A 72,089-nucleotide genomic window follows, 5' to 3' on the forward strand; every position below is an offset into this window, starting at 1 on the left:
GGTAGGAGAAGTATTTAAATATGCCATATATGTAAAGTATAAAATTGCCTTCACAGAGGCAATTCATGCCACATAAAAAATATTGCTGAAGCCCAATGGAGAAAAGATGCTGAAACCTAACAGCCTAGACAGGGTACATAGTTATTTCTAAGAATTTAAAACTCAACCTCCCTCTGTGACATCTATACCATTTAAATGGAAATTGGAAAAATAGTTATTGTATCTAGCAATCAACCTATCAAAAGATCTCTATAAGCAAAGGGTAAAGACAATAATGAGCTCAAAATAAATACCTAACATTTAGATACATACTTCTGTCAATGGATTTAAAAATCAAAAACACTTTGCAATGCTTGTTGAAAAGACCATTAAAGTTTATTTATAGCTTAATCAAAAGAACTTTTTAAAAGACACAGGTCTCTTTAAATCTGGCAAAAACTAAATACAGAATTACATTGTGACAAACAAGTAGTTTGATTGACATTCTATTATTGATCCATGAAATGCACTTAATTTCAGTAATTGCTAAAAGATAATGTAAGACTATTATTCCTAGGGTTGAGGCAGCGGAGCAGCTGTATCTTGCAGCAGGAGGGTAACTCTACACATAACAAATCAATGGCTATACTGAGACAAGACCTAAGGGCTGTTCATTCTGAGGTGAGCTGCAGAGGGGCCGGCACTTAGTGTCAATAGGCAGACACCACTGCGCCCTAGCCACTTCTGTCTACCCCTAGTTCTGGCCCTACCCGGAGGGCAATTATTTTTCACACCTATACATACACATTTTATTTTTCATGTAAATAAAAAACCCAGCAAAAATAAGAAAAATGGGAAAAAGACAAATACTTATTTAATAGCATTGTAAATGGTTACATAAAACATGTTACACACAATTCTTATAATCTTTCTAAAGGGATAATGTCATGATTTTTATGGTGTATTTTTATTTCTAAATTATACTGTTTACAGGGCAATCTTAAACACCTTGAAAGTAGATTTTTTTTATTGTGACTCTTTACAGAGGGGATTATAGGCAGATACGGGATGTTCTTTTTTTTCCCATAAAAACGATCAGCGCACCAGATTGGAGGAACGGAACTTCCATTTGAAGCACTGTAAGTGGTTTTTCACTGTGAGGACAGTGAGGTTGGGGAATGCCCTTCCTAGTGATGTTGTAATGGCAGATTCTGTTAATGCCTTTAAGAGGGGCCTGGATGAGTTCTTGAACAAGCATAGTATCCAAGGCTATTGTGATACTAATATCTACAATTAGCATTGATGTTGGTATATATATATATACAGTATATAGTTTATGTATGTGAGTGTATAGATAGGTCAGTATAGGTTGTGTGTGCTGGGTTTACTTGGAAGGGTTGAACTTGATGGACTTGATGGTCTTTTTTCAACCCTATGGGGCCGATTCATTAAAACACGAGTTCGAATCCCGAATGGGAAAAATTCGGATTGGATACAATAATTTCTGAAGATTGCAAATATCACGAAAATGCTTACTAAAAAATCGTATTAGTCACGATAATATCGTATTGGCGATCCGAAATTTGGTCACGAAATCATACCTCATGATTGTAAACAACGGCACAACCTTTTTACAAAAAAATCGGGCAAAAATCAGTGAAAATAGGCTCTGAGCGTTTGAATGAACTCTCTGAGCGTTCGTGTCTTAATAAATCTCACCCTATGTGTTCAGTACTTGGGAGAATCACCTTATATTTATTTTTATGGAATTTTTAGAAGCATATTTATCAAATAGTGAGTTCTAACTTTCACCCATTAATAAATACGCTTCCAAAAATCCCATAGGAATTAATAGAATGTGCGTGAGTTTTTATGTATTAGAGCAGTGCTGTCCAACTTCTGTGGTACAGAGGGCCGGAATTTTTCCGACCTACGTGGTGGAGGGCCGATAATGGAAGCCAGTTTGACCACTCCCCTTTTTGAAACCACACCCACTTGAAACCACACCCGTGTTATCACATGACCATACCCATATTAATGGTTGTAGTACAGCAAAAACCTGCCATACACTGCCTGCCCTACCCTGCCTGTGTGTGCCATACTCTGCCTTCCCTACCCTGCCTGCGTGTGCCATACTTTGACTGTGTGTGCCATTCTTGGCTGGTATGTGCCATACTTGGCCTGTTTGTGCCATACTCTGCCTGCCCTATGCTGCCTGTGTGTATGGGACACACAGGCAGCATACAGTGAATGCTGGCACTGCTCCTACAGTCTGCACAATAACTATATATTAAAAAACATTTTAATTGCAGTACCACCACAGTATATGTTCTTTTTGTAGTGTGCAGGGATTATTTGTGGGTTTCTACTGCTCCTCCTGCTCTGAGGTGTGAACAGGGGAACAATGGGAGTGATTACAGCCTGAGCCTGAGGTGTGAACACTGCAGGGGGTGAACAATGCAGAGATTAAAAGGTGTGAACAACACAGGGGATTACATATTTAAACAATACAGTCTGATTACAGCCTGAATCTGAGGTGAGAAACATGCAGGGGGGCAGTTAATCACAGTACTGATACCATTTAAAGCTTTCACAAGAGTAAGCCATCAAAGCAGCCAGACAGGTGGGGGGGCCGCACAGAGGGGGGTCGCGGGCTGCATGCGGCCCCCGGGCCGCCAGTTGGACAGCACTGTATTAGAGGGATCGTTTACCTTTATATTAGCTTTTAATATGACATAGACAATGATATTAGACAGTTTGCAAATGATGTTAATTTTTATGGATTTTCACTTAATTAGCTTTTTGTTCAGCAGCCCAGCCAGTTTGGAATTTCAGCAGCTATCTGGTTACTACTTGTTTAAACCATAAATAAGAGACTGGAATACAAATATGAAAGGGAATGAATAGGAAGATAAAGAAAAAAAAGTAACAATAACAATAAAATTGGCTTTCAGGGTCAGTGACCCCTGTTTGAAAGTTAGAAAGATGTAGAAGAGAAAGGTGAATAATTAAAAATCTATAAAAAAATAAATAAATTATGAAGACCATCTGCTAGGAATAGGATATTCTAGATATTCTATAACATACTACAGTTAACTAAAAGGTAAACCTCCCCTTTAAGCTCTAAACTCACATTTTGATAAATCTGCCCCTTAGGCTAAGTACATACTTAAGTGCATACTTTTTGGCCTTGTCTTTGGGGCAAGTTTAGCTTTCTGAAGAAGAATGATCTTAAAGGAAACAGGGTAAAATAGATAGATAAATATTTGCAATATAGTTAGGCAAAAATGTAATTTACATTTTCCGTTCAAGTTCCGTTCCTCCAATCTGATGCGCTGATCGTTTTTATGGGAAAAAAAAGAACATCCCGTATCTGCCTATAATCCCCTCTGTAAAGAGTAAACACTTCCAACAAACATCTTCTGTTATGTTTAATCCACTGTCACAATAATGAAATCTAAGGCTGGAGTGAGCAGATGTCTAACATAATGGCCAGAACTCTACTTCCTGCTTTCAGCTCTCTAACCTCTTAGTTAGTCAGTGACTTTAGGGGGGCATGCAGGTCAGCTTCAAATGCAAACTAACTGAACAGTTATGTCCCATATGCCCCCCCCTAAAGTCGCTGATTGGTTACTGACTGCTAACAGCTTAGAGAGCTGTAACGGAGGAAGCAGTGTTCTGGCTATTATTTTACACATCTGCTCACTCCAGCTTTTATAGATTACATTTTCGCCTAACTAACTATATTGAAAACATTTTTTATTTTGTGCAGTCTATCTATTTTACCCAGTTTCATTTTTACACGGAACTGCTCCTTTAAATGTAGTTTATTTTTCATTTTATATAAGGTTAAAATATTCTGCAGCGCTTTACAGAGATTATACGCAAATCACATTAATCCCTGTCCCAGTGCAGAATAGAACAGGTTGTTTTACAGTATTTTGCAATATTAATTCTTTCTATTGTTATAAAGTGCATGGACCCTGCTGAGGCAAATCTGCTAAGGCAGTTCCCCACGATGCCACCATTACCATACATCACTGTAGGTAGAATATGATATATTTGTGTATTATTATTTCCCACACTTGGTTAAACAAATCATTAGGCTGGAGTATTGTGATGTAAAGGAACAAAGTCTTAGATTAAAATAAGATGGAACCACACAAATATTGGACAACAGACATACCAATGTGTACAAGGAACTATGCAAGCTGAAAAGCTTTTCAAAATGAAATTAATCAGATATTTTGTAATGTGCCACTCATTTTTAATACTACGCGCATTGTTTTCTCAAACAAAATTTAAAAAAAAAGTACTTTCAGTATAGATCAATACCCATTACATCAAGCACCCAAGTGATTATTTTTTCAGGCTGGATTCTATTAATGTCTACATTGTACCAAATTACCGTGCATCATGTAAGGTAAAATATAATAATGGCAACATGAGAGAATACCAGTGGAGGTTGGTGGCCTACAATATGTTCCTGTCTGTAGAGCTCAACTTCATATTCCTCTAACTCTTTATGTACAACAGATTGTACAATCTTAAATCTATTAAAAAAACTAATACAGAGCCATAGATGTAGATTCATAGCCGACAAGAAGCTTTCAAAGCCAGTCCTTTGCTTCCACAGCTCCAGGTAAGAGTAGAAGAGTAAGAAGTGGCCTCTATCATATGATCCACATAGGGGCCTTGACAAAAGCAGATACATAGGTATATCCATATGTGGTAAGAAATTACTTTAGGCAACTGGTGGATTTAATTTTAATAGTGGAAAATAAATATGCTCCATTTGTTAAGCATATTTCTGAAAAAAAACACATTTAGGAAAGTTTTTCAGCTTTCTAACGGTACAAATGGACACATATCCCCTGATTTTCTGTTTCGCATGGCCATTTTCAAAATGTTTAAAGTGTAGTGAAATTAACGAAAATATTAAAACAATAAATATTTGCATGCACTACGCACTTACATTGTGTGGCTAATCATATGCATATGTAATATCAAAGTTTTCAAGAGACCAACAGCATTCATATTTATAAAGTTTTGTCTTCGTACCGAGAAACACGCAGGGTATAAGATGGTGTCAATGAAAACTTTTGAGACATTTTTAATTTTCAGACATTTTTGAAAAACCAGTAACTGTAGCAAAGATTTGCAGTTGCAGGTATAAAATGCATATGTTTCCATTCTGAATTCTTTAGCTTATGTAGCGTCAAAAAATATATAACTTACTATTATGGGATACCTACATAATATACAGACAGTGTTTTCTGTTTGCAGGGGCTGGAATGGAAGTATTTAGAAGCCAGAGGCATTCTATAGTTTTCTGTTTTAGTACCCAAGAACATGTTGCGTATTGGATGCTGTACATTGAACATTTTGATTTGATTTTTGTGGCTTTTTGCAACTCAAAAATGCTACGTATTTTTGGTCCCCTATAAACAAGCAGTATTTATTTACGTATAATTGCCCTGACATTCTATCATGTAATTGTATTTTTATATCCAAGATGATGTGGGAGTTATAATGCAGTATATTTAATTTTTGGATAAAAGGTAACAGTTTGTAATACAGTGCCCTCCATAATGTTTGGGAAAAAAACATTCTTTAATTGACCCCTTTGGTCCTCAGTGTAAAATTTTAAATCAAACTAGAAAGGGAAGTTTGAGAACAAACTTCATGTTGGTTTGAAAAACATGAAGTCACTGAATGAAATCTGATCTGTTGTTGGCTCTGCCCACTTTTTATAACCTTGGACCACAATTATATAGTTAAAACCACTGTGCAAAGTTTGGGGACCCTGGTTTTAATAGTGTCTAAATGGCAGCAATTTAAATTTCCCCACTGATAGTCAACGAGTGACATCTGATTGGTGGTTGGTGGCTCCGCCCACTTTTTCTAACCTGGAACTGCAGTTACCCAGTGACTAACTCTGCAAAGTTTAGGGACACTAGGATTAATAGTTTAAGAAAGGCAGCATTTAAACCAATAAAAGTCAATAGGTAAATTGTGATTGGCTGTGGCCCAACCAACTTTTACTATTTTCGAACTGCAGCCCCCCAGTGACCAACTTTGCAAAGTTTGGGGACTCAGGCATAAAAATTGTGGAATTGACAGCATTTTACACTTCACCATTGAAAGTAAATAGGTGAAATGTGATTGGCTGTTGGTGGCTCCACCCACTTTCTCTACCTTTGAATGGCAAATACCCAGTGACTAACTTTGTAAAGTTTAACAATCCTGGAATTAATACTTAAATAATGGCATCAGTTTAAATATAAACCAATGAAATTTTATGGGTGGAAGTGGATTGGCTGTTGGTGGCTCCGCCCACTTTTTAAAACCTAAAAATGCAGTCCTCTAGTCACCCTGGTGTTAATAGAGTGAGAATGGCAGCAGGTTGAATTTCTCCATTTAAAATTCAATAGGTGAAATCTGATTGGCTGTTGGTGGCTCCACCCACTTTTCCCAACTGTGAAAAGTTTGGGAAATGGGGGGAGCTAAGAAGAAGAAAGAGGAGAAGAAAAAGCTGAAGTCGAAGAACAGTATGTTGGGTTTTTCAACCCAACATAACAATTCAGATGTGCACATCCCAGACTTTAATTTAAAGTTATTTCATACATTTCAGTTTCACCATGTAGAAATTACAACACTTTTATACATAGTCCTCTCATTTCAGGGCACCATAATGTTTGGGACACAGTAATGGTAGGTACATTAAAGCAGTCATGTTTAGTACTTTGTTGCATATCCCTTGCCTGCAATGAATGCATAAAGTCTGCAATTCATAGAAATCACCAGGTTTCTTCTCTGATGATGCTCTGCCAAGCCTCTACTGCAGCCACCTTCAACTCCTGCTCCTTATGAAAGGCATTCTCAATTGGGTTTAAATCAGGTGACTGGCTTGGCCATTCAAGAATTTGCCCAATGGGATAATGGGATCATTATCTTATTGCAGGATGAAGTGCTGTCCAATGAGTTTGGAGGCATTTATTGGAACTTGAGCAGAGGGGTAAATGGAAAAAAAGGTGTCTTTGTCCAAAGCATTATGAAGGGCACTGTAAGATGTTGCTTTTTTAAATTTAGTAAAAGTTTTAAACTTTTACAAAGTTTAAGTTGTAAGATTTCAATAAATCCCTGTTTCATGCCTGCAGTTTTTACTGGTTTGCAGCTCCTCTGTCTTATATCAAGGTTTTACACTAGTTGCCTTCAAACTATTGTGCTGGCGAGATATGGAACAATGACTTTTTGGCAACATAGTAAGTTTGGTTAAAAAGACACACATTCATCAAGTTCAACCTTGCATGCCTATATATAACTTGTTTAACTGTTTAAGCCTCACTAATTTGCCGCAGAGGGGAAAAAAATTCCTTCTTGACTCCAAGATGGCAATCGGACCAGTCCCTGGATCAACTTGTACTAAGAGCTATCTCCCATAACCCTGTATTCCCTCACTTGCTAAAAAGCTTTCCAACCCCTTCTTGAAGTTATATAATGTATCAGCCAGTATGACTGGTTCGGGGAGGGAATTCCACAACTTCACAGCTCCCACAGAAAAAAATCCTTTTGAAATATTTAGACAGAATTCCCTTTCTTCTTATTACAATGGGTGCCCCTTGTGTCTGTTGAAAGCACTGGTAAATAAAGCATTAGGGAGATTATTATATACAGTAATTCCTATATATACATACATTGTTATCATGAACAACCCCAACTTGGGCAGCCTTAAATCATAATGGAGACTTGCCACAACTTTTACCAGCTTAGTTGCCCTTCTCTGGGCCTTAAATTCAATAATGTCCCGTTTGAGCACTGAAGACCAAAACTGCACAGCATATTCTAGATGGGGCCTTTTAAGTGAAAGAGTAACCCCCTCCTCAGGCAAATCTATCCCCTTTTAAAGGACATGTAAATCCTACATTTTCGTACCATGTAAATAAGTTGGGCACATATTCCCCACCCAAACAACATATATTGCACAAATCCCCTCTGTTCACCAGCACCATAACATTTTCCTAAAACAAATAGCATTTTTCCACTCTTCAGTGACATTTACATCTGTAAAACAGTGCGGTAAAGTTCACGCAATCAAGAATGCAGACTTACACCATGCTTGGTTAGAGCCCTGTAACGGTTACTTAGCTGAGCTCAGTAGAAGAGGATGTCAGGAGAAAAAAACTTGTTTCTCCAGCACAGCGCGCTAGAGCAGAGTTTCTATCGAAACCAGCAGTGCCATCTCTTCATTGGCTGCTAGACAGGAGAGTGTGTTTGGTAACGCAGTTAGCCAAGAGCCAAAGTCAATTCCTGAGGGAGGGGGCCAAGTGGGTTTGTTTGACCTTGCAGCAGCTGTTTGGCATTGCTTGCTACAGCCAAGTCTTTTTTTTATCTACAATGTCCTTTACCAGTATGGATTTGCCTAGCGCAGTGCCATTACGGGTGTAAGTAGCTTGCATATTTATACACACATTTATCAACACAGAATCTTGTCTGCCGCCCAGACTGCCAGGTTGTCAAGATCCTGCTTCAGTCACCAATGTCTCATCTGGAAAAGAAATGAGCTCGCACATTTGCCTTTTCTGCATCTGTTCTAACCATATTGTTACCATAATTGAAAGAGCCACACTCTCAACCTGCAACTTGTTACTACTAATACATTTTTTGGGGTTAGTTCTAGCCTCTGCCGCAATCTTCATTTGCTACATTTGCTTTCTGGATTGCTGTTTTACATTTGCTATAGTGTTTATAATCATTAAATGAATACAACTTGTATATATTACTATAACTTGTCTCAACACTTCTATATTTATTTCTTAAGGGAATAAAACCATAAACAGTAACGATTTAATATCATTTTGAATGACAAATATATCTGCTCTGTGTTTTTTAGCAGGGAACATAATGCCCCAATCTATGCTCTGAAGGACAGTCCCTTAAGGAGTTAATATTTGCTTTTCTGAAATTCAGGGTTTCTGTCGCCCTAGTATATATTTGTTTTTTCCACTAAACATTAAATGATAACATCACTATTACCCAGGGGTTTAAACCACTTGCTCTATATTCTGGGTTGTTAGAGATCACTAGATCCAGAACATCATGGTTCTCATTGGCTTCTTAACAACCTGTGACATAAAATTGTCATGCAACAGGTTTATAAGCTTGCCCCCATTTACTGTCCAGACATCACTGTTGCAAATTCCCCCCCTTTTTTTTTGCCTCAAACTAGCAGCCTTTTCTATTTTTTCATCATTACGTCCTCCTTTATATTGGCTTTTAAATCCTGCTTAGCAGACATACCCCTCTTTTTTTCTATAGTTCTTTAGCCTCTATCCTTCCAAAACAAAGTATAGCCTCCTATATTTACTGCTCAGTTATGTGACTCATTCATTATGTGTGCTCAGTTATGTGACTCAGAAACACCAATCACATCATGTTTCCTCTCCAGTGCCAGACTCCTTGCATTCGTAATCATAAATTTAATACTGGTATCAGCATTGCATAAACAACTTGTGGTCCTTCCTGTCAATATCAGTACCCACAACCAAGTCTCCTCCCCCATTTTCCATACTATGCCCATCTAACATATATTCCTCAGAATTACTCACTGCACCAGGTAATATCTCTGAGATAATTACCTTGGAAGTCCTTGCCCTCAATTTTTTACCTATTTTTTTTTTTTAATTATTCTTGAGGACTTCCCCAACTCTGTCACTGGTACCGATGTGTACCAAGAATGATGGGGCCTCCCCAGCCCCTCCCAACAATCTGTCCACTTGTTTCACCACATGCCAAACCCTAGCACCAGGCAAGCCACAGACAGTTTGTTATGCAGGGTCCTTGCGACAGATTACCCTGTCCACCTTTATAACTGAATCTCTTCTCCAACCCCCACTTCACTAGCCCCTTGCCAGCAGTCTCCTAGATGGTCTTGGAAACTCAACTTGAAGGAAAGTTTTCATTTATTTGTACCAGTCTTACTATCAAATATCAAAGATTTCAAAGAGGGGCAGTATATCAAATGCTCGAAAACTAGCACTCTACATTGTAAGGATTAAAAGTAATTTTTAATGGAATTTGAATTATTAAACATTTTGTCCGGCAGCTCTTCAATTTGGAATTTTTAGCAGCTGTTTGCTGTGGTCCAAGTTGCTCACATACTGGTTTGAATCAGAGAATGGAAGCTCAGTAGGGGAGGGCCTGAATATTGAAACATAGGCAATAAAAAGTAACAATAACAAAACAATTCTTGACTTGGTTGCCAGGTCAGGCCCCAATTTGAAAGCTGTAAAAAGGCAGGCAAATAATTCAACTAAAACTTAGGATGACGATATCCACAACAGATATGTGGATAAGAACAGGATATTCTTTTACATAATGAAAGTTCACCTAAAGATGAGTCCCACCTTAAAATCCTGATGTAGGGTCAAGATTTCTGTTACACTGTTTAAAAACTATTTAAGTGGTTGGTCACAGGAGTTAAAAACCTGTGCATATAGTCTGATCTTATTTTATGTGCAAGTTTTTAAAGGAGAAGGAAAGGTAAAAACTTACCAGAAAGGTCCATGTAAATACAGCCATAAGCACTCACAGAAACACTGCACTGACTTCTCTGTCAAAAGAAACACAGGATTTCTTGTCTCCTTTTTTAGGAACATGTTCTTCGATATCAGACTTCCTCTATTTAAGGGCTCCTTTAGGTTTGGGGCTTGAGTCTGCTCAGTTATGTGCTTTCTCTCTCCCTTCTCCTGCTCCCCCCTCCCATAAGAATGCATAAGAACTCACTTCCCCCTCCCTTAGGAATGTGTGATCTGAGCTTCCAACAGCTAGAACTGCAGCAGGAAGGCTACCAAGACCAAGCTAAAATGGCAGCTGCTATCGGAGGGAGCTTCTAGGACTATTTACTCAGGTATAGTAAAGGATTCTGCAGAATAAATATTTTGTTCTAGGTGGCACTAATGTGGCAAATCTATTGGCAGTAAAATGCCAAAATGACTTTCCTTCTCCTTTAACCTATATCTATAATGGAAGCAAGCAGCCAAAGTGCGAAGGTTTTCTGTGGTTGTACTTTTCTTTTGTTTGTCCTCAATGATCCTCAAACAAATCCTGAGAGCTACCATACACACACTGTTAGTGCTAACAATTTTTGGCAGCCTGTTAGTAGTATATTAGGTGCACAGGTAATAGAATTATGACTGTTTATGATATTAATTTTTTATGTGTCATAAGCCAAATAAAATAGTAACGGACCAGCAACGGACATTATGAGCATCTCAAGTGCTAGACCACAAAAAAAATTACAATATACTGCTAAACTCAAAAGTAAGAAATCAAATGTTTCTGAAGATACCAGTTAAATACATCTTAGGAAATATTAGTTTTATTTGCCAATTTCACAGCAGGGTATTTTATAAAACTTTACATACTGTACAGTTTATGTATATATTTATGTATATATATATATATGTATATATATATTTATTTTCAGAACAGAAGGTGTAGGTTCAATGCAAAAATACTGTACCAACCAAATTTAAAGGCAGCTTTGTACAAAATGCTGCATTTTGCTATGTGTAAATGGGGTACAGTTTGAAGTATAAAATTTAAAACTGTACAAAAATATGATTACTAATTCTTCATACATTCGCAAATGTTTTTAGTACAGATATTTAAGAACAACATATCTGCATTCACAAATCAATTAAATACTCCAGAAAAGGAATTACATATTAAGCGTATTTACAGTACACTGCTCTACACTATACATTATCACAAAGTAAAATATATAGTATATTTTATTTTAAAAGCTAACAAGAGACTTCTAACAAAATCTTAAAAAAAAAACAACAAAAAAACAAAAGAAGGTAGTTTGGGGATTTTGTAATTTAATAGAGTACCAAAATTAACTTATTAAATAAAATATATTCCAGCAGAACCTAAAATTTATACATGTATAAACATAAAATATTTTTGGTGTAATACATTTAACTTGCAAACAGCTACAGACAATATCATCCAAGAAGTGAAGTACTGAGAAAAAATCCAGATTATAATTTTAGGATTAACTGCAACCTAAAACGTAGGATATTCAGTGACTTACAAATACTGAGTCTTAACAAAAACTAAAGCACTTTTCTTGACAGTGGTTTCTTCGTGGTAACAACCAGGGCTTTTCCCACTAGTATATAACTTTTTATTTATTTATTAGCATGTCCTGAGCACACGAGCAATGTTTGGGATTATTTAAATACAGTTTTTAAATGTGATTTTTTTTTCCTTAGAAAGTTAATGGTGAGGTATTTCAACCTTTTGAAATATAGCACTGCCACAGACTAACATTAATCAGCAATTAAAGTATGGGTTGGAGTTTACCCGTTTTTAAATATCTACTATAAACAAACAAAAACAAAACACTAGAGCAGTATTTCAGGCATCCCTGCCACAAAAACAAAAAGCAATGTTCTTCCTTTTTCTCAATACAGTACAAGCCAATGTATCCAAGACATGGGTTCTTCAACTTTAAGAAAGTTTTCAAATCCCTGTTATTTCTGTTTAGCATGGATATCCTGTACTCCCAAATTCATTATTTTAGTTCTTATATGTGCAAAAGGATATGCAGAAGTATCTTTTAGAATTCATCAATTTTTCTTTGCAAATATTTTAACATTGAGTCCATGCCTTGAGGAGATCCCCAAATTTTCTTTAGCACTTCACACTCCCTTTCATTTGTTTGTTCCAAATCTCCTCTCATGACATTACGAACAAGACCTTTAGATTCTTCAAGTACCTAAAAACAAATAAGACACAAACTTTAATAATGTAAACAATATAAGGACATAAAATAAATAACATTAAAATAGATGTATTATTCTAAATGACATACTACTGGATTGCAGGTCACAAGTTCCTTTATGCGAACCATAACCTCTTGGGTGAAAGTTCCAGGCCAAAACACCTGGGAAACCAGACCTTTTGCACAGGCCTCTTGTGCAGTAAGTTTTCTTCCACTCAACAACATTTCATTTGCCTAGAAAAACAAATTTGATTAATAAACAATGCATAATGCACAAATCAGACATGTATCAAAAGTCTAGACATCCGAAGTGAAACTTTTGCTGATGTAAAGGACAAAATAAATTATACCTGACGTCCTAATGTTTAAGATCTTGTAACCAACAAAAGGTGAATGATAAAGGATTTAAGGGTTAAGTCCTGGTCTTTTCTTTCCCAGGTGTGATAATGCCAAATAAATATTGTTCAGAGTGCATAAGGAATTTAATGATTCTGATTTCCTGCCCTTTGAGTCAGAAAACAACTCATCTACTCATAAGGCAAAGGCTTGTAGGAGGGTGACTATGAACAGCAGTAGTGTGGGCCACAGACAAGCTGGCAGTGCACAGGTACTTACAAATAAGTGAATAAAAATAAGATTTGAAGGGATTATGCTGCAGTTATTGATGAAGAAGCTGCATGGAAACTCCACAATAAAAACTCACGTAAGATGCCACATTTCTTCCAGGGACAAGAGCTGAGTTGAGATTACTGACTTCTAAATTTTGTTACAGAGGTCCTTTTTATTTACGAACTATACTGAGCATCTTAATAATTATATGGAAGCTCTTCATTCCACTTCCACTGTTATTACTTACAGGTGGATAATTAACAGTATCTCCCTCCCTATTTAGAGATCTTCAATACTTCAGTACAGCTCATTGCACAAGGAACTGCTGAACTGGAAGCTGAAGCATGGAGCGACATATGCCCTAAGAAGTAGTGAGATTCTGGACCTAAAAGATGCTGATCCAAACATTTTTGCCAATTACAATCCATAATTCATCGTGCAATGTGCACACCCTCAACCTTATTTGTTGAAGTGGTACTGGTTGGCAATAATAATATCATATTTGCAGGGAATCATTAAGTGCATTCGGTTCACCCTTGCAATGTATGGTCAGAGAGCCTCTAATGAAGTAGTTCTCAAATTGTGGGGCTGGCCCCTGGGGGATTTGGAGCAATGGCAAGATGTCTGCTACTATTTTCTAAGTGCTCTAACTTTTTGTACACATTTTTGTACACCGACGTTGAAAGAAACTAGGGTGCTCTAGGTTTAACTTGATTTATGAAGGGAAGCATAAATCAAGTGAAACTTGACCAGTCAATTCTATCCAGGATGTGGCATCCCTGCAGTAGGATCTTGACCAACTGGCAATCTGGGCGGCTAAGTGGCAGATGAGATTTAATGTGGATAAATGTAAGGTCATGCACCTGGGATGTAAAAATATGCAAGCCCCGTATACCCTTAATGGGACTGCACTAGGCAAATCCATAATGGAGAAGGACCTTGGAGTCCTTGTAGATATTAAACTTGGCTGTAGCAAGCAATGCCAGGCAGCAGCTGCAAGGGGCAAACAGGGTTTTGAGCTGTATTAAAAGGGGTATAGATTCATGGGAGGAGGGTGTTTTTTTTACTGTGAGAGCTGTGAAGTTGCGGAATTCCCTCCCTTAATCAGTCGTGCTGGCTGATACATTATATAGCTTTAAGAAGGGGCTGGATGGTTTCTTAGCTAATGAGGGAATACAGGGTTATGGGAGATAGCTCTTAGTACAAGTTGATCCAGGGACTGGTCCGATTGCCATCTTACATAGTTACATAGGGTTGAAAAAAGACCAGAGTCCATCAAGTTCAACCCATCCAAGTAAACCCAGCACACACAACCCACACCTACCAATCTATACACTCACATACATAAACTATATATACAACCACTAATACTAACTGTAGATATTAGTATCCCAATAGCCTTGGGTATTCTGATTGTTCAAGAACTCATCCAGGCCCCTCTTAAAGGCATTAACAGAATCTGCCATTACCACATCTCTAGGAAGGGCATTCCCCAACCTCACTGCCCTCACCGTGAAAAACCACCTACGCTGCTTCAAATGGAAACTCCGTTCCTTTAATCTAAAGGGGTGGCCTCTGGTGCGTTGATTGTTTTTATGGGAAAAAAGAACATCCCCTATCTGCCTATAATCCCCTCTAATGTACTTGTACAGAGTAATCATGTCCCCTCGCAAGCGCCTCTTTTCCAAAGAAAACAACCCCAACCTCGACAGTCTAACCTCATAGTTTAAATCTTCCATCCCCTTAACCAGTTTAGTTGCACGTCTCTGCACTCTCTCCAGCTCATTAATATCCTTCTTAAGGACTGGAGCCCAAAACTGCACTGCATACTCAAGGTGAGGCCTTACCAGGGACCTATAAAGAGGCAAAATTATGTTCTCATCCCGTGAGTCAATGCCCTGTTTTATACAAGACAGCACTTTATTTGCTTTAGTAGCCACAGAATGACACTGCCTGGAATTAGACAACTTGGAGTCAGGAAGGAATTTTTTCCCCTCTGCGGCAAATTAGAGAGGCTTCAGATGGGGTTTTTGCCTTCCTGTGGATCAACTAGGAGTTAGGCAGGTTATATATAGGCATTATGGTTAAACGTGATGGACATAGGTCTGTTTTCAACCCAACTACATGTTACTATGTTACTATGCACAATTACTTGCTGTTATATCAGTGCTGATTAAGGCCATTGTGCACAGAAATAAAAACCTTATTATGGTATAATGTTAACTGCAGACCTGAGCAGGCTCCAATTTACTCAACTGCTGAGTGCCTACAGAAGAGGTGTTGAAACTTTATTGGCTGTAGGGAGTTTGATGCTTGTGATTTCGGAAGACCCCTCCCAGTGGTTAAAGAGAAAAAGCAAAGTTGTATAGAGCGCCATGCACCACATTTTTAGTCACACCTACTTAATTAATTTTAAAGTAATGTGCATAATTTTGTTAATGTTTCAATGATATAGAGTAATACTTTCCCGTTTTCTTCTGATTTTCCTTTAATATTTTTTATGCCCCGCCTTTTTTTTTTTTTTTTTAACTCCCTTACTTGTTAACCTTCTCCTAGGAGCGCATTGACTATTTGTAATGGTAAAGAAATGTTTTCTTTATACCCCCATCTAATATGCAATCAAGGAGCTGGAGCGCTAGTTTCTCCTACTGGCAATGCAGCATACATGGATAGCTTACCCAGTATTAGACACAAGAGATCCTGCTCCTTGGCCGAGTTTCAGCAGGAAGTCAAAGTAAAAAATTTCTTGCCAGTACAAATGAAAACTGTGCTCCTGGGAAAATATGTCACAGCACAATGACATTAAATGACCAAGGCAGAAACCCCCTTAAATCATAGGAAGGTGGCATGGCAATGTTGTGTCTTGCATTTTGATGCACCCCAAACAAATAAATATTTTATATTATGTACTTGTCTGCAATACAAACATGCAGTGCAATTATTGGGGGGCAGGGGTAGACTGTTTTTTATCTTTCCTTTTGATAGCACCAAACATGTTTTACCTTCCACTAAATCAGCTAGAAGGCAAGAAGAAATTATTTCTGTAAAAAGCTGAATGTGCTACAACAATCATTTTACTTTAAACTAAAAGTCCTCTCTAGTTACATGTTCATTTCAATTCAATTCAATTCAATTGTACAACAGAACACATCTCACAGGATACATGCCAAGGGATGGCTGTATTTTTCATTGTCAAACAGTAAGTTTGCAGGCTAGACTGCATGCCTTCATTTACCTGTACAATTCTGCAACTAAAGAAACTGAGATAAAAGCAAACGCTTGTTTTTCTGCATTCATCCACTTTCCTGCTCTGTGCGGCTAAGCAACTTGAAATAAACTGCTAAGCTTCAGAGAGTAATACAACAAAATGCTACCCATTTAAATGCATGCACAGGCTATGACAATATTGAATGCTACTGGCTTGACTTTTTTTTTTTTTTTTTTTTTTTTTGCAATACTCTGTTGCCTAAAAAGTCCTGTAGTCTCAAAGCAAAGTGCGCATAGATGATAGCACCAAATACAGTTTGTGTGCAAGGCTCATATGAGTCTGTATATTCTGATTTGACCCACATGATGTGACTGAACTACCTAGCCTGAAATGTCAGTCTGATCTTTCACCTTAAGACCTAAATAACAATAGCGTAAGCAGGATTCCCAAACAAAACAGGCCCCAAACTACAAATTTATTACCTACTACAAAACTATCGTTGATCATATGCGAAACACAGTTTTGGCTCCTATCCTTCACCAGTATGACTGGTTATAGAATTAAAATACTTGGTTCCAAAAATTTTCCTGCAGCAATGGATCAAAATTTTCCACTAAAGGCAACCTCTACTTCGTGACCTCCCTAAGGATGTTTGAAAAAAAAAAAAAAAAAAAAAATTATATTCATCTCCAGATATTACATTTGGTAAAAAGTTTCAACCCAATCTTCAAAATTCTTTGACAGGACACCATGATGGAAGATGAAATTGAGTGTAGGACTGGCCAGACCAGGGATGACTGACATAGTTGGCCAGCTTGAATATATTGTAATATATGGACAAACAATCCCTGTTTTGCTTTAAGGGAAGGGCTTGTCTTGGTAACTTAATGCACAGAAAGTCTTAATGTCCTATATATATATATATATATATATACATACAGTATTATAATGGGTGAGTGCAGAAGACCTCTTGTTGATGTCTACATGAGTATCTTTGTGAAAAGGCCTGGGATTGTAAAGCAATTCTTTTGGAATGCTTTAAATTGCAACTGTAAATGGGGGAAGATCAAAAATTCCCATACAGGTATATGTGAAAGGGGGAACTACAACTCCGATTAATGTCTAACCAATGGCAGGAGATCCTCTCAGCCCCAAAAGGATCCACCAGAGGCGCCAACCACATAAAGAAACACACAGAATTTACTCAAAGGTGGTACCTCACACCAAAATTTGTAGCCCTAATTTCTCCACATTGGTACGGTCATGTTTAACATTCACCTCAAAAATTTGCGAAATGGCAAAAATTACCAAAACATGCATTTTCTCATGGATTTTTTTTTCAATCCACAGAAACGTTTCTGGAGACAGTGTCGATAGCCAGGGACACATACCCCTCAGTACTACCTCTAGAACCTCAAGTGCTATCACTGCAATTACATGCAACGGGCTTTCCACATGAAACAAAAAAAGCTCCTATCCATATCTTTAACACAACTGCATCTCTTATTTGCAAAAGTATGGAAAAAAAATTTGAACCACCCCCCGTTCAGCATCTACTTCACCAACTAGATTTTAGAGCCAACATAAAAAAAAATGCTAACCACGACTGAATTTAAGGCTAAATGTGCCCAAATATGGGATGTATAGCATCAAGGACAAGCTTTTCAGCAGTTCTTCTCTGTACTTTAACCAAAACCACTGGGACTTTTCCTTACTCCTCAGTCAATACTTCTTGAAATGTTTTTTTTTCCATAACTACCTACAACAATTAATCTTGCAAAAACTCACATGCTCCCTTTGCTTTGTATGTGAATAACATACACACTATGTTAAAAAAAAACAAAAGTGTTGTAATTTTAAGACAAATTGTAATTTTAAGACACTGCAAAGTAATATGTCAAGGTAACTATTACAACAATGATTACCACAAAATTGTCTTTCTTCTTTGAAAAACAAAAAACAGCCCCTATGTATATATCTATAAACAAATATAGCATCCTATTTTGATTTAAACTGTTGAAAAGATGTCTGTTGTTAAGATACACTAAACTGTGAACAGGCAACTTAATAGACATACAATTGGGGACAAATTACAAACTTGCTGAAGTTCATGTTGGTTGTTTGGATATATGGAAGACATACTTGCTATGAATAAATACTTGTGAAAAAGAAGGGTGAAATGGATTACTACTTACTGATGCAAGACCCATTATCTTAGGAAACATAAGAGACGAGCATCCATCTGGGCTCTGTCCAAAAGTAGTGTAAGGTGTCTGGAACCAAGCTTTCTCATTGGCCCAAATAACATCACAAAGAGGCAATATTGATGCTCCAAGTCCAACTGCAGGTCCATTTACAGCAACAATTATTGGCTTCTTAAACTGAATGAATGTATTTACAAATGTCCTTGAAAATATAAAAATACACTTGAAATAATTATAGTTTTTCCACACAAAAATCTTACAAAACAAACTCATGCAGACTTTGCATATTCTTAAAGAATCACATAAATGAAACAATTTTCACATTATTAATCTTGCACAGTCTGAAATACTGAACCTAAATGGATATGATCTCTGTTCTCCTTCATTCTATACTAGGACCAGTTATCAGCACTGGATTATTATTAAAGTAACAAAGCCTTTGCTACTGTTTAAAGCACTGAATGAACAAATAATTATCCTAGGAATGAGAATAAGTACTATGAATGTTTTCCCGCATTCAGGACCCTGAACAGCAGTGGCTTATTCACTGTACAGTCATCCCTTTGAACAGCTGCAAAGAACACACTGTTACAGGTATCAGTTGTCAGATTCAAAAGTCCCACTCCTTGGCTGTATAACCATCATCTGGGGTTTATGTAATGTAGTCAAAGTACTTTTATTTTTACCTGCAACAGAGTAGTAATAGCTAATAATTCACTATAGCCTATTGAACAGTATCAAACACTGTCAATGTGCTATAGAACCACCTCATAGTCTAGAGGTTATATAGTGCTCTAAGTGAAAAGACTCATTCCTACCCTTTTGTATATTGTAAATCTAATAAAATACATTTCCATTAAAGCATTGTAATCTAATAAAATACATTTCTAATAATTCTAGCATATTTACTCTTATAAGTTACATGATGATGGCTTGTCTCAAAAACACAAAGAATGCAAGATACGTGTGAAAGATCTAGTCAGCAAGGTCTTTATTTTGGTCTATGAAATAGTAACATACGCTAAGAGGCGTATCAAATTAAATCAAATCAAATGATATTTTCCAAACAGGTGGAAGGTAATTTGTAAAAATGTGTTTAACCCATGAGCCATAGGAGCAGACCACATGAAAATGGTAGCTTCCAACTCAAAGTAGAAGACCCATCATTTGCCAACCACATTTAACATTCTGGGTGACTATGATGCCAAGTCTGGATTAATCAATATGCACAAAATGACTATGACTAAATTTGTTATCCTGATCATTCTATGAGTGGCCAGTCTTTAAATTAGTTTTAAACAGGGATGTTATTATGCATTTAGCTCTTCAAGTTTTTGTCAAATTAATACAAAAATAGGTTTAGGACAAAAATATAAGATGGGCAAGAATACTAATGCTTTCCGTGAACAAAAAAATTACTTTTTGATAAATTTATAAACTGAACCAGGAAGGTGAATTCTAAAAGTACATTGCGAGAGCTACTTGAATTTTATGCAGACTCTTAAGTGGAATTAACAAAAATGAAGCAGCTGCTAAATGATTTTATAGTAATACAAAGAAGGCTAAATGTGAGAGAGGTTTCTTCTTAAAAGGACAAGGAAAGTCTTTGCACAATGCATTGCCAGCTGTTAGTCAGAAATTACCACCCCATTAATTGCTAAAATCAACATTTGTTGTAGGCACAGGTAAAGGAAGGTAAATCCAGGAATTTATAATTAGCTTAAAGGCTTAATTTAACTGGACCATTGATGTCATTAACCTTTTTTGACAATACATCATACTGTGGCAATGTTTTTGCCCTGACAATGCTAGTAGATAAAAAATTAGTCAAGAAATTAGCAAAACCTGAATTGCCACCCACATTTTTGGTGGCTATGTAGACAGAAAGTAAAATCTACAAAAGCAGTATTCCAAAATGCCTCTAGTGAGCTTAAAGGTCCCCATACACGGGCCGGCTATAGCTGCCGATATCGGTCCCTTGGACCAATTCGGCAGCTAATCGGCCCGTGTATGGGCAGAACAGAGCGGCCTGGCCGACCGATATCTGGCCTGAAATTGGCCAGATCTCGATCGGCCAGGTTAGAAAATTCCGTCGGATCGGGGACCGCATCGGCTTGTTGATGCGGTCCCCAAACCGACTGCCCCATAACCACAAATGTAATCCGATCGTTTGGCCCCAGGGCCAAACGAACGGATTATTTTTTTTTAAAGTTACTTGCTACCCGATATCGCCCACCCGTAGGTGGGGATATCGGGTGAAGATCCGCAGATCTTATAGTGTATGAGGACCTTTATACAGTCCTATAGCACTGCCAGAGTATATGGCAATGCAACAAACATAGTTGCCACTAGGTTTTATATATATATATATATATATATATATATATATATATATATATATATATATATATATATATATATATATATAAACACAATTTTGGGGGAGACTTCAGGAGATATTTTATGACAACTGTTACTTACCTAATAGCTTCAGCCATTTTAGTGCTTTCCCTTTTTCTATCATCAGTTAAACGCCGTATAAAATAGATGAAATCAAGACCACAGCAGAAGACACTTCCAACTGCACTAAAGAGAACAAGTTTGCTGTCATCAGCAGCTGCAGTATTTAGTGCACCTTGTACTTCCTTCATTACCTAAACGTAAATATATAAGTAAATGTAATATATATTGAAAAGAAATCAAGTTACTTTTGCTACAAGAACTATGATAATTGTTTACATGCAACACAGCAGCCAAAATGATTCACAACTGTATTAACATACAGAAAAAAAGTAGTAAAAGTAGGTTATCAAAGAAAATGTTCAGAGTCTTAAAAAGACAATCACTTGCAATCTCTGTTTAATAGAAAGGTGGAATATGCCAACCAGTGGCAACCTAATTTAAGGTATTTGTTGTCTAGCCAGTCATTGATTTATTGTGGTGTAGAAAAAAATAAGTGTCAGCTTTCCGATTGGATTCGGAGTTTCGCTGGGTACATACTTGTGAATGCCATGCTATTGATAAAAGTGCCTATTTTCTTCTGTACTCCCGAAGAGAAGCCTGGGTAAAGCAAGATTTTTTTGCCTTGGATCTGCAACGTCCCCTATGTGCCTTACAGTTTGTAATGCTGTGTCAGTCTTTGAAGCTTAAGAGTTTAGGCAGGAATGGGGGCGGAGGGAGGGCACTGGGGGAAATGATTTGGTTGGGACTCTATGTGCCCTTTCCAATACCAGATGGGGGGGGGGAAAGGTGAACTCACCCAGGTGCTGTTTCAGCCACTTTGTGAAAAAGGCCTCTGGGTCTTTCCCTTCTACTTTGGAACTCCATCATGGTGGTCTGCTCTCTGATGTTTTGTGTATCTTGTCTTCGTATAGACAATTCAACATGGAGTTCGTCTATTTAGTTGACATCAGGTGGACATCAGAGTTGCCTGGCATTCCGCTACACGCCCTGCCCTTCACAATCTTTTAATAACTATTTTATAATGGGCTGTGTGCTCTCTCAGAGATCAACTGACAGAAAATAATGCGAAAATGACCATTTCAAGCAATATTGTCTAGATAAAGCTGAGACTCTGTCTCTCTTTCCATTGACATGATGCATGGTCTACACATGTTTTTTGCTGTTTCCCTATTAACCATCCTCATGTTATCTGTGGTGTGAGTGCAGGATTTGATGAAAGGCCTTACCTTTGCTAACCTGGTGATTTCTTCATTACATACTTTCTCATTTTCTACTACCTTATGCTATTTCTAATGTTTTTATTCATACCCATATTTCCAAAATAAAAATACTGCGCAGTGGCAAGAGATATATAATCCACTATGGGAAAGCAGGCTATACAGAGAAGTAAATGAAATAATTAAAAAATTAAAATTCTTTACTTTTATTTAACAGGAACACAATAATTAGGACTAGCTGACAATGTGTTCTGTCTATTCCTTGAGGGAAAAATTTAATGTTCCTCAATTTTTTTATGATGAGAAGCCACCTCCTTTCTTCTTCTGTAATGAGGCTAACAGAGATAAGAGCTCTGTGTAAACAAACCACTCCTTTTTCCCAGCCACAGTCTGTGTCAGGCTTTCAGATAAAAAGGAGGTCATTTTACAGGGGATTTATCTGTGGACTAGTACTTTGCTTAATTAACTACAGTCTCTTTCTCACACCGTTGGTTTCCGTTTCATTCTTTGCCCTTTTTAGTGCAAGAAATTAAAAAAATATATATTTCCTTATTAAAACAATAGATAAAATATATGTTCAATACAAGTCATACTGACTAAAATTGTGTTGAACCCTGAACTTGAAATAACCATACTGCAATTGTAACCAAAGACAGAATTAATCATAACATTCCCCTGGTCATAATGAATAAAAATGTAGTTATGCCATAACTTCTTTAGCAGAAAATGTTTCCTTAATTATTTTAAAAGCACAGCACATGCTTCATGAAACAAAATCACACAATTAATTTTGCTCAAGGACAACTGTGACCTGCAAAAATCCCCCTCCCTGACAGAATATTTTCTCTCATTAATTATTGAAATGGTCAGCATGACGACTTGAACAGAGCAGTGATATCATAATAAGATATTTAAAAATGGTAAATGGTAAAGGTTTTACAACCACTGTGCCACTCATGCCCATTTGTCAATGAATCTATCTAATTATAAATATATGCAAGTGCATTTAAAAAAAAAAAAAAAAAAAAAAAAAAAGTAGTGCCTGTTATTGTAATGGGCTGTTTTTCTGATAAGCCATGTTTGTGGGTCATTTTATATAAAAACGACATCACATAAAGAACACTCTTCACATCCATGGCAAATCATGTATCTGAAGGTCCAAATCTAGCCCATGGGCCTTTAGCTAAACAGTACAGTACAGGTATAGGACAGGTATAGGATCTGTTTTCTGGAAGCCAGTTATCCAGAAAGTTTCGAATTACAGAAAGGCCATCTCCCATAGACTCCAGATGATTTAAATTTTTTTAATTATTTCCTTTTTCTGTAGTATTAAACCAGTACCTTGTACTTGATCCCAACTAAGATATAATTAATCCTTATAGGATAGAAAACAACCCTATTGGGTTTATTTAATGTTGATTTTGTAGTAAACTTAAAGCATAGAGATCCAAACTACAGAAAGACCCCTTATCCGGAAGACCCCAGGTCCCAAACATTCTGGATAACAGATTCTGTACAACTATTTTCTTTGCACAGGCTTGAAAACAGTTAGCTTTTCATGTACTTTCAGTTGACAGCCTTGTTTGGAAACAGATAGATGTATACATATAAACAATACAGCCAAACCTATTACATATACTACTACTTACCTCAGGATTTAGTGAATTATTTTCTGAAGACTTTGTAGAAAGTAAAATATGGGTAAAACCATCTTGCTTTCTGACAACAATGTCTCTATAACGGTATGCACTTTCAGTTTGTCTCACGCTAAATCGTAGTCTCTTGTCAAAAGGCTGGTCTCTTCGTTCATCAATGAATTTTCGCTTGCCTGTTACTCCTGCTGAAGTCTGTATATTGGTAGTAACACCGGCCGTCAAAGCCTCCATTAAAGTAGAAGTACCTGTAAAGAATCACACGTAGATGTTCAAATTAAAGTTTAAAAGCAATTACATGTGTAGCAATTTCCAAAATATCTTATAATAGAAAAGCTAGCACAACTTCTTTAAAGGAATCCTGTCATGGGAAAACATTTTTTTTTTCAAAACGTATCAGTTAATAGAGCTTCTCCAGGAGAATCCTGCATAGAAATTCGTTTTTCAAAAACACAGATTTTTTTTATATTTAATTTTAAAATTTTACATTGGGCTAGCCATATTCTTTATTTCCCAGGGTGCCACAGCTATGTGACCTGTGCTCTGATAAACTTCAACTTGCAGCTCAGCAGTAAAGTGTGACTGGACTGGATATCACCCCCCCCCCCCTTACAGCTGATCAGCAGAACAATGGGAAGGTAGCAAGATAGCAGCTCCCAGTAGTTATCAGAAAATCAATAGTAAGAAATCCAAGTCTGGTGTGGGACTCCTCCAGTTACATGGGAGGAGAAACAAAAGGTTACCTGAAAGCTCAGGCACAATGCTCTGAGATGGCTACCTACAAACCAATACTACAACTAAAACAAACTAAACTATACATTTGTTGGTTCAAGAATAACATTTTAAATGGTAGTGTAAACAGTGTAATTTAGAAATAAAAAGTATACTGTAAAAATCATGACAGTATCCCTTTAATGTTGCAGTTCATTCATTGAAGATTTTCCTAGGCTTCATTGTTACAAGAATTGCTACTTACATGAAAACACTTTACCAAAAAATGTAAAGGACTAGTCATATTTTCTATATTTAGCTGAAACGTCAATATGCCTTTAACCCCTTTTAGTGCCACACATCATAGAATCTACGATCTGTGGATAAACAACTAAAGTGCCACAGATCGTAGCCCTCATCTGCAATGCTCTGTGATTTGCAGCACTTCCAGGTTGAAAGGTGGAGGAGAGGCTTTTAAAGCCTACATTTTTGGTGATTTTTGAGCATTTTTAGCCATTTTATTTCATTTCCAGTTCTGTATTGGTGTTTTGCTTCTTTCTCTGTGCTTTGTGCCTCTTTTTTGCCCATGGAAATTTTGCTTGCTATATATCGATTTAGGTGCATCTGCACGCCACATACTTTGGTAAATCTATGTATAATTGGGTATAAAACTGTTCATAGACCCTCGACGCTCAAATTTAAAATGATTTATGTTGGTACTTACAAAATGTGGGGTATATAATGGGGAAAAATGCAAGCTTTGCAACACTTTTCAGAAATTTCATATAAACGGCTACATTTAGCATATCGTTGCTGTTTGGTGCTTTGCCATACAAAGATGTATTTACCACTTTAGATTCATCAGAATTTGTATATTCTGAAAATATGAAGTTTTCTGGGGTCGACTTATTTGCCACACATAAACCAGGCTGCATATTATTTGGTAGTAAAAATATATGCCATGATATATGTATGATCTGACTTCATTTTGGGGTCTCTAAATGCCAGATACTTTGGTAACCCTATGAATAATAGAGATAAACCTGTTTAGTGGCTTACATATTTAGGCTGTCTTTTCTTGGTAAATAATGCTATGTGGGAGATAAGGTGCTAGAAAGTGGAAGATTTGAGAAGTGATTTTCAGATATTTCATCGAAACCACCTACAGTTAGGTCCATAAATATTTGGACAGAGACGCCTTTTTTTTTTTCATTTTGGTTCTGTACAGTACCACAGTGAATTTTAAATAAAACAAACTCAGATGCAGTCGAAGTGCAGACTTTCAGCTTTAATTCAGTGGGGTGAACAAAACAATTGCATGAAAATGTGAGGCCACTAAATAATTTTTTTAACACAATCCCTTCATTTCAGGGGCTCAAAAGTAATTGGACAAATTAAAGGGGATATATACCATAAATTTTTACAATGCACTAAACCATGTAAAATAATGTAAAATAGAAGTGCTTTTATTTTAATACCTTTGGGTTCAAATATGTCCATAACTGCTTGAAAACTGTGCTCTACCCAGACCTTTTGCAAGATTCCGGTTTAGACTCTTCAGTATGTGGCTGTGAGCTGCCAGCCCTGACAGAATTCACTAACACAGCAGAGAGCAGAGAGAGAGCAGCACAAGCAGAGAGACACAGAAGAAGGAAACTGGGAGGGTTTTTCCCTGCTGCTGTTCAGTAAAGCCTGTCAGTCAGTGCTGTGACCACTTCCTGTGGGACACTGAAGCGACACTCCCATGTTTCATTTTGCTCTGGCTTCTGATTAGAGAGGTTGTGTATGCAGCTCTCATTTAATGACAGTTTTAGGAGGTAAAATGCTTTCAAAACCTCTTTCTTTCTGCATAATTTCACATTTTGAGGGAGAATGAATATTAAAACTGAATATGAACTTTATATAAAATGTCTCCATTAAATAACTGGAAATAAAATGTTCATTTCTAATACTTGGTTGAAAACCCTTTGCTGGCAATGACAGCCTGGAGTCTTGAACTCATGGACATCACCAGATGCTGGGTTTCCTCATTTTTAATGCTCTGCCAGGCCTTTACTGCAGCGGCTTTCAGTTGCTGTTTGTATGTGGGCCTTTCTGTCCAAAGTTTAGTCTTCAACAAGTGAAATGCATGCTCAATTGGATTAACAACAGGTGACTGACTTGGCCATTCAATAATCTTTCACTTCTTTGCTTTAGTAAACTCCTGGGTTGCTTTGGCTGTGTGTTTTGGGTCATTGTCCATCTGTATCATGAAACACCGCCCAATCAATTTGACTGCATTTAGCTGGATTTGAGCAGACAGTATGTCTCTGAACACCTCAGAATTTATTCGGCTGCTTCTGTCCTGTCACATCATCAATAAACATTCGTTTCCCAGTGCCACTGGCAGCCATGCACGCCCAAGACATCACACTACCTCCACCATGTATTACAGATGATGTGGTATTCTTTGGATAATGAGCTGTTCCACGCCTTCTCCATACTTTTTACTTGTCATCATTCTGGTATAGGTTGATCTTGGTTTCATCTGTCCAAAGAATGTTTTTCCAGAGCCTTGCTGGCTTTTTAAGATGTTCTTAAGCAAAGTCCAATCTAGCCTTTCTATTCTTGAGGCTTATGAGAGGCTTGCACCTTGCAGTGCACCCTCTGTATTCACTTTCATGCAGTCTTCTCTTTATGGTAGACTTGGATATCGATACGCCTACCCTGTTGAGAGTGTTGTTCACTTGGTTAGCTGTTGTGAAGGGGTTTCTCTTTACCGTGGAAATTATTCTACGATCATCCACCACTGTTGATTTCCATGGATGTCCAGGTCTTTTTTGCATTGCTGAATTCACCAGTGCTTGCTTCCTTTTACATGATATACCAAACTGTAGATTTTGCCACTCCTAATATTGTAGCAATTTCTCGGATGGATTTTTTCTGTTTTCGCAGTTTAAGGATGGCTTCTTTCACCTGCACGTAGAGTTGCTTTGACCGCATGTTGTCTGTTCACAGCAAAATCTTTCACATGCAAGCACTACACCTCAAATCAAACTCAGGCTTTTTATCTGCTTAATTGATAATGACATAACAACAGACTTGCCAACACCTGCCCATGAAATAACCTTTGAGTCAATTGTCCAATTACTTTTGAGCCCTTTGCCCAATTACTTTTGAGCCTAATTGTGTTAAAAAACACAAATTTTTTTTTGCACATTTTTGTGCTATCGTTTTGTTCATATTAATATTAAGGGGGTGATTAATCAATCTTTTTCACAGCTGAGTTTTTTTTAGTGCTAAAATTCAAATTATGGTTCAAAAACTCTAAAGTCTAATAAAAAACCCGAATCACAATGGAAGTGCTTTCAGATAAGCTATAGTTTCTCCTAAATGTAACTAGTCATGGCCAGACGTGGACGGATTTTTACTATACAGGTGCAGGTTAGCTGTTATCTTGCTACATTTGCATTGTTCTGCAGATTGCCTACTGGACGGAAAGGAAGGAAGGTGATATCACTACAAATTTAGTGCAGCAGTAAAGAGTGACTTAAGTTTATCACAGCACAAGTCACATGCCTGTAGCACCTGGGAAACTAAGGGTATGTCTTATGCTCATGTCAGATTTCAAAATTAAATATACTAGGTTTGCTCTTTTGAAAAATGGAATTCAATGCAGGATTCTGTTGGAGGAGCTCTAACAGATGTATTTTTTAAACACAATGATAGTATCACCTTAGAATGTCCCATGTAGTTTAGCTTAGTTTTTTGTTTTTTTTTTTACATTCTAAACTACATGGGACATTTTGATCCGATTTTGTGGGTCAGATAAAGTCTGACTTTATCTGACCCACAAAATAGTGTCATGCAACAGCACAAGATCACAAATGGAATCCTACAAATTTTGATTCGCTCCTTCTGTAATGTAAGTCGGATCATGCTCCAAACATCCGACAGTCCTTATTTTAGAAAAATATTGTCTTTCAGACACCATAAGATTTTATTATCAGAGGCAACCCCAGCATACAGTATTACCTATCAACAGGCATGTTGGGTGGCAACATTTCCATTTGTTTACACATTAGATTTTCCTATTGGTCCTATTATTTTCTATCCATGTTTCTACATGCACTAGTAGGATGCATTTTGATCCGACAACATCCTACAAAATACCATCTAGTTTAGCTCTAAAACTTAAGCCTGCACAGTATTAAAAAAATGCATGAAAAAAATAAACAGATGTTTGGAAATCTGGATACAGAGAGAGAAAATAAACTCGGCTTATGATACAATCAGGAAGAAGCTGCAGCTTCCCTTAACTTTCAAAAGAACTGCATATCATGACTGCCTACCAAGGAACCATACATGCCCAGACAGTAGAGCTCTAAGACGGAAATCAAGCAAACTGCCCAACCACGTTTGGAAAGTCATCCAAAACAATTTTGACATTGAGTAACCCTGACACATAGCTATATAAAATAAATATTTTATACAAAATAAAACATGTAAGATTAAAATATAAACTACAATGCTCCTTTATTGGACAGATTGCAAAGAGGATTTCTACTGCCTTGCAGATTTAGCAAACTTCGATTAGCATCATTACCAACAGGAACAAGGATTTAGGAACAGCAAAATGTTATTTTAAAAAAACAAGCTTGGTAAAATCTGAACTAAAAATGGGCAGAAAATTTATATTCGCTCTTATAAGCTTGCAATCAACATTTTATATACTTTCATTTGACAAGTTTGAACTAGTGTATGGAAGTAGTCAAATTTGTGAAAGCCTTCCAATTTTACATACAGTGGCTTGCAAAAGTATTCGGCCCCCTTGAACTTTTCCACATTTTGTCACATTACAGCCACAAACATGAATCAATTTTATTGGAATTCCACGTGAAAGACCAATACAAAGTGGTGTACACGTGAGAAGTGGAAGGAAAATCATACATGATTCCAAACATTTTTTACAAATAAATAACTGCAAAGTGGGGTGTGCGTAATTATTCAGCCCCCTGAGTCAATACTTTGTAGAACCACCTTTTGCTACAATTACAGCTGCCAGTCTTTTAGGGTATGTCTCTACCAGCTTTGCACATCTAGAGACTGAAATCCTTGCCCATTCTTCTTTGCAAAACAGCTCCAGCTCAGTCAGATTGGATGGACAGCGTTTGTGAACAGCAGTTTTCAGATCTTGCCACAGATTCTCAATTGGATTTAGATCTGGACTTTGACTGGGCCATTCTAACACATGGATATGTTTTGTTTTAAACCATTCCATTGTTGCCCTGGCTTTATGTTTAGGGTCGTTGTCCTGCTGGAAGGTGAACCTCCGCCCCAGTCTCAAGTCTTTTGCAGACTCCAAGAGGTTTTCTTCCAAGATTGCCCTGTATTTGGCTCCATCCATCTTCCCATCAACTCTGACCAGCTTCCCTGTCCCTGCTGAAGAGAAGAACCCCCAGAGCATGATGCTGCCACCACATTTGACAGTGGGGATGGTGTGTTCAGAGTGATGTGCAGTGTTAGTTTTCTGCCACACATAGCGTTTGCATTTTGGCCAAAAAGTTCCATTTTGGTCTCATCTGACCAGAGCACCTTCTTCCACATGTTTGCTGTGTCCCCCACATGGCTTGTGGCAAACTGCAAACGGGACTTCTTATGGTTTTCTGTTAACAATGGCTTTCTTCTTGCCACTCTTCCATAAAGGCCAACTTTGTGCAGTGCACGACTAATAGTTGTCCTATGGACAGATTCCCTCACCTGAGCTGTAGATCTCTGCAGCTCGTCCAGAGTCACCATGGGCCTCTTGGCTGCATTTCTGATCAGCGCTCTCCTTGTTTGGCCTGTGAGTTTAGGTGGACGGCCTTGTCTTGGTAGGTTTACAGTTGTGCCATACGCCTTCCATTTCTGAATGATCGGTGGAACAGTGTTCCATGGAATGTTCAAGGCTTTGGAAATCTTTTTGTAGCCTAAGCCTGCTTTAAATTTCTCAATAACTTTATCACTGACCTATCTGGTGTGTTCTTTGGACTTCATGGTGTTGTTGCTCCCAATATTCTCTTAGACAACCTCTGAGGCCGTCACAGAGCAGCTGTATTTGTACTGACATTAGATTACACACAGGGGCACTCTAGTCATTAGCACTCATCAGGCAATGTCTATGGGCAACTGACTGCACTCGGACCAAAGGGGGCTGAATAATTATGCACACCCCACTTTGCAGTTATTTATTTGTAAAAAATGTTTGGAATCATGTATGATTTTCCTTCCACTTCTCACGTGTACACCACTTTGTATTGGTCTTTCACGTGGAATTCCAATAAAATTGATGCATGTTTGTGGCTGTAATGTGACAAAATGTGAAAAGTTCAAGGGGGCCGAATACTTTTGCAAGCCATTGTATCAAGGTTGCCCCCAGAAGACACTGGAAGAATAATGCAACTCAATCCATTTTAGATGCAGAGTCATATGAAAAAGTTTGGGAACCCCTCTTAATTCTTTCGAGTTTTGTTTATCGTTGGCTGAGCTTTCAAAGTAGCAACTTCCTTTTAATATATAACATGCCTTATGGAAACAGTATTTCAGCAGTGATATAAAGTTTATTGGATTAACAAAAGATATGCATCATAACAAAATTAGACAGGTGCATAAATTGGGGCACCCCAACAGAGATATGTCTATACTTAGTTAAGACTCCTTTTGCAAATGTAACAGTCTCTAGACACCTCCTTTAGCCTTTGATGAGTGTCTGGATTCTGGATGGTGGTATTTTTGACCATTCATCCATACAAAATCTCTCCAGTTAAATTTGATGGCTGCTGAGCATGGACATCCTGCTTCAAACAACCCATAGATTTTCGATGGGGGGCCTGTGACGGCCATTCCAGAATACTGTACTTCTCCCTCTGCATAAATACCTTTCGAACTGTGTTTAGGGTCATTGTCTTGTTGGCATATCCAACCCTTGTGTAACTTTGTGACTGATGCTTGAACATTATCCTGAAAAATTTGTTGATATTGGGTTGAATTCATCTGACTTTAACAAGGGCTCCAGTCCAGTCCCTGAACTAGCCAAACAGCCCCACAGCATGATAGAACCTCCACCAAATTTGACAGTAGGTAGCAGGTGTTTTTCTTGGAATGCTGTGTTCTTCTTCTGCCACGCAAAGCTCTTTTTGTTATGACCAAATTTTTGTCTCATCAGTGCAAAGCACTTTGTTACAAAATGACTGTGGCTTGTCTAAATGAGCTTTTGCATACAACAAGCGACTCAGTTTGTGACGTGAGTGCAGAATGGGCTTCTTTCTCATCACCCTGCCATACAGATGTTCTTTGGCAAATTGCACAGATTACGATGTACAGATACACCATCTGCGGCAAGATGTTCTTGCAGGTCTTTGGAGGTGATTTTTGGGTTGTCTGTAACCATTCTCAAAATCCTTGCATATGCCGCTCCTGTATTTTTCTTCGCCTGCCAGACCTGGGTTTTACAGCAACTGCGCCTGTGGGCTTCCATTTCCTAATTACATTTCTTACAGTTGAAACGGACAGTTTAAACCAGTGCTGTCCAACTTCTGTGGTACCGAGGGCCGGAATTTTTCTGACCTACGTGGTGGAGGGCCGATAATGGAAGCCAGTTTTGACCACTCCCCTTTTTGAAACCGCACCCACTTGAAACCACACCCATGTTATCACATGACCATACCCATATTAATGGTTGTAGTACAGCAAAAACCTGCCATACTCTGCCTGCCCTACCCTGCCTGTGTGCCATACTCTGCCTGTCCTACCCTGCCTTTGTGTATGCCATACTCTGCCTTCCCTACCCTGCCTGTGTGTGCCATACTCTGCCTGCCCTACCCTGCCTGCATGCCATACTTTCACTGTGTGTGCCATTATTGACTGGTTTGTGCCATACTTGGCCTGTGTGTGCCATACTCTGCCTGCCCTACCCTGCCTGTGTGTGCCATACTCTGCCTTCCCTACCCTGCCTGTGTGTGCCATACTTTCACTGTGTGTGCCATTCTTGGCTGGTTTGTGCCAAACTGTGCCTGTGTGTGCCATACTCTGCCTGTGTGTGCCATACTCTGCCTTCCCTACCCTGCCTGTGTGTGCCATACGCTGCTTGCCCTATGCTGCCTGTGTGTATGGCACACACAGGCAGCCTACAGTGACACAATGCTGGCACTGCATCTAGAGTCTGCACAATAACTATATATTAAAAAACTTTTTAATTGCAGTACCACCTCAGTATATGTTCTTTTTGTAGTATGCAGGGATTATTTGTGGGTTTCTACTGCTCCTGAGGTGTGAACAGGGGAACAATGGGGGTGATTACAGCCTGAGGTGTGAACACTGCAGGGGGTGAACAATGCAGAGATTAAAAGGTGTGAACAGTACAGGGGATTACATATTTAAACAATACAGCCTGATTACAGCCTGAATCTGAGGTGAGAACCATGCAGGGGGGGCAGTTAATCACAGTACTGATACAATTTAAAGCTTTCACAAGAGTAAGCCATCAAAGCAGCCAGACAGGTGGGGGGCCACACAGAGGGGGGTCGCCCGCGGGCCGCCAGTTGGACAGCACTGGTTTAAACCATTGAGATAGCTTTTTGTAGCCTTTCCCTAAACCATGATACTGAACAATCTTTGTTTTCAGATCTTTTGAGAGTTGCTTTGTGCATCCCATGCTGTCACTCCTCAGATAGGAGTCAAACAGAAGCACAACTTGCAATTGGTCACCTTAAATACCTTTTCTCATGATCGGGCACACCTGCCTATGAAGTTCAAGGCTTAACAAGCTAATCCAACAAATTTGGTGTTGCTAGTAATCAGTACTGAGCAGTTACATGCATTCAAATTAGCAAAATTACAAGGGTACCCACATTTTTGCAAAGCCAGTTTTTCACATTTAATTCCATATAACTAAATACTGCTTCACTAAAAATCTTAGTTCAGAAACACCCCAGGACTCAGATGTTCCTAGGAAATGAAAGACATACCACTGTTATCTTTTTTGTTGAAAGTGAAGTAAATTATTATGCAGGCTGAGAGGGGTTCTCAAACTTTTTCATATGACTGTATACTGCATAAAGATTAACTTGCCAGTATCTTTACTGGAGCCCAATCAGTATATAGTATATACTACACACCAGGGTCAAGAGGCAAGGCCACTTGGAGACAACTAAAACAAAACCGGAATAATTTAAGACTAGTAAATGTCTAGCATACCCTGTACGAGGATCAACATGCCTCATATTCTTCAAAACAACACCTGCCAGAAGAGGATTCTTTCAACTTATACAAGAGGGAAAAAAAATCTGGTAGCATGGGGTGCATTTCTATCTTATGGAATGTGCAAATGTATTATTATTTATTATTAACATTTATTTATAAAGCGCCAACATATTCCGCAGCGTTGTACAATAAGTGGGTTTCATACATTGGACATACAGAGTAACATATAAAGCAATCAATAACCGATACAAAAGGTGGAGAGAGCCCTGCCCAAAAGAGCATAATTATGCTTGAGACATTGGTCAGACTGACTGCTGGGTATGGACCCCATATTACTCTAAGAAAGGCAAACATCCCAATCAAAGGACCTAGCATTTGCTACCATAACTACCATCACTAAAAACTGCTTTGCTATGAGAATGAAACTGAAGGCAGTAGTAAATGTAATTTAGCCAGCATAATTATATATAATTTAAGCACTATCACTATGCTTTTTAATATTGTCTAGTTAAAAGAGCAATACCTGCTCATCAACGAAAATTATCTGTGAGGATAGGTCCTACATGTGAACTGGTCCAGTATTTGTTACTTTAAAGGAACAGTAACATCAAAAAAAATGAAAGTGTTTTAAAGTAATTAAGATATAATATAATGTTGGCCTGCACTGGTAAAACTGGTGTGTTTGCTACAGAAACCCTACTACAGTTTATATAATACCCTGCTATGTTGCCACGGCCGCAGCCATTCCAGCTGGAAAAAGGAGAAAACGCAAAGGTTACATAGTAGATAACGTGCCTTTTCTCCTTTTGAATGGCCGCCCCCATGGCTACACAGCAGGGTATTTATATAAACTATAGCAGACACACACTTTTAGCAGTGGAGGTCAGCTAGTTAAGCGCACGTAGGATTCTTGCGGTCCCCTAAACAGCTATATTTTTATTATCCATTTGTTAAAATAATGTGAAGTAGAACTCTACAATTTGTCTCAATTCCTTATAGCTTGTCACTTCCTACTTAATTTACTTCTGTGCAAGTACAATATAAATGTTGCTGTGTAGTGCTGTTTAAAAACCAAGCATCACCTAAGAAACAGGATCCTAATGTGCATGCTCTTTGCAAGAGCTGGTGTGTGTGGCTGGTCACCCTACAGCACACCATTTTTTTGCCTAACATGTGGCAGAAAAATGGCCAAATGTTGATAGGTAGGTTTGAAAATCCTGTTGCCCAATGGCTACTTTGGCATGTTCATGCAGTCCTTGTCGGACAGGTTCCTATCGGCCCACAATATGATCCAATTGTTGGCTGCCTATGCAGGGATGGCTACCTCAGCAAATAAACAGATTGTAATATGTACAGCTAGCCTAAAGCTGGCCATACACGCACTGATAATATTGTACGAAACCTTGTTTTGTACGATACTCAGTGCGTGTTTTTAACTCGCCGAGGCGATCGATATTGCAGAAGGCTGCCGATATTGGTCAACTCACCAATCGGGCGGGTTGAAAGTGCCTGAGCAAAATCTGCCTTCAGGGCTGAATCGACAAGAGGAGGTAGAAATCCTATTGTTTCTACCTCCATATCTGACGATTCAGCTCTGAATGTCAGTGGAGGGTTGGAAAGATTGAAAATCGCCACGTGTGTGGCCAGCTTTAGGCTATAGCATGCCTTACATTGTACATAAAGACTAGTAATCAGATGGATGGTTAAAGGTGGTGTGTTCAGATCATGCTCAAAATATCATAAGAACGGCAGCAAGTTGAAGTTTATTTAAATGGTTAGGTGGTAGACATGGACAGGTGGGATGATGTTTTGGTGGATTTGTTTTCTTAATTTGGGTTGTTTGAGATTTTGCTTGAGATATTTGAGATTTTTTATTACTTCTATTGCTAAACATATTTTAACTCACAAATGTGTTATATGTGTTGAAGAATGGGAAAAACAGTTGTACACTGAATTTTAGGTACAAGGGTCCAAAGGGATGTGTAGGAAAAAGCATATCCTGGGGCAGATAGGCATTAAGGGTTGCTAAGAGACCTGAACTAAAAGTTTCAAGGCAGTATTTAAGACACAGAATGCCATGTTAGAAAGTTGTTTTTGTACATCCAGATATTGCAATTTTGTTAACAGCCATATATTCGTGATTTAAGTGAAATCAAAACTCTGACTGGACATACATATAATATTTTTGTTTTTAAGTAAATCTTGTATACTATACTGATTTTATGGTTGTGATGAAGGTCTTACTGGAAAACAAATCTTCTACCAAACTTTTTTTGGTCAGGTTGCATGGGATTGTAAGTTAACAGCTATTTTCAAGACCAGCCAAAATGTGTCTATTGGATGGAGACCAGGACATACATATAGGTTAAGAAAGCTTTTAGAGGGGGTAATAAGGAAAAAGAAACTTGAATTCACTCTAACCACAATTACAAAAATTCGGGCCAGCGTGGTTTTACATATAATAGATTGAGATTTTTTATTTTTTTTTATGAGGAGGTGAGCAGATACCTAGACATTTGATTGTAGTTGATGTGATCTACTTAGCTTTGGCTAAAACATTTGATATAGTACCACATGTAAATTATTAAATTCAGGTAAACTAGCTTGGAACATAATATTTGCAAAGGTATGGGGTCACTTATCTAGAAACCAGTTATCCAGCATTCTGAATAATGGATCCCATACCTGTATTTGGATAGGGAACAGGCTGAAGGATAGAGTACAAAGAGTTATGGTAAATAGAACATATTCTAATTGGACCAGTGATGTTAGTGGAGTACTGCAGGGGTCTCTGTCCTTGGCCTTTGCTTTTTAATTTATTAATGAGCTTGAGGTTGGCATTGTAAGCACTCGCTATATTTGATGTTACTAAATTATTCAAAACAGTAAGTTATTTTTAAGATGTTAGGTTCAATGTTAACAAAAATGCTAGTTATAAGTTAAATGTTAGTGTGTTAAGGGCCTTCTTAACTGAGAAAATTTTGGGAATACGAAGCTGTGTAACCCTAGGCAGAGTCACTCTGGGCTACTAAATCAAATAAAGTACCATCCTGCACAAAAAGGCATTAACTCAAGAGATAAAAACATAATTATGCTGCTTATATATCCCTGGTAATGCTTCACCTTGAGTATGCAGTGCAGTATTGGGCCAGAGTACTATTAATGAGCTGGGGACTGTGCGCAACTTTGCACGTAGACTAGTAAGGGAGAAGAGAGAACTATGAGGAAGATTGAAAATGTTGGGGTTGCTTTCTCTGGAAAAAGGTGCCTATGAGGGGGCATGATTATACTTTATACTGCAGTAAGGTGGCAGAATGCCCTGCCAGGTGATGATTAAATGGTTGATTTTATTACTGCCTCTAAGAGTGGCTTGGATAAATTCCGAACAAACATAATTTCCAAAAATACTGGAATGTTCTACAGATAGTTTATTAAAAATAAATAAAAAATAAATAAATAAATATATATATATATATATATATATTTATAAAATTTATAAATGTGAGTGTGATATATGTAGGTATACATGCTTTTTCAACCCAAGTGAACTAAGTAACTGTTGTTTTAAGCCATTTTTGTGTAGTTTTGGTTAGCTAGTTTATGCCTGAAGTTATTGTTTTGTCCAAAGAAGAATCTTCTCCCAGGCTTAGGTTTCTTTTTTTCTTCAGGATTTCATAATATTCTGCTGCACTAATTCTACCCTTACAAAACATCCAAGGACATCACCATATCTATGATGATATGCCGTGTTTGTCTTACGTTAACCATGGCATTAAAGGTGGCCACACACGTGGCGATCTGCAATCTTTCGTGCGACCATCGGTCGCACGAAAGATCGTCAGACCCACCACTAACCTTCAGGGCTGAAACGGCAGATAAGGAGGTAGAAACAATAGGATTTCTACCTCCTTCTGCCGATTCAGCCCTGACGGCAGATTTTGCTCAGGCGCCTTCTATGGCACCCGATCAAAATCTTTTGACCTGGCCGATCGGCGAGTCGACAGATATCAGCAGCCTCCTGCGATACCGGTCAACTCGCCGACTTGCCATACACGCACCGAATATCGTACGAAAAGAGGTTTCGTACGATATTATCAGTGCGTGTATGGCCAGCTTTAGAGAGATGGTCAAAAAAACCTTTCTGCTGATTTTAGCATCTCCCACAAGTTTTATAGTTAACTGTAGGGTAGATGTCACGTGAGTTTTAGTATTCATAGTCTCTCTTATCTCCAATGTCAGCCACTAAGGCTTGTAACTCCTTCAGAGCTGTCATTGGGCTCTGAGTGGTCTCCCTTACTAGTCCTTCTAGTCACTTACTTTTTGTGAACAATCCCTTTTTGTTTTACAGCTGTGACATACTCTATTTCATAATAATTGATGTAACTGTACTCCAACAGATATTTAGTGACTTTGAATTTTATACTTTGCGATCACCTTTTCATGGAAATGCCTGGAGTGTTCTTTTTATTATGACAAAGATACTTACTAACCAGAGGCTGAATATTGCAGATAAATGTTTAATTATACTAGAATCACTTGAAACCTCTTTACTACAAACAGGTGATCTCCATAGTACTTTTGAGACTTTGATTTAGGTTTGTCATATTAAATGGGATGTATACTTAGGCAATCAGTTACTATGTTTTTTAGTGTAATTCATTTAAATATGTGAAAACAGATCGCAGCAGTGATTTACATGACTATGATGAAGTGGAAACTTGCAAGGGTATTTTTCAAAGGTTTTGTGTGAAATGTTTTGCTCCTAAACAGCGTAACTCTTAAGACCTTTATTTCCTACATACCCTTGTGCTGGCTGCACAACCAAGAGAATATAATATTTGCACCTGTACACTACAAAATTGTTTGTACAACAGAATTTTTAGTTTCTTTTGTGCTCTTAGAACTCAGGCTTTTCAGCCCCTGTCATTTGTAGCAATCTAGAAAGGATGCCAATTTGTGTTCTTCAACTTGATCATACACCACTTGCTTTTTTCCTTTTCGGAAATAAGTTTTCCTATGTTAGCTTTAGTCTCTTCTCTTTATTGTTGTGTTCCACCAGAAGAATTAACCAAATATACTATTGTGTGCTTCATCTTCCACAATTTTCACAGGAACCATCCTTTTTAATATAGCACAGATATTTATGACCTAATGTTTAGGCTGGGTGAGGTCTAAGTACACCCACTCTAACTTCAACTACCATAGAACTGTTAGAACCTGCATGATAGAACTGTTATTTTATTAACCAATGGATGAAGATTAATCCAGGGCTATTTAAGGAGGTGGTTCTTTCCCACTATGATAAAAGAATAGAGACAATGGGCCTATGAGAGCCTCTTTATTATAATTCAAACACTGGTGAAATAACAATACCAAATGCCTACACAAATATGTCATAAATCAATGCAGTTTAGTAAATGTCAAAATGTATAGATGGCTTTAAAAAATGACACATCGCACAAGGTGGCTTAGTACCACCTTCAAACAAAAAATTCATACTTTTTGACCATAACTCAGCCAACTAGACTAAATGACTCGAATTTCAGTTTACAGAGGAGACAATTCCCCAAAGTGCAAATAACCATTTGGAAATTATGAGTGCAGATATACAGGACATAAACACCAACACCAGTAACCACACAGATAGAAATCAACTCACAGGCTGTTATGCTCATTTCTGAGCACCAGTATTCATTGGGTAACAAAAATTGTTTTTTGCAAACATAGTTCCATTTTCCTTCTCTCGTTATCAAAGCCCTAAAATCCTGATACCTAGAAAAACATGTGGTTTGTTAAAGAAAATCTTTTTTTTGAGTAATAAAAGGAAATTTAAATTTTAGCACCTTCCCAATGAGCATTAATTGAATATGTTTAAGTTTTTATAGATGTTTGTAAGAATACTGCCAATGGAATGCAGTATTTTCAAGCAACTTTAAAACCACAAAAAATTACTGTAAATTAACTTATATTAGAAACTCGCAGTGAATTATGAATTTTTCATTTTGCAAACCCTAGCTGAAACCGGTCAGCTTTTTAACTAATGTACATTATACACAATGATTTTTCAAGCATAATTTTTACCGGCCATCCCGGTAAAAATCCAGGCTGCAAGTTAACTTTAATAACATATGGGCAACAAACAAAATACCACATTATGAATTTTTGAACAACAATGTTTTTTTCCAACAGCAATTTTCACGATTCACAACAGAAAGGCATTTTCAGGCATTTTATCACCACAACAAAATGCCTCAATGTGTTAATTTCTTCTACTTGCTTCTATTTCTTATACTGCACTAAAATAGGTTGACCTAAGCTTTTGTGCTACAAATTGGGATTTTAAATAAGTTCTTCGATACTACTGAAATTGTACAAACTCATAATGTTCCATCCAACAGCCGTTTGGATTCTGTATCCAAAACTATATATCATGCATATGCGTCTTTAAATAAACCAACACAGTAATTGCACTTGCATTGCTTAGTGGATTCTGTTTTGTTTCTATATACACTACCATTTTGGTATAAACTCTTTACTTTTAAATGAAGAATAATAATAAGAAATCATTTTGAAATCTGCAGCTTTATAAAATAAAAGAAGGATTATACAGGTATGGGATCCCTTATCCAGAAAGCTCTGAATTAAAGAGGGGCCATCTTCCATAGAGTCTATCCTAAGCAAATAATATAAAGCATTTTATTTTTCTCTGTATTAAAAAAACAGTACCTTGTACTTGATCCCAACAAAACTGCATAAATTCATAGAGGTGGCAAAACAATATAATTGGGTGTATTAATCTTTAAATGTTTTTTTTTTCAGTAGCCAAATCATTGAACAACTTCAAGTTAAAAGCATTCCGAATAGATTCCATATCTTCAATTAAGCCCCTCTTTTGGAGTAAAACACACATATAAATATATATAGTATATGTATCTTTATAAAACTGTGGTTAATTGTACCACAAAATGTGCAAGTTAAAATATTGCTAATAAACACTGGGGTGACAAAAAAAAAAAAAAAAAATCAGCTTACCTTTACCGTTTACAGTTAATGCAGATGCTGCAGTCACTGTTAGTGGCATCTGAATCTGTGGCACCAAAGGCTGAGGCCTTGGTCTGCTCCCCATTCGAGCCCTTTCAGCACCAGGTCCCAATAATGCCCCAACTGGTTTCTCAGCTGTTACCTCAGGGGCTGTAGAGTCTTGTTCCTGTTCTAAATTATTTAATTTTTCTGTACTTTCGTTCTGAAATCCATCAACAGAAGTTCTACTTTTCATCGGACTTTTGGGCACAAGTATTTTAATTCCTGATTTGGAAAGGTCTATATTTTTCCTGCCTGAAATTGCTTGAGAAGGACTTCTGCGCAATTTTGGACTGCTAGAGAGTAACTGGTTAGATTTTGAGTCACTTTCCTTACTTAAAGTCACAGACTTTGGAGATGTTCTTGTAACAGAACTATTTGTTGACCTGGAAATTTGTTTTCTGGCGTTGTTTGGAGATGTCCGGGTAGATCTTATTGTAATGTTGTCTTTTGGCTTTTCACTGTGTCTTCTGTTGAATTCATGGATATATTCCTCGCAATTTACTAAATGTTGTTCTGGCTCCCATGTATCATCTCCACTGTCATATCCTTTCCAGTGCACCAAATATTCAATTTTACCTTTTTTGTTTTTCCTTTTATCAACAATTTGTTCTACCTAAAAATGGAAAAATTAATACAATTTAAACATGTATGTGCATTATATATAATATGAGTGTGTGTGTGTGTGTTCAGAAACCATGATAGAAATTATATTTTAGTTTCTTAGGAGCTGTACAGAATCTCTAGTACAATTCTGTTGAAGCAATAAAAAGTTTAAAAAAAAACTTTAAGAGAAGAATTGTATACACTGCAGATACTTCCTAAGAAACATTGTTATAAACAAAAATATAACTAAAGTAATACTATCATTGAAACAACCAAAAGCCAAAAAATAACTACTTGTACAAAAAAGTATTTTTTCCCTTTATTTAAAGGGGATATATACCCAAAAAACTAACAGAGGTGTACTTAATGAAAGTGCTTCTCTGAGCATATTTGCTGTTTATATTAATTTTCTAGTTTAGTGGTTAATAAAATATTTGCAGTATTAGACTTTTGGCTCAGCACTTCTTATTAAAAATGTCAGTAATCCTAACAGACTATGCATTACCTGTAGTCATTTAAACATAAGAGTGTCCAACACAGCATAAGGAGGACAGGTGCTGAGCCAAAAGTCTGGTACAAGCACTCTAAAACAGTAAATATTTTAGAAGCCTTTAAATCGAACATTTTATTTTATAATGAATGAATATATCATTCTAAGCAACTTTCCCATATACATTAATTTAAAAAGTTCAGTGGTTTTAAAGTTATTTGTAAACGTATTCACAGTTGAAAGCAGGGCTTGTTTATCTTTTTAAGCTGGCTTGCAACATTTTAAAGCACTTACAAATAACTTTAAAATCACTTAAGATTTGTAATCACTGTATATTCCATATAACCCATGTGAAAAAATAACTGCCCCTTAAGCCGATTAAGTAATAAATGCTATAATCGAATAGAATTTCACTACATGAACTAGTTTAAAGGGATTCTATCATGATTTTTATGGCGTGCTTTTTATTTCTAAATTATAGTGTTTACATAGCAAATAATTCACTCAACCATTTAAAATTTTATCCTTGAACCAACAAATGTATGTTTTTTAGCTGTAATATTGGTGTGTAGGCAGCCATCTCAGTGCCTTGTGCCCAAGTCTGAGCTTTTAGAAAGAGCCAGCGCTACACATTAGAACTGCTTTCAGGTAACCTATTGTTTCTCCTACTCCCATGTAACTGGAGGAGTCCCAAGGCAGACTTGGATTTCTAACTATTGAGTGCTATTCTGATATCTACTGGGAGCTGATATCTTGCTACCTTCCCATTGTTCTGCTGATTGGCTTCTGGGAGGGGGATGATTATCACTCTAACTTGCAGCTCAGCAGTAAAGTGTGACTAAAGTTTATCAGAGCACATGTCACATGGTTGTGCACCCTGGGAAATAAAGAATATGGCTAGCCCATTCGAAATTTTAAAATAAAATATAAAAAAAACTGTTTATGTTTTGGAAAAATGGATTTCAATCAAGGATTATGCTGGAGAAGCTCTATTAACGGACGCATTTGGAAAACATGTTTTCCCATGACAGTATTCCTTTAATTCAGACACACTGGTAGGTTTTCATACAAGAGTTCATGACTTTGCCTAGGGTAATGCAAAATTGTGCTTTTCCTCATCCATTCAGATTTCCTCTTTCAAAATTAGTTTAATTAACAGTGCTTGTGCTGAACCATACATTTTTCCTGCCATTTTAATACAAAAATGTACAATTTCTGATTGACAGACAGTTTATTATTGAGTGGAGTTATTGTTTAAAAAGGCACTAGGCACAGAAACATAACTAGAGGACATTCCACCCCTTGAAACGTCTGAGAACTCAGACAACTCAGGTCTATGGTAAGCTAATAAACCTGTTTTTAATACACAAGTTGCTTAATAGAACTATTAGCAGTACATGTCTTTTTTCAACTTTCGATGAATATCCATGCTGAACATACATATTTCTTGCAAAAACAAGGCAAAATCTAAAGTTAAAAGTAAAGTCAGAAGGTACTTTTAGTCCAATGAGATGTATAAACAAACCCCCCATTCTTGAAGCTGTAACCTTTGTTAGGCTGTATGGAAAGAAGCAGCTCGTTAAACAGAGACTGTGTACTGTAAATTTGTTTTGATTGTGCTCCTAAGAACCTGAAGCAGAAAATGACTTTACTTTCAGTTTCAATATCTGCAAGGAATATAAAACACCATAAGATATTCCGTACCTAAATTAAAGCAAAAATATGTCCAGCACAGACTATATTCATTGAAAGTTGCTTCAATGTTAATTTGAGCTTGGTTAAGCAATGTGTTTGCTAAAAACATGTTTATTAAATCACCATAGATCAGACTCATCTCTGTCCTCTGAAGTGTTGGAGGGAGTGTCTACTTGTCATATCCTGTGCCTAGTTACAGACTTAAACAATAACTTGCTACACTTTATATGTCTGATGCCTAGACAGACAAAAAAAACATTTTGTTACTGTGCAGGTAGAACTACCATTTTAATGGAAGAGGTTCATATCGGAAATCAACCAAGAGTTTCCAGTATAAGAATCAGTTTGAACCAAGGCAAATACATATCTGTTCACCTAACAAAACAAAAAAGTCTGTGACAGGTATAAGTTTCCTCAACTCTAGAAAGATACCGACGGTATGCACAGGGTGGATTAGTCCAAAGCCTAGCAATCACTTAAGAATGAAGGAGTAAACCCTTTACTTAAAAGCTGTTTGCCAAGATTAGACAGAGATCTAATTTGCTTGGTAGTCTTCTATCAGTTTCCTATCTTTGTAATATAAAGGTGGTGAGTATATTATGCAACTGCTAAAGAACCTGCTAGAAACTGATGGGAAAATTATGAAGAACATTTATTCAGATACAAATTCTAAAGGAACTCATACTTTTGACTTGTTTGAGCTGGGGAATTATAGGTCCATTCAATCAGTGCCTGCAGTAAGTGACATAAATGGCCTTCACCTGTGCACACAGAGCAGATTTCAGTCTGAAAACATTCAACTGTGAATTCTTGGGCCTAAATCTGCCCTGTGTAAGCCATGAAAAGTGAATGCCATTCAGGATGCAACATCACTAAAAAGAGGCTCATAATGCTGTTTACCAAGTGTTTCCTCTTTTGATCCTAAATCATCTTACCTATTCCAAAAATTCTTCTGCCAATATCAGCCATCTGTAACATTTTACTCCCAATAAACAAGGGCAGATCTTAAAGGAAAAAGAAAGGTAAAGTCACTTGGGGGTGCCAAAATGTTAGGCACCCCCAAGTGACTTTAACCGCCTACCTTTTACCCTGGGCTGGTGCCGCTGTCAGGAGAAAATAGCACCAGCCCGGGGTAGCTGCCGGCGCTTCCTCCTTCCGGCTTCGCTGCGCGCGCATGCGCAGTAGAGTGAAAAGCCGAACTTAAACATTTAAGTCGGCTTTTTCGCTCTACTGTGCATGCCCGGCCACCGGCAGTTTAGGAAGTGGAAGGCGGAAGGAGGAAGCGCTGCGCTCCAGGTACCCCGGGCTGGTGCTATTTTCTCCTAACAGGGGCACCAGCCCGGGGTACAAGGTAAGCGGTTAAAGTCACTTGGGGGTGCTTAACATTTTGGCACCCCCAAGTGACTTTGCCTTTCCTTCCCCTTTAAACTTACAGTAGGTATTCAAAAAAGCCAAGATTGACATCAGCCTATACATAGTGAAGGTTTTTTGAGCTGATTTTAGGCCATCTCAACATACCTTACTAGAATACAAAGCCTCAGAAACAGATAAACATATGTATAGCATGTGCATTTCCTGTGCTAGACAAAATTAACCTGGGATATTCTTAAAGCCTAAAAATCTTGTTAAAGGAACAGTAACATCAAAAAATTAAAGCATTTTAAAGTAATTAAAACATTGTGTGCTGTTACTCTGCAAAAAACTGGTGTTTTTGCTACAGAAAAGCTACTATATAAATAAGCTGCTGTGTAGCCATGGGGGCAGCCATTCAAGCTGGAAAAAAGGAGAAAAGGCACAGGTTACATAGCAGATAACTAGTTGATAAGCCCCATATAATGGGGATTTGTCTGTTATCTGCTAAGTAACCTGTGCCTTTTCTCCTTTGAATGGCTGCCCCCATGGCTACACAGCAGCTTACTTATATAAACTATAGTAGTCTTTCTGAGGCAAACACACCAGTTGTAGCAATGCAGGGCAACAGTAAATTATATTGTCATTACTTTTATACACTTTCATTTTTTGGTGTTACTGTTCCTTTAAGTGTAAATAGTTAAGAGCAGGAAATTTGTGCCCGTGTTCATCATCTCTGCAAAGAGAAAGCCAAGCCACCATAGACACTGAGCTCTTATATTATAAGCATACATTGCCTAGTGTCAGGCATTATGCCTTCCAGGGCTGCAGGTTTAAAACACTTTACCTAGATTTAACAGTGTTTGATATGGAATATGTGTTTTTTTGTTCTGAAGGTTCCAAACTTCTATTGCTCTGTTAATCTTAAAGGAACAGTAACACCAAAAAATGAAAGAGTTTTAAAGTAATAAAAATAGAATGCACTGTTGCCCTGCACTGGTAAAACTGGTGTGTTTGCTACAGTAACACTACTATAATTTATATAATAAGCTGCTGTGTAGCCACGGGGGCAGCCATTCAAGCTGGAAAAAAGGAGAAAAGGCACAGGTTACATAGCAGATAACAGATAAGCTCTGTAGAATACAATAGTGTTTTATCTGTTATCTGCTATGTGCCTGTGCCTTTTCTCCTTTGAATGGCTGCCCCCATGGCTACATAGCAGCTTATTTATATAAATTATAGTAGACTTTCTGAAGTAAACACACAACTTTTACCAGTCCAGGGCAGCAGCACATTATATTTTAGTTACTTTTATACACTTTCATTTTTTGGTGTTACTGTTCCTTTAAGATCAGGGCTGTCCAGCTGGATGCCCTGAAATCAAATGTGATTCTTCAAGTGAACTAAACGCTCAACGGATTTATAGATTGCTTTAGTGGCATCAATATTTTAATCAAACCTGATATGTTGGCATGTTGAATGTCAGTGAATTGTGCCATTACATGGAAGAAAAGTGGACAGCACTGCATACTATAATCAGCTTGCACAGATATATGTCAGCCAATCAGAACACTGCCAAGTTTAAAAAAAAAAAAAAAAAGTTACCACAACTCCATCCTAAGTTTAAGTTTATCTCGAGTCTCGGAGTTGTTATAACTGCAAAAGAAAAAACAAATCAGAAAATGCACCAGACCAGGAGATATTTTAACCCCCAAAGGTAAATGAGTATTCAGTTCAGGGATGCATTGAATTCCAGCATGTTTTGCAGAATTTGGAATCGACTGAATCTTTGGTGTTCAGAAAAGCCACATTTTATATACTGAATTTACTGCACCAGCCTAAAGGTCCGGCATCTCTATAGTAGTAATGATTCAGGCCTTTAGGAGTTCCCTTTTTTTTTATTGTGTTAAAAGTGTCAGTGACACTCACATGCTCAGTGTGCTCTGTGCAGCTGTTGGTAAGCTAAGCTTAGGAGTTGTCACAAATCATCATGCAGAAAATTATGTTTGTGATATTAACTGATGCTACACTAAATTATGATGCTAATTGGATGTTTCTGAGCTGCCATATTATGTGAATTTGATTAATGTATTGTGACATTTATATTTTATAAATACAGTATATTGTGAGTCAGTCGCTAAGCTCAGTTACTGACAGCAGCAGAAGATGGGGAGCTACTGGGAGAATCTTTGGAGGAACAGATATTCCCTGTTAAGGGCTGTGGCAGACGGGGAGATTAGTCGTGCGGCAACAAATCTCCCCGAAATGTCATCCCATTGGCTATAATGCAAATCGCCAGTGGGAAGGCATACGCGGTGCCGAAGTTTCCTCACAAGGCAACTTCGGCAAATCGCCGCGCCGCGTATGCCATCCCACCAGCGATTTATATTCTAGTAGGTGGGATGGCATTTCGGGAAGATCAGTCGCTCGTGACAAGGGAGATTTGTCGTGGGCGACTAATCTCCCCGTCTGACACGGCCCTAAAGGACTGTGGTTGCCTTGAGGTGGTAGAGACCCAAAACATAATGAGCATTTCTAGCCTACTCCTTTGTTAAGCTTTACTTAAAAGTCATGTAACTTTAACCTACTGCACAACTGAAATCAACGGATGAGGCAAATGTTCTGTGTTTCCCAAGTTTTAATGTGCAAATTAGGGCTTGGCCAGATCTTTTGAGATGGATTCGGTATGCGGCAGAACCCAAACATTCTGGACTTATGGCATCCCTGAGTTAACTGCGACATCATTTATTCCAGAAATGAATGCCTTTGTGTTTGTACATCATAACTGGTATTCTTCTTCACGGTCCAAACAGAAAAAAAAAAAGTTCAGGAAGACTTTTAAGAAGTCCTCCAATTCCACTTACTCCTCGATAGGGCACAGTCTTGATATCCAAGATATAAGCCATTGTTTCAAGAGTGAACTTCAAACCTCCATTCCTTGAGCGAAATATAGCAAAAGAAATGTAATTACAAAATAAAAGCCAGGGGGGCACAGGGGCTTCTTCATTACAGGTGAATCCAATCCCTAAACTTTGCAGCCCCCCAACCACACGTGTCTCCCCTCCCTCCCCACAAACTACTCTAGCTACGTGCCTTGCTGCCTCAGCACATTTACACACGAGTTTGCTCATTTATGTATGTATTGCCGGCTTCCATCACCCATAGGTTCTGAAAGCTAGTTTCACTAGTGTTGTGAACCCCTGAACTCAAACGCAGTTGAGCCACTTCCCTTACACTTATCGCCCAATCGCTGAAGCAAGCAATGTCACTGTCAAGGCTGCTACACCCTCATCTTCCTCATCTAAGCAGCCGAAGAGGAAGGCCAGGCACTTCTCCGTCCTTTTTCCTCCTTTACTCTTCTCGTATCAGCAAAGTGCTCGCTGCCGAGCAGCTAGCAGACACACACAAGGAGGAAGAGGAGGGCGAGGATGAAGGTGTAGCTGCCGGTGTTGAGCAGCAACTCAGGATTGGAGAGTCATACACCCAATTAAACAAGGACGAGTCAGTCAACTAAACTCTAGGCAAAAGGGAGATAATAAAGGGGAAAGAAAGAACTGCAGTAGCTAAAAAGGGTCAGTGTCCCCCCCTCCCTCCGCCCTACTTGGGATCTCCCTAGGCTAGCCGGTATCCCGGGGTTCCAGTACCTCGTAGAGTTCCTCTGAAGCCATGCTGGAGGGGGTAAGGGGGGTTGGAGCCGCTGCCGGGCTGAGGAGATTACTTTCTTTCAGTTGTGTGCTTGGCCTCCTCCTTTTCTCCCAGTCTGAATCTCCTCTCGCTGAAATGCCAGTGTGGTAGTGTGCGCAGAGGAGCTGCGCAGCTGCCTCGCACACTCACCGCTCGGGCACACTCACACGGGCAACCGAGCCCAGTCTGTGGAGATGTGTGTGCACACAGCGCTGCACTAGCGGCTCCCCGGCGCTCCACAGGATCCTCAATCGAGCTCAGATAGAGCGGGGAGGGGAGGAGGGGGAAAAGGACGGGTGGGGAAGCGCGATCCGAGCTCAGGGTTCTTCTTCGTCGGTGTATCCTTCAGCACCAATAACCGAACCGCCCACCGCTATTATTACACCCCTCCCTCTTTCCTCTAGCTCTCTTTAGGTCGCTCGTTACTTCCCTCCTCCTGCTCCCAGTGCTCACTCCCATTGTCCTTCCAACTCGGACCCACCCACCGCATCGCACACCGTGCTGACTGCTCAGCTTTTGGGGTTCGGTTGCGCGCTATGTCGGGGTTCCCCGCTGGTGTCCCCATTCAGTGTTGGCCATTTCCCAGAGCTTAGTTCCTAGGCACTAGCCAAACATTCAATTGGTGAGGTCATTTCCAATAAGTTGGGAGTCGTCAGTCATGCCACAGCCAGAGTGGCTAATTGCTGGTGCTGCTTGTCCCTCAGTACTTGTGCCAGGGGCTAGCAATAGGACAGCTCCTTTGGAAACGCCCCGCCAAAAAATTGTCATACAAACTATGTCAATTCCATTTCTAAAGCTTGTACTGCCTTATCAGCTAGCATGAGCCCTCTACCAAAGCTTTATTTAATCAAATATGGGTAGAAGTGGGCTCCAGGTTGGGTTAGCCGGCTGCTTTCTGATTCACAATTCCATTGGGGTCAACAGGACATGTGAAAACCAGACCCTACTTTTAATACATACAGCTTCCTTTGAATTTATTGGAAATGAAATAGATTTCATCTTTTGGGTTACATCTGGCAACTCTGTATATTAGTATCACAAGATAACCAACTGAAAATGACATCTGCACTTATTACCACACCTTTCTACAGTTCTCATAATAATGGTGCATCAGAGTTTGTATTCTTGCGTAGGCTGACTTTTGGAACTGACTTTTACATGTTCTATGTGGCAAGTAACTGCTCAGCCCTGTAATGTCTAACTCAGTGGAGCACCCTGATTTTGACAAAATCCAATTATTACTAGAGTGCTGCAAATGCAAATGCAGTTTTCAGTGGCATTTGTCTCTTTTTGTATGGTGTATTTTTCTGTCTTCCATTATAATGACATCCTGCTTTATAAACAATTGTTTTGAAGCTATGTATAATACAACATCTTTCTTCCTCTTGAACTAAGACAGGTTGCTGTGTTAATCTATGTTTTTTATAATGATGAATCGGTGGCAAATTGGCAAAATGTACAACTGGCCAAGAACTTAAGAGAAAATGTTTATTTTTTATGTTAGTATATTGTTTACTTAGGCCCCCAACAAACCACAACCATACACATGTACAAAGAGCAATTGCAGATTTAAAAATAAAAAAAATAACATTTTTTATTAAACTAACTTCTTATTGCACATTACACTACACTTATACATAGAAGAAATAGAAGAATATACTTTTTAAGCAGTGTTATAATGTCCAGCTATGCCATAGCCGTTTGCTTTTTAGATGAACTAATATGACCACCATATGGTTTTACCCTGAAGCGGGCATGGTGGTTTAGGATTTTAATGATCTTACATTTATGTTTAAAGCCCCCTGTTTTTGATCATTTATGAAACTAAAATAATATAACACATTAAATATGAAGCCGTAGCACTCATCTGAACAGCAGTTTTTTAGAAGACATACAGTAAATATAGGGGCAGCGTTGTCAAAGTGTAAATTTAGAGGTTACGACAATACAATTTTATACAAATTTTAATACAAATGTATTAATAAGTAAAAGCTGAGTTCACCATTTGATGAATATGCCTATAAAATTCCCACTGAAATGAAGAGCGATGGAATTTTACCATGGTGACAATGAAATTAAAGAACATGTCAACCCAAAAAATAACTTAACAAGGAGATGAAAGGGGAACTCTGGCTTCCAAACCAAAATTTGTTAAGAGCCCCACACCACACAGAATCCCCTCATATATTATTTCACTGTAATCTGTTCCTTCAAAAAGTATGAATAAAAACCATTTTATGTGCTATCCAGCTGAAAAACAAGTCTCTTTGTGCATAATTTAAAATCCTGGCAGGGGAGGAGGGAAAACCTTGATGTTACAAATTGTAACAACCCCATAGCTTACAGACAGCATGCAGGAACTATATAAACCATATTGCATTGCAATTTTTTGGCAAAATAAATAAAGTATGTAACCCTTCTGACCTGCTTTTTGCCAGGTGTTCTGTACACTCAGGATTGAAAACTTGTATTAAAATACAAAGAGAAGAATTGATTATCTTTTAACAGGTATAGGACCTGTCATCCAAAAAACTCAGGAACTGGGGTTTTCTGAATAAGGGATCATACTTAAGATATGGATCTCCATATCTTAAGTCTACTAAAAACAACCTTTAAAAATTAAATAAAGTCAATAGGATTGTTTTGCCTCCAATAAGGATTAATTATATCTTGGTTGGGATCAAGTTCAAAGTACTGTTTTTTCAATACAGAGAAAAGGGAAATTATTTTTTAAAATTAGAATTATTTGCTTATAATGCAGTTTGTGGGAGATGACCTTCCTGTAATTTGGAACACCTTCATAGTACATTTACTAACTAATCCTTCAAGGCAAAAAAATTTGTCCAGGAAAGTGAAAGTTATTCAAACTCTTTCTTCCTGCTTTCTAGACATTTTTTGTATACCCTGTTTGTAAGCAGTGCTCCTTTATTAGAACGATTCTTAATAATGTGTCAAACTACATTTTAATTTTCAGTTTATTTGCATGTCAGCCCCAGGGAACATGGAAATGCCTAGGTTTGGCTTACTTTAGTTATACGTTTTATTCGCCAGAAAAGCAATTATCTGTATCAGTTTAAAAACTGCAAAATGCTGTTTCTAAAATGAATACAGTTGAGTTGTAATAAAAATGGCCATTTGGCATCCCATATTTTATGTGCATGGCCATTATGGTACAATTTACATAGTTACATACTGTAGATACATAATTAAGCTGGGTTGAGAAAAGACCAAAGTCCATCAAGTTTAACTCCTCGGAGAGAACACCAGTTTACATATATAGACTGATACTGACCTATCTATATCCTCACAAAAATAAACTATATACTTTTACTTTAAGCCTCATGTAATGTAATAGCCAGTATAAAAAACTTTCTGTAAATTATTAACATATATATATATAACATATATAACAACATTTTCAGTGAAAATAACTTATATACTCCAATACAATTCTATATCAAAAACACCAACCACAGGGTCAACTGGTCCATCTGATAAATATAGATTTATCACTACTAATGAAGCCTTAAACAATGTATGTGTCATTTTAAGTTGCAATAAAAGTTACTCACAAGTAGGGTAGTTTCATAGTGGTGCCACTGTTGGCCAACGAGGTCAGCACTCAGCAGGTTACAGAGACCTATAACTATTTTACCAACCTAATATGACTTAAATGAAAATGTGTACTAAATAATGTATCCGCAATATATTTTTGAATAAAAGTAAAGGAGGAAAATACACCCTAAATAAATTATACAATTAGACATGTATTGAGAAATAATAAAGGGGAAAACAATCTGATTCCTGCAAAAAAACAAGTTGAAAATTCAAATTCTGAGGACCCCTGATCTGTAAATGGAAAACTTAGAATGCTTCCTCCTTATATAACCCCTGCCTCTATTCCTTAGGTTATACTCTCAATGGCTTGTATTTAGAAAAAAAAGATACATTTCCTCCACGTCTCACACATTTAGCCAATTTACTGTAAGTTATAAAACACGTGTTCTCAACCAGGGATTTATCATCCTACTTTTACAGTGCAATACTTTTGATGTATTGCCTCATAGTAATGTTTATCTTGTAACATTAGAACTAAAGCAGCCTGATACCCTAACATACTGGCAAGTAAAACATTTTGACTTTCCACATTGATATGTGGAGCCAGCTAATTAAGGCTTCCATTTTAATAGAACCAATTCTAGTTATATAACTACTGATGCATGGATCACTTAGGAGGAAATTCAAGAGACTTTAACATGTAAAGGTGAACAAAGGTCCAGGACCAGATGGTATTCATCCCGGGGTATTAAACAAGCTTAGCGTTGTGATTGCCAAACCTCTTCACTTAATTCTTCACGATTTATTGAGGTCTAGAATAGTGCTGAGGGGTCTGGAATAGTGCCAAGGGACTGGTGAATTGCTAATGTTGTTCGGTTATTCAACAACGGATCCCATTCTCAGCCCGAAAAGCATAGGCCTGTTAGCCTGACATCAGTGATAGAAAAGCTTTTGGTAGGGGTAATAAGGGATTGGGTACTTGAATATTGCAAATCACAATACTATAAGTTTGTGCCAGCATGGTTTTATGTGTAACAGATCTTGCCAGACTAATTTAATTGCCTTTTATTAGGAGGTGATCAGGAAGCTTGATGCTGGAATGGGAGTGGATGTCTGTGGATGTGGATATCTACAGACTTTGCTAAAGCGTTTGATACAGTACTTCATAGAAAGTTAATGATAAAATTGAGGCCTAGAACAGGGGTGGCCAATACGTTGATCCCCCCTGGATTTCTGGTGGACCGTGATGAAGACGGGGATGCGGAAGTGCTGCGAAAACTTGCTGAAGGATAGATTCCAAAGAGTGGTGGTAAATGCAACATTTTCTAATTGGGCCAGTGTTGTTAGTGAAGTACTGCAGGTGTCAAGATCTGTGGGGAATCAAACCCTGGACTTCATGAAAAACTATGATTGCATTAACCTACTGAGCCACAAGAGGCTCTTTGACCAGGACTTGGTCAGTTGCCCCGATGTGCATCCAGCATCTCTGCCTGTTTCCCTTCAGTCTCTACCCATCTTGTTAATCGCATGTGTTGCTGGTCTAGTAATTAGGAGCCTTTTTAAACCTGCTCCTGGCAACACCCAGTTGGTCAATCATCGTTGCTGCTGAGCCTGATCTTGCCACATCCTGATTCTGACATCTGTTATTCCTGATGCCTGCATTCCCTGCCTAGTTCCTTGTGTCTGTTCTCCTGTTCCTACCTGGTATCCTGTTTTCTGTGGATCCCCTTGGTTTGACTTTTGGCCTGTTTACTTGACCATTGCTTGCCTGCTGCCTGCCATTAACCTCAGCCAGCCCTGACCAATTTGCCTGTTGCTGGACTCTGTTTATCTTGCCTCATCACAGGCCTGTATGTTACCTCTTATTTTTGTTCTGTTTGGTTTTCATTAAATATCTTGCTTCACCTCACTTGGCCTTGCTAACTATCCAGCCCTTAAAGGGAGTTCTGGGGGTTACTTTGCACATAGGCTCCTACCTGCTGGTCCCTTACCAGAGGCCAGTCCTAACAGCAAGGGTCTGTCCTTAATTCTTTACTTTTTAACTTGTTTATTAATGACCTGGAGGTGGGCATAGAAAGTAATTGTGCAAAACTATAAGTTCCATGCAGGATGCTGCCACTTTGCAGATTGATTTGACAAAATTGGAATACTGGGCAGCAAAATGGAAAATGATAGTCAAAGTTATGCACTTTGGTAGAAATAATATCATTAATTAAAAAGGATCTGGGGATTCTTGTATATAACAAATTCCAGGCAGAGTCATTCAGTGGCTACTAAAAAAAAGGACATTGACTCAAGCGATCAAATTGATTTTGCCTCTTTATAGGTCTCTGGTAAGGCCTCACCTTGAGTATGCAGTGAAGTTTTGTGCTACAGTACTTAAGAAATATATTAATGAGCTGGAAAGAGTGCAGGGATGTGCAACTAAACTGGTAAAACTGATGGAAGATTTAAACAATGAGGTTAGACTGTCAAGGTTTGGGTTGTTTCTCTAGAAAAAAGGTGCTTGCAAGGGGCATGATTACTCTGTACAAGTACATTAGGGGGTTATAGCCAGGGGGTGTTCGTTTTTTTTTTCCCCCATAAAAACACCAGAGGCCACAATAGAACGTTCGTTTGAAGCAGCGTAGGTGATTTTTCACGTTAAGGGTAGTGTGGTTATGGAATGCCCTTCTAAATGATGTTGTGATGGCAGATTCTTTAAGAGGAGCTTGGATGAGTTCTTGAACAAGCATAATAATAGGCAAGGCTATTGTGATACTAAAATCTACAGTTAGTATTAATGTTTGTATATATGGGTTATGTGTGTAGGTGTATAAATAGGTCAGTATAGGCTTCTGTATGTGTTGGGTTCACTTGGAAGGGTTTAACTTAATGTCAACCCTATGTAACTAACTATATGTAACGGTTTCAAAGCAATATAACAATGTTCTGTTGCTTATTGGTCTAACGTATAAACTGGATAGCAATATGCGTCACAGCACAAACTTCAGTGAACATTGAGATGGAATCATATGTATTTATTGACAGTTTTTAGAGTGGTTAAAGGCAAAAGGGTTCATATACATTTAAGTACATGTAATTGGTTGGTTGCTTAAAAAGACTAGACATAATATGGAAAAGAAATGTCCTGGACCTAATAGTACTCACCTCAGGATATTAAAGGAGCTTAGCTTTATAGTTGCCAAACCCTTTACTTAATCCTTATTTGTCTGTCATGGTGCTGACATCCTCAAAAAGGCATCTTATGCCTAGGCTTTTAGTTACCCATATAAAATATCCAGTTTATATTCTATGAGGAGGTGAGCAGAAACCCAGGTCTTAGGTTTGCAGTGATTGCTATCTATTTTGATTTTAAGCATTTAATACAGTCCCACAGAGAAGTTAACTGTTTAAATTAATACATATTGATCTTGAACATACTATTTGTACTTTGATAGAAAATTGGCTTAAACATATATTATGAATTTTGATAAACACAGCTTCTAGCTGTAGTGCTGATGACACTATATTTTGCAGAACTATAGGTTTAATTTAGGAAGTTTCCACTTTACAGACTAGTATATGGAACACTAGAGAACAAACTGGCAAAAAAGGTTCACTGTTAACTATTGTAAGGTTATGGATCTGGGCAACATGGATGCTTGTTAAACCCTGAATAGAATTGTTCTGGGACCTCCTTAATTAAGAAGAATTTGGGGCTAACAGACTTTGCAACTTTAAGCGATCAAAATAAGATGGATTTGAAAATTCGAATTTGTGTTATTTTTAAGAATTTTTTCTACCATGAAAAAACTCACAAATTTAAATAGCATGTATGTTGACTTATTTATTAAAAGATCAAAATATAAAAAGCACAAATGAATAAGAACATGGAACGAATGCAAACAAGAAAAAAACATGAAATCCCAATTTTCATAAGAATTTTCGTTTAGTCGTTTTAACACTTGCTAAATAACAATAAAATTGTGTTTTTAAATAATTAAATAAATAACACAATATTTTAGCACTATGTATGCATGATCTGGGAAAACAAAAAATAGGAACATTAATAAATCTGGCCCCTAGTGTCTACTACAGCTAGAAACAGACATTGCAACTCTAGGCAGTCAGTGTCTACTAATAGCTAGTAAAATAGTGGATACTATAGAAAAAGTGCATTGACCCAAAAGGATAGTTTTGCTTCTTTATAGATCCATGTTAAAACCTTACCTAGACTATGCAATATAGTTTTGGGCTCCAGTCCTAAGAAAGGATAATACAAACATAGGCAGATTTTCAGTAAGGCTAGGGGAGGCTAAGCCTCCCCAAACCTACTTGGCACCTTAATAAAAAAAACTCACTCCATTTCTGCACAGTTCTGGAACCTTTAACATTCTTCCATCCTGCAAGCTGTTCTTCTGTAATCAGCTGTGCCCTGATTGGTCAATTTTACTGTCTGTCAAGAGAGCTGTGCTCTGATTGGATCTTTCTTCTTGTGGCTTCTCCAATCAGAGCACAGCTCTCTTGACAGACAGTAAAATTGACCAATCAAGGCACAGATGTAGGCAGGGCTGAGGAGATATTACAAACTGAAGGCAGTGCAGAAATGAAGACTGATGAGAAGAATCTGCAGGCTGTAAGCTTTACTTAAGAACATAACCAACTGTGAACTTTTGCTGCAGATTTCATCCCACTCCCACAGGTACTGTATATGTTGTAAAGGCTGAATCACTAGTTGAAATGAAATAGTTTTTAGTTACTTGGCATCTATCCTCTGAAAAAGCTAATTGTTCTTTTAAATATTTGTTGGGGTTTTTTTTCACTTTTTTTTAACTTATCACTGTTTTGTTCATTTCTAGTTAGTTACAGTGGAGCCCTCATGAGACTGCATAGCTGGGAAACAAACCAATGCTGTGTATCAATGCCAGTGTTATAATGTGAGGGCCTGAATATCTGCTATCAGTACCGACAGCTTCTCATTGTATATAATGTGCCTGGGGTGTCACTACCCACTGCCTTTCTTGCTATTAAACAAACAAAAACACATTTAAGATAACTGATCCAAAGCACAAATGGATGGAGCACCTCTTACAGAAGTGCATGCATGAATACCTAACATTTTAGGGTGAAAAAAACACCCCCACCCGTACTTTTGCACAGTATCCCTGAAAGTCAGTGGGAACCGCAGGAGGTAGTTGGGAGGTTAATTTTTTTACGCTATTAGTGAATCTCACATTAGCTTTAAGTCAGTCTATGTACTGCCTCCCCAAACAAGAAAGTCACCCTCCGCCTATGAATACAAAGCTGGAAAGAGTACAGCTAAATTGTAAAACCAAAAAAAAAAATTAAACTTCAAAGAATGATTATTTAAATTAGGCTTGTTTTCTATGCAGAAGGGGGCATGGTAACTCTACAGATACTGTAGAAGAACAGAGCACATCATAAAATAAAAAAATTACAATAGGTTTTCCCTTTCGGCTTCAAGAATAGACTTTATACCTCAAGCAACACAAATTATTCTTTATCATAAGGGTGCAAAGGCAATGGAATGCGCTGTCAGAAGATGTGATTGCCGTTCCTTCAATTTCTTTAGGAGGGGCCTTCTTGAAAGGCACAGAATCCAAGGCTACAGTAATCTCCAAAGCTAGAGTTTGTTTTGTGTATGTAAGTGATGTGTGTGTTGTTTTTCCTAATGTCATTTGGGGGATCACATGATAGGGTTGAATTTGATGGACAGTTGTCCCTTTTCAAACTAAATTATCTATGCAACTATATAACAAACCTTGTTAAAGAATTCTAAATTGGATATAAACTTTGACTTAAATGCACAAAATGACTACTTGGGGTAATATTTTGCAAAAATATTTCTTTTGCATCCCTTCCAATTTACTAACATCATAATCCTATCATCTATTTGTTTAAACTACAGATCCAAAATCATTTTGTAATGATGGAACTAGAAATCAGCTCTTTAACAAAACATCAGAGAATAGAGAATGAAATGGGCATTGTAGTAAACTAATCCCCAAAGGCTAAAAAATAAATTACTGGGTAATGCTTTGCAAATATATTTCCTTTGTACTTGCAGTTTACTAACATCATAATCTTTACAGATAGGAACAAGAGGACCTCTGCACCCACCCATTATATGTATCTTGAGAAAGGCTCTAGGCCAGAGACGAAACGTTGATATGATGGCAACTTTGAAATAAAGATCGAATTTTTTAAGCTAAAGACCCTGGAGTGCACTCATTAGCAGTTAAGTATATTGGATATTTCCCAAGCGGCACCCGGGCACTATTCTACAGTAATCGTGAGTGCGGATCGCTTTTCTGAATATATATATATATATATATATACACTGTACTACACCATTCCTCCTGTTACCTGCCGCATACACTGGCAAGTATCCCGTATTCTCAGATGGTAAGGATGGTGTGAAATAACTCGGACCCTTCCGTATTACGCCAGCAATTTGATGACCTCAGAGACCGCTTTCTTCAACGTGGTTATCACACTCGTGCTCTCGACTACAGTGTTGCGAAGGCGCTCTCGCGGACGCAGGAACAAACCCTCAGGAGCAACAAAACCCCTACACAGGCTCCCCAGGAAGAACGCTTAATGTTTATCACCGCCTATACCCATGACAAGAAACCACTAACTCCATTTTTTATCATTGGTCAGTACTTGATAAGGACAAATCTCTGCCACCCATTTTTAGATCTCCTCCTCACATAGCATATAGATGCGGGAGCAGTCTCAGGGACCTACTGGTCGAAACCGACCCCATACATTTTTACCAGATGCAAACTTCAAGCACCTGGCTTTCCTCAACCAAGCTGGGTTGCTACAGATGCCCCACTTGCACAACATGCAGTTCACTAATGACCGGTGCGACTTTTAATCACCCTCACTCGGGCCTCAGCATTTCGATCCAATACAGACTTACTTGCGCGTCAATATTTATCATTTTATTTTATCAAATGTCCCTGCGGTCTCTTTTACATTGGTAAGACCATCACCACGTTCCGTGACTGCATGGCCAACCATCGGTCAGCAATTCACACTTCACTCTCTACTGGCAAAACCGACACCCCTGTTGCTGCTCATTTTCTGGTACATAAGCACTCTTTGGCTAGTCTACGGTGCATGATCATAGACTTTATACCTCCTCCGGTACGTGTTGGAGATCGGGAGAGATTATTACTACAAAGAGAACTGAAGTGGATGCATAGACTTAATATGGTTAACCCACATGGTTTGAATGAACTTATGAGTGTTGCAGCTAGTTCCGACATAGGGAAGTTTGTTGCAATGTGTGATTATTTGTTATATTGTGTCTTATATGTTCCTTTTTTATTTTCCTTCTCTTCAACACCTACCATTGACTTAACCTAGTCTGCTGATCTAGTCTCAGCTTTGCTTTGGTTTTCTCACTGGAGTCTCAACTCTTTTTAACATTATGGGGCCCATTTACTTACTCACGAACCGGCCGAATGCGTCCGATTGCGTTTTTTTCGTAATGATCGGTATTTTGGCGATTTTTTCGGAAAATTATCGCGACTTTTTCGTTGCCATCCGAGTGTTGCACAAAATCTGGCGATTTCTTTGTAGCTTTAAAACTTACATGAAAAGTCGCGCCTTTTTCGTAGCCATTCCGAAAATTGCGCAAAATGTTGCGATTTTTTCGTAGCGTTCGGATTCATTCAAGCTTCAGTATGGTGACTTTTCTTGGGCCAGGTTGGAGCTGCAGGGTGCCATTGAGTCCTATGGGAGGCTTCCAAAATCATGCTAAGTCTGAAAGTTTCGCCAGCCGCTTACGAGCGCTCAATACGAAAAAGTCGCGACAAGATACGAGCGAATCGTAATGGCTACGAAAAAATCGTGTTTTTTCGCGAAAATCGTATTGGTAACGAAAAAGTCGCGACAATTTCCGAAAAGTCGTAAAGGCGCCGAAAAAATCGCAAAAAATTTGAAAAAGACGCAAAATGTTCGTTTTCCAATCGGAATTTTTCCAATTCGGATTCGAATTCGTGTCTTAGTAAATTAGCCCCTATGTGTTTCCAATCTTTTTCTCTTCTCGGTGTACCTAATAGCAGACTTAGCTTCCTCTTACAGCGTTTACCCAAGTAATATGACTACCCATCCCTTTACCTCGTGTCACCTACAATAGAATGAACTTTAGCGTTTCTGGACGCCTGCCCCTCTCCCTGTTTGGGACCAGTTACTTCTTTAACTTGATACCCCTATTTTTAGGACCTCAGCCGTGGACCGCGGGTTTGATGGCATCTTTTCCCATACAGCAGAGCTATTTGATCAGTATGTCCTCCTTTTCCTTGACATTGAGCCATTTCTAATAATGACATTGAACCACTGTATAATATAATTTCTCATTCTCCATTTCTCTGTGAATAAAGCACGGCATAATAGAGTACTTTGTAACTGGGTTGTGGTCCCTGACCTATCCCATACGGGTTAACCAGTCGTGCCCACCCCTGTTATCAGTCCTTAAACACTTGCCTCCCTTGAGTTTCTGTAGGTGGACATGGCAAAATTGTGAACACGGTACTGCCAAGTGGACCGCCATAATGACAGGTTCCACCGTGCATAATCGTGAACCAGCCATCCCTCCCTAATTTGCTGCCTATACTGGCACAACTCCTCAAGTCCCACGCATAGGACCCCAGTAAGGTGGATTGGACGTACGGCACGGACACACTCCGGTTCTTTTCCTATACACGTACCTGATCTCCCCCTGAGAGGTATTTCGCCAGAACCTTCATTTTATTCATAGCTGCTATACCCACCTCGCATTATCTCGTCATAGGGACCGGCTTTAGACATCGGTGAATGGTTCCCATATTTCGCTGACCCGCCTTGTTCATGAGTTCTGTTCTTTTATTTTAGCACCAAGGCCCTGTAGGAGGCAAAAACTTTTTTCCACAGACCAGGGGGAGAGGGGTGGGGTGACGCGGCACGAACTTCAGGCGTGTTATACATACGACACGCGGGAGGCGGGTGGGTGCGCATTATACATGCGACGGGCTTGATTGCTCCTTTATGTGCGTGTTCATTAGCTCTTTTAGGTGTGCGTCGCGTGGGTTTTGGCCGCTGCGGGAACTGATGCGGCCCACTGCCATGCTGTCCACGGCCTGGAACTGGTCCGCGGCCCTGCGGTTGGGGACCCCTGGTGTACACCGACTGCTGTACTTTCCTTTTTTCTTTACATTTTGTAGCTGTTCTTATTCACATAGGTACCTAGATGTTCTGGTCTGTTTGATCACTTTGTAAATATTGCTTTTGTACATCATTACATTGGTGTTTGCACATTATGTATTAAAGGAACAGTAACACCAAAAAATGAAAGTGTATAAAAGTAACTAAAATATAATGTACTGCTGCCCTGCACTGGTAAAAGTTGTGTGTTTACTTCAGAAAGTCTACTTTAATTTATATAAATAAGCTGCTATGTAGCCATGGGGGCAGCCATTCAAAGGAGAAAAGGCACAGGCACATAGCAGATAACAGATAAAACACTATTGTATTCTACAGAACTTATCTGTTATCTGCTATGTAACCTGTGCCTTTTCTCCTTTTTTCCAGCTTGAATGGCTGCCCTCATGGCTACACAGCAGCTTATTATATAAATTATAGTAGTGTTACTGTAGCAAACACACCAGTTTTACCAGTGCAGGGCAACAGTGCATTATATTTTTATTACTTTAAAGCTCTTTCATTTTTTGGTGTTACTGTTCCTTTAACTTGTATTTTACACCTTGTGACGTCACTTGTTTTTGCGCCATTTTGTGTTTATCAGTGCACTCAGTCTGTCTCACTTTATCTTTGAGAAAGGCTGCTGTAGCAGCTGAAACATTAGATGTATTCTTATTAAACATTTTTTGATCTGCTATAAGTCCTGTGAGTGCGGTACCTTCTGTTTTGCTATAGCTAATATATACATATATACATTAAAAAAATGTTATAAGAGCACTCAAGATCTTGAGAAAGGCTCTAGGCCAGAGCCGAAACATTGATCTGATGGCAATGCTAAAATAAAGAATGAATTTTTATGAAAAGCCCTTGGAGAGCGCTTATAACATTTTTTGAATGTGTAGAATTTCCCAAGCTTCACACAGGCATTATTAAATAAAGGCTAAGTTTTGTGCAGATTGTGCAGATCACGATGTGGATGTATATACAGTATATATATTAGAAATAGTGCCGCACACACAGGGACTTGATACAAAATGTGTTTTTATTGAAAAAATACCACTGGTTGTGCTCAAAACGTTGGAATTTTTTCAATAAAAACACTTTTTCTTTTGTATCAAGTCCCTGTGTGTGCGCCACTCTCTGTTATATTTGTTTTTGACCTGCACCAAGGGCATTTGGATTTGTATTAAGCAAAACAGGGATTGTATGTCCATATATTGCAATATAATTTAAGCTGGCTAACTACATGAAAGTCATCCCCTCTGGCCAGTGCTACACTCACTTTTACCTGATTTATTAAGAATTCTACTGCATCAATATACATTTAACAGGGACTGAGTTTTACCTGCAACTTGCTTGCTTTCAAGGTTAAAACCTCCAAATGGTTGCCCTTTTATTGGCTCCACTGGGATCACCTGACTATAGCCTGAAACCAGTGCCACATATTACTCATAATTGCCTACAAGATTAGAGGTTTTTTTTTTTCATTTATCCTATGTCTCCTCTAATAGGATCTGCCATTGCAATTTCACCTGACAGGGTATTCCACAGCCTCACTGCCCTCACTGTAAAGAACCGCCTACACTGTTACAAATGAAAGTTCTGTTCCTTTAGTCTGAAGGGGTGGCCTCTAGTTCATTGATCTTTTTTATGTGAAAAAACACCACCCATCTGTCTATAATGTCTTCTAAAGTACTTGTAAAAAGTAATCCTCATGTCTCCTCACAAGCGTCATTTTTTCAGAGAAGACAATCCCAACCAAAATAGTTTAAATCATGGTGATTGTTCACAAAAATTTAATTTTCTGGCTGTACTTGCAGATGTAAATGGCCTTGTAATAATGGTGATACAATTACATTTTTTGGGAATGCCTAGAATCTTTTCCAAGACCATTTTTTTCAGCTATGAAAATTATTACATAGTTGTTAAGTTGTTAAGCTGTAAGTGTCAATTTACATGTAATAAAATATAATAATATAATAAATAAAATATAATAGTATAATAAAATGGCAGAGACACCTAGACTTTACCAATGTGGGGTCTGCTTTATTGAGGTTATGACATGAATCATGTGTTCAAAACTGTCCAAACGTAATTTTTGATGATGCTTTTGTGCTATCAAATCTGAAGAAGTACCTAAAAGGGTTATCAAATTAAGTTAAGTTGTTTGTTGGCCTGCTGGTCAACAACTTGAGATCTGCTTATTTCCTATTTTTGTAAGACATTTTGCTAACTTTAGGCTGCTTTGACCCTCTTGAGAAGGTATATTCAAAGTTATCCATAAAATAAAGTCAGCCGTGAACCTCACAAATGGTATATGGCAGCAGTCTCTTCTGTATTAGTGTAAACAAGGAGGACTGAAGGTAGCCTAGAATGTTACAGAAATTATTTATATATATTGGTGTATCTACCCTTACTCTAAACACAATTATATCTACAGGTATGGCTTTGTCACACATTGAGATTTGTAGTAGTTACTAGCTAGACTAATTCCTTAGATCAAATGGTAGTCCATAAGGCTTTTCATAAATAATGATAGGAAATGCTTTGCAGCCACCTACAAGTAGCAGTTAAAAAATACTGATGTGTGACAGAGTAGGGTTGAAAAATGTTTTTAGTGCTATTATTAAAGGACTACAACACCCAAAACTGTCGCCATTGCATGTTATGGCAGCTATTTAAAAGAGCTCCATCAAGACCTTATCAAAAATGCTAGAAAATATCCTTTACTTGGATGTAAGGGCAATTATGATTCTAGAGGCAAAAAATATCCTAAACAGTCCAACAAGCCCAGTGGGTGGAGATGTTTATTTAAAAATTTGGAATAGTATAGAAAATTTTGACATGAGCAATTGAAATAAGAAATCAGAAAAGTAGTCTTCAAAAATAATTAAAAGTCTTAACAAAAGTGATGTGTGTTTTTTGAAATTGTATGCACATAAAATATTAAATTTTAGCAAATAATGAGAACTTCCTATTGTATGTCAACATATGGTTTCCAGATGCCATAATACACTTATAAGTGTTTCCCTGTAGAAAATACATTTAAATGGGTCTTATTACAAAGTTAATAAATTATAGCAGAATACATAAGGATCAAATGGAGATAAAAGCACCATCAGAATAATGGTTTTAAAAAAAAGTTCAGTTTTTACTTCTCTGCAGGATGAAACATAATTTCACCAAGAACCACTTTAAATATATATTTACAAAGGATTTTGTACAAAAGGAAATTATTTTTTATATGGCTCTAATGAGTCATTATTCTAGGAAAAGACTGGAACGACTTATACACATTGTTTTGTATGAGCCATATATCTTAAGAAGTCCAAGTTGCTGGATTTTTAATTCTGAGGAGCTAGACCACATATTAAAGACAGGGGATGGAGAATTTACCATTGTCATATTAAAAACCTAAAATTTTAGATGCCTCTAGCAGTTAGGGGCAGATTTATCACAATAGCCAAAACTCACATTTTCTAGACTTCTTAAACTCTAAAAATTCGAATAGAAAAATTCATTATCTAAAAGCAGGCAAGTTCATGTAGCAGTCAATAGGGAGTTGTATGAGCAAAAGTAAAGCTATTAACATAGCTTTCAAGATTAACAAAAAAATTATTTTGAAGAGTTTAATTCATTTTCAAGTTATTTTTAATGAAAAGGAACTCCAAAATTAGATTTTTTGATAAATCGGACATCCTTGTAAAGAATTTGAAATAGTGCTTATTAATTTACATTTGATTGTAACCCTAAAGAGATATTAAAATAATCTTGAACTTGTGGTATAGTGTAATTATATAAGTGTTTAGCTACTGATATTTAATTAGTAATTAGTTATTTAGTAATTCCAAGTTCATTACAATTTAAATTTCAGTATTAATAATACTGTCACTAGGACATGTCACATCTCAATGGTTAGCTCATGAAAAAAACTGATACACATCCTCACTGACAGCCATAAAAGCTTGCCAGCTTGTGATTTTTGTGTGAGAAAATTGTGGAAAAAAATCATTTTTTAAACTCAGTTTATCATTTGAATTTGTGAACTCAAATGTTATTAAAGAAGAAAGAAAGGTAAAAACTAAGTAAGCTTTATCAGAAGGGTCTGTGTAAATACAGCTATAAGCACTCACAGAAACGCTGCACTGACTTCCCTGTCAAAAGATTTGTTGTGTTTGTCATTCATGTGCCAGAGACATGCAGATCTCTGCTCTCTCCCCCCTCCTGCTCCCCCCTCCCTCAAGAATGCTAAGAACTGACCCCCTCCCCTTAGGAATGTGGATCTGAGCCAATCAGCAGGAAGCTGACTCATAGTCTTACAAACTGAGCATGTACACATGGTCTCGGTCTCAGTGCAGGAGTGAGGCATTATGGGAACTTTCTTTACACAGCTCTGCGGTTTTTTTCTTCCTGTTTGGCTTCTGATCATCTGAACACGTGAAATATGGGGAGACTTAAGGGCACTATTGAGACAACTGAAGCTATGCCTGCAGCTTGAGATTAACTCTTTATTAGCCTTTCCTTCTCCTTTAAATATGCCCTTACAAAGCAAGCATTATGGCCATTGTAAATGTTATAATTTCTCAAGAACCAGAGAAAGTTATATAATTTAAACTAGATAAAAGTTTAAAGGCATCATTTGTGATTTCCCCAGGCTGAAGTGCAGAGTTCTAAGGGGCACAAGAGGTCATTCAGGTAGTACTGCTGCCTGGAAGAATGACTCCCATCAATCCAAATAAGAGTATTTAGAACGACTGAAGGGCTGCAAATTGGTAAGGAATTGAAAAAAATGTCACAATATGACATGGTCATTTACCTTGCAATCCAGAGGCAGCCCTGGATGTGCTTCTTTAGGTGATATTGGACATCTTAGACTCTTCAGGACAAGTTAACCAGACCAAATCAGTAATATTTCCACTTGCAGCTACTAAATGGCTCACTGCTATATCAAATATTACTTGTGCAGCCAGAGGTTGTTCTAAAAAAAATCTATGTTGTAAGGGGTACATAGTTTGTATTACAAGGTTTAAACATATATCATAAATTGTTGACTAATGCTGATAAAGCTGCACACTTTACCCTGATTTTTACTCTATCCTATTTTATCTCTACCTACAGTACTTTCTGACCAAATACTATGGTTCTTTAATGTGCGATTTATGTTTTAACCCTTTCACTTCATACTAACTTGGTAACTTGCAGAACTTTTATTACAAGACAATTTTTTTTTTTTTTTGAAAGTACACATTCCTCCAAATTCAAAATAGGTACCCATGTCTTTCTACTCCAAAATATCAAGCCACAAAGCTTTCCTGAAGTTGGCTGTTTTGATGACATTTCCAAAAATCTCCTCAAAGTTTCCACTTTGCAGCATCTTATCTTCCACATATAATTAGGTACCAAGATAAACCCCCCTAAATATGAATCCCAGGGGTCCACTGAACAATTTGATACCCACTGTGTATAGGTTTACCTATGTATGTGGCATTTAGAGGCCCCAAGGTGAATGTACCTCTTATGTTCTATCATTTTTTAAATTTCAACTTCTGCAAAATCAACACATTTACATGATTTTATGTGGGATAAAGCTACAAAAAAGTACGCTCACCCCAGAAAGCCATATATTTAGGAAAGTACACATTCCTTTAAATTCAAAATGGGTACCCATGTCTTTCTACTCAAAAGTACAGAGTCTCAAAGCTTTACTACATTTGCAGATTATGATGACATTTCCAAAAATCACCTAAAAACTTCCAATTTACACCCTCTTATTTTCTACAGGTCATTAGGTAACCATATAAAAGACCCTAAATATGAACCCCAGAGGTCTACTGAACAGTTTGATGCCCACTGTACATTTATCAAAGCACATGGCACTTAGAGACCTCACAATATACCTTGTGCGCACTAATTTCATGGCTTACATTTACCTAATTCATAAATACACAGCAGTTTCATGTGGATTAAAAGCTGCCAAAAAGTAGGGTGACCCATGAAAACCATATATTTTAGGAAAATACACATTCAGACAAATCCAAAAAGCTAAATTTTTCTTTCTACCCCAAACTACCAACAGCAAAGCCTTCCTACAAACGTTGCAATTCACCTCATGTATGTCACCTCATTTATCAAATATTTTTACATGCATATGCACACCACCCTAAATATGAACACCAGAGGTCTACTGAAAAGGTTGATGCCCAATATGCATAGATATACCAAAGTATGAGATATTTATGGACCCCAAATAAAAACAGTGCATATGGATTTTTCTCACCTGCCAAATCAATTTCTGCAAAAAGAAGCCCATGACTATGTATTATATGTCAGAAGACCCCTAACTGTACAAAGGCCACCCGAAAACCATATATTTTTGGAAAGTACACATTCTGACAAATCCAAAATGGGTAAAGATGCCTTTCTACACCTAGCGGTTTTTATGATTTTTCTTAAAAATCACCTACAATTGTTGCAATTTGCCTCGCAATTTATTTTCCATAATTTCTTACATACCCCAAATATAAATATCAGAGGTCTATGCAACAGTTTGATGCCCAATATGCATAGAGTTACCAAAGTATGTGATATGTGATGGGTGAAATAATTCGCCAGGCATGGATTTGCGGCAAATTTCCGCGCTTTGCAATTGGCGGACTCTTTTTTGAAAATTTTCAGTGGAAAAAATCGCATTGTTAAAAGACAGATTTGCTCATCACTAGTATAGACCACAAATGAAAATTGGTGCATATGAATTTTCGCAGCTCCTAACTTGGCTTCTGCAAATAAGACCACCTTTTGTATATTATGGGCCTGATTCACTAAAGTGCAACTTAATGTGCGCTATTTTTAGCATGTGCAAAATTTTTTACCGCGTCTTAATTTTGCCGATTTATCGCACGATTCACTATAAGCATACTTGCGCTTTTTTACGCGCGGTATTTCAATGCGGTATTTTCCGCATGCAGGCCATTTATCGCATGCGCTAATTAATACGCGACAATCGGCAGCATAAAAATGGTGACATTTTGCCCTGGGAGAGCACAGAGTGCTAGAGAGTTGCTGTATAAAAGTTTATTTGCAAAAAAACCCCCAAAAATTATAAAAATCTAAGTAAGAAAAAAAAAGAAGTGCTAGAGATAATAAAATGGGGGGGGGGGCATTTAATAATATTTAGCCAAATACTTAGGGGTCCGTTTGCTAAAGTGGCTTAAATTAAGTGGGAGATTTTAGACACAGAATAAATGGCAAATATGTTATGGGCACTTTATTAAACGGGGACAAATATAATATTGCAATTATTCTGGCAACAAAACATTGGATTGGCAGTTATCCCACTCGCCAGAAAATACGCTACGTACTAATTAACGCAAGTTTTACTATTCAGCAAAATGGGCTAAAGGCAAAATTGTTGGCAGAATATTTGCAAACATTTAACCCATATAGCATATTGATGTGTTACTGATAAATGTAAGAGTGTAGGGGAAACTACATGAAAGTATAGAATACCATATCAAGGAAGGAAAAATAATGACACATTACTCAGTTCAAAAGTAGAAAAATAAAAACTTTTACTTAAAATAATAAAATAAAAAAGGGGGGGAAAAAAACTTGAGTTCTCGCATGTCCCTCTGGAGTTGATCCACCTCCCCCCGGAGCTGGGCCAGCTCAGCTTTCACATTGGCTAGGTCCTCCTGCACTGATGGTCCCGCAGGAGAACCTGGCGCCCAGTGCTTGGCCTGGGGGGAGTCCGGGGCCTGGGGGGAGAACCCAAGGGCCTGGGGGAAACTGAGGGGAAACTGGGGGAGGAAAGAAGGGGGGGGTGTCTGGGGCCTCGGAGGACCCTGGGGCCTCGGGGGCATATTCGGCCTCGGAGGCCTCTTCTGGCTCTTCAGCCAATGGTCCTGGGGCCTCTGGGGCCAGTTCTTGGGCCTCTGGGGCCGCAGGTTGGGCCGCTGGGGGCGGTGGATGGGCCGCAGGAGGTTGGGCTGCTGGGGCCGGTAGAGCCTGGAGGGCCTGGGGAGGAGGCGCCAGCTGAAGTTCTGTGAAATAGTATTGCAAGATGTTATTTTGTGTAATATATTATATATATATACATTCATACACCATCATAAATAACGGGCCCCTCACAACAACATTTTTTGGGCCCCCCTCCTCCCACGCCCCCAATGGCCCCTCCCCCTGTGAACCCTCACATCAACACAAAGGACACACAGACATTGTTAGCCAGGGCCCCCTAAAACATTCGTGGCCCTTCCCCAAATGACTCACACTATGGGCCGCTCCCTGCTGCTTCCCCCCTGCTTTAAACTTATTTATGCATACAGTGGAGGAAATAATTATTTGACCCCTCACTGATTTTGTAAGTTTGTCCAATGACAAAGAAATGAAAAGTCTCAGAACAGTATCATTTCAATGGTAGGTTTATTTTAACAGTGGCAGATAGCACATCAAAAGGAAAATCGAAAAAATAACTTTAAATAAAAGATAGCAACTGATTTGCATTTCATTGAGTGAAATAAGTTTTTGAACCCCTACCAACCATTAAGAGTTCTGGCTCCCACAGAGTGGTTAGACACTTCTACTCAATTAGTCAACCTCATTAAGGACACCTGTCTTAACTAGTCACCTGTATAAAAGACACCTGTCCACAGAATCAATCAATCAAGCAGACTCCAAACTCTCCAACATGGGAAAGACCAAAGAGCTGTCCAAGGATGTCAGAGACAAAATTGTAGACCTGCACAAGGCTGGAATGGGCTACAAAACTATTAGCAAGAAGCTGGGAGAGAAGGTGACAACTGTTGGTGCGATTGTTCGAAAATGGAAGGAGCACAAAATGACCATCAATCGACCTCGCTCTGGGGCTCCACGCAAGCTCTCACCTCGTGGGGTGTCAATGATTCTGAGAAAGGTGAAAAAGCATCCTAGAACTACACGGGAGGAGTTAGTTAATGACCTCAAATTAGCAGGGACCACAGTCACCAAGAAAACCATTGGAAACACATTACACCGCAATGGATTAAAATCCTGCAGGGCTCGCAAGGTCCCCCTGCTCAAGAAGGCACATGGGCTGGCCCGTCTGAAGTTTGCCAATGAACACCTGAATGATTCTGTGAGTGACTGGGAGAAGGTGCTGTGGTCTGATGAGACCAAAATAGAGCTCTTTGGCATTAACTCAACTCGCTGTGTTTGGAGGAAGAAAAATGCTGCCTATGACCCCCAAAACACCGTCCCCACCATCAAGCATGGGGGTGGAAACATTTTGCTTTGGGGGTGTTTTTCTGCTAAGGGCACAGGACAACTTATTCGCATTAACGGGAAAATGGACGGAGCCATGTATCGTGAAATCCTGAACGACAACCTCCTTCCCTCTGCCAGGAAAGTGAAAATGGGTCGTGGATGGGTGTTCCAGCACGACAATGACCCAAAACATACAGCAAAGGCAACAAAGGAGTGGCTCAAGAAGAAGCACATTAAGGTCATGGAGTGGCCTAGTCAGTCTCCGGACCTTAATCCAATAGAAAACCTATGGAGGGAGCTCAAGCTCAGAGTTGCACAGAGACAGCCTCGAAACCTTAGGGATTTAGAGATGATCTGCAAAGAGGAGTGGGACCAACATTCCTCCTAAAATGTGCGCAAACTTGGTCATCAATTACAAGAAACGTTTGACCTCTGTGCTTGCAAACAAGGGTTTTTCCACTAAGTATTAAGTCTTTTTTTGTTAGAGGGTTCAAAAACTTATTTCACTCAATGAAATGCAAATCAGTTGCTATCTTTTATTTAAAGTTATTTTTTCGATTTTCCTTTTGATGTGCTATCTGCCACTGTTAAAATAAACCTACCATTGAAATGATACTGTTCTGAGACTTTTCATTTCTTTGTCATTGGACAAACTTACAAAATCAGTGAGGGGTCAAATAATTATTTCCTCCACTGTATGTATTTGAAAATAGATGTGTATATATATATATACAATAGGAAGTGCTGGGAAGCTGCACACCATAAGGAACAATAATACCTGGGTGCCTGTGGCAAAACAAAATCTAGACAGGCATGGGGTGACAGCACACACAGGATTTTCACAAGGAGTCACAAAGATGTGAAATAATATTCAGAGGTTTATTGTGACCAACGTTTCAGTTTCTCACTGGCATTATGGTTGAATGTGATGGACGTATGTCTTTTTTCAACCCAACTTACTATGTTACTATGTTACTTTCATCATCCCTGACATTTCTGACATTTGTACCTTTAGCTCAAATTACTTGCTAAATCTTTTACTGAACGTATACTGTAAAAGCATAATAAAGTACAATAATTACCTTCTCTAATTTCAGCGACCAGTTCTGGGCTCCTGTGCTTAAGGTCGGACCACA

At 38.1% G+C, this 72,089-nt stretch overlaps 1 protein-coding gene across 3 annotated transcripts; it reads right to left on the minus strand.

The window, feature by feature from the left end:
* Positions 1 to 11,622: 11,622 nt before the first annotated feature.
* On the minus strand, positions 11,623 to 49,472 carry cdyl (chromodomain Y like). 3 transcript variants are annotated; one of them, XM_002936429.5, is made up of 7 exons: positions 48,921 to 49,412; positions 41,088 to 41,751; positions 24,123 to 24,373; positions 21,275 to 21,447; positions 18,785 to 18,995; positions 12,863 to 13,006; positions 11,623 to 12,766 (listed from the first exon to the last, which is right to left on the minus strand). In XM_002936429.5, the coding sequence occupies exons 1-7, from the start codon at positions 48,942 to 48,944 to the stop codon at positions 12,608 to 12,610; spliced, it is 1,626 nt and encodes a 541-aa protein (XP_002936475.2). In that variant the 5' UTR covers positions 48,945 to 49,412; the 3' UTR covers positions 11,623 to 12,607. The 3 variants fall into 3 exon arrangements, with proteins under 3 accessions (XP_002936475.2, XP_031759810.1, XP_031759811.1); XM_031903950.1 differs by lacking the exon at positions 48,921 to 49,412 and adding an exon at positions 48,141 to 48,197; XM_031903951.1 differs by lacking the exon at positions 41,088 to 41,751 and having other exon boundaries at positions 48,921 to 49,472.
* Between the last annotated feature and the right edge of the window lie 22,617 nt (positions 49,473 to 72,089).

This window comes from Xenopus tropicalis, chromosome 6 (genome assembly GCF_000004195.4).
Source record: "Xenopus tropicalis strain Nigerian chromosome 6, UCB_Xtro_10.0, whole genome shotgun sequence".
NCBI classification, from domain to species: domain Eukaryota; kingdom Metazoa; phylum Chordata; class Amphibia; order Anura; family Pipidae; genus Xenopus; species Xenopus tropicalis.

Excerpts from the sequence above, each read along its gene's own strand:
- cdyl (XM_031903950.1), bottom strand. The coding sequence starts at position 48,182 with ATGGCTTATATCTTGGATATCAAGACTGTGCCCTATCGAGGA. Across the intron at positions 18,996-21,274 it reads AAAATGGCTGAAGCTATTAG|GACATTTGTAAATACATTCA; the intron begins GTAAGTAACAGT and ends TATATTTTCAAG. Across the intron at positions 13,007-18,784 it reads AGATAATGGGTCTTGCATCA|GCAAATGAAATGTTGTTGAG; the intron begins GTAAGTAGTAAT and ends TTGTTTTTCTAG.